Genomic DNA, 72,089 nt, shown 5'->3' with positions numbered 1-72,089 from the left:
CCAGAGTCGACTTGGTACGGACCAAGTTTAAACAAAGCGCCAAGCTAAAGTTAAATTAAATAGACAAACTTTTGTGTTTTTTACCCCGAATGCCGGCCAAAGCGAATGTACAGGAATTATTTTGCAAAAATTTCGTAATAAATTTGGTGAAGTGACGCCAGACGGAAAACCCAAGGACAAAGATTGTGCAGCAAAGACAAGAATACAACATAAATGCAATATTTACTTAACGAATCGAATCAAATTACAATTATAGTAAAGTGCTACAAGTGTAAAGTGAAATATATATTTTTAAATAAAAACACTTTGCATACAAATCGAATATAAATTGTCTATTTGCTCGAGCGGAGTGGCTGAGTGGCCGACACCTGCTTTAAGGGCTTATTAAAATTTACATTAACCGTGAGTCAGTGGGAAGCGGCTTAACACGAGGCTGAGCAACGTTGCAAATTAAGTTGCCACAAGCTGCCAGCCTGACGCCTCATTTGTCACACTTCCGACGACAGTCAGACGCCCGCAAGGAGAATGGCTCTCGTCTGCCTGGTAAGTGCGAGGGGGTCAGCCGGAGATATTGTAATGTACGTGCATGCATGAATGCCAGATGCCAGATGAGCGAGTGGGGGCAGAGTCGGGGGCGTGGCAGTCGAGGCATGAAAAGGACATGGCGTCCGAAAAATCAACTGTCCAATGATTTTTTTTTTTCCATTAAACGCCTCAATGGCCCATTGTCAGGTGTGGGCGGAAAATGCAGAAGATGAAAAACTGCAGATGATGCGCTTTTCCGCCTCAGCGCTACAGTTTTCCACGACTGCTGATTGAAGCAGCGGAAGCTGATGTTCCATACGTCTGGCCACTCTGTATAATTTATATATGCGTATACAAATATACTTGAATGTCTTTTTTCCGATTTTTCGTTGAGCCACTTGAACTGCAATTAGCCGGAAAAACAATTGGCCATATTTCTGCAGGTTTTTGCTCTGCTAGCTTAGCCCCTGCATGGGCCACAGCCATTTAATTACGGGCTGTAAAATCATAAAACAAATAGTCGAAATGCTTTCCATTTCGTTCCATTCATACGAGTCGAGTCGACTCTTTTGCTTTTACGACCTCGGCCGCCGTTCATAAAAATGTTTACAGTTATCTAACCACAGACGGTCCGAATCCGAATAGCACACCCACTTCCCCGGCAAAAACAAGCGCAAAAAAAAAATACATTTTGCCAATTGCAATCGAAACTGGAAATTTGCAATTTAAATGGATGGAAACTTTGCGGCAATTTTCACATTTCTTTTGTGCATTTTCTCGCAGCGCATTTCCTTGTGGCCTGACTTTCAGCACTAGGCAGGACTGAGACAAATACAATTGCCCCCGCAGCCCCAGCCCCAGTCCCAGCTCCACCATCTCCAACGGCCTTTTATGTGCATTGAACTTGACTTTGGTTTTTCGCTACGAGCTCCTATGCAAACATGCTATGGAAGCGGAAAAAGAGCACAGTGAAAAACTGGTTCAGAGTGCCCGGCGAGCTCTGGACTAGCTACTGCAGCAGGGCCCCGCCCCTGCCCTTCTCCCCACTCGGGCAGCCAGCCACAATTAGCCAAGTTTTGCCTTTTGCCTGGCCCAATTTCTTTAACTGTCTTGCAACGTTTTTCCGCCTTGTTGGCCGCAGCAGCAGCAGTAAAAACAGCAAACAATTTGCAAGTGAAATTAAGCCAACAAAAACAATTGCAACAACAAGTTAATGAAAACGCCTGCACGCGTTTCGTGTTGTTTTATTTTTCAGCAAAAAAAAAGTAAAGAAATTGCAATAGGCAAACAACAAAAACTAAAACAAGAGTGAACTGCATTCAAATTCAAGTCAGGCTCAAGATTCCTGAGGAAATCTAAAACTTTGAACAGAACAAAATTTAGTCTCTACTAAATTTAGTAAATTTAAATAGTAAACAATCAGATTGTCTTTGATTTAATTTACAAAAATTCTTAAAAATCAGCTAATAAATCTAAGATTTCTTGTTATTGAAACAAGATGGAAACATTTGAAAAAAATTAAGTTTTTTCATAGCTGAGCAGAGATGTTGACAATCCTTTGTTGTCGCTCCTGGGGGTCATAAAAATGTTTAACTAGTTTTCACAGTCATAAAAGCTGCAGAGTGAAACAACAATTACTTGGCCAAAACAACAACAACAACAACAGAACACACACAAAAAAGAGAGAATGGCAACAGTATTTTTGTTTTTATTGTAGTTTTCCATTGAATTTTCAAGTTATTCGCGCGTGCTCCAAACGCGAAGCGAATATCCATTTCACGCCCACCGCTCCTGCTGGCGCCCCCTAGCCCAGTTATAGCTAGCGCCAAAGTGTTAAATAGAAAGCACATAAAATTTTATGTCCAAAGGGGGGAGTGGCCAAAGGGCTGGCCCGCTGACAGCAGCTGGAAGGATAACGAGTGCACTGCTCGGCAGCAAGTGGAGCCCAGGACAAGTTGGCTGCCCCAGGTAGGCGCATTAGAGGCTTATTCATGAGCCAGAGCTGAGCGGGGCAATGGAAGGGTTCACTGCTGCTGCTGCTCCACCTACTCCTGCTACTCCAGCTACTCCTGCTGTGGAGGCGCTGTGCTTGGCAAGTTCATAAAAATTCACTCAGGCGCAGCTTTAACGGCCGTTAAATGTTTACGCGGTTGCATTTTTAACGACTGTTGACAGTTCATTTGGATTTGGATCGCGGAGCTTAGTTAAATGGCCATTGACTATGCGGCAAGGCTAAGCTGCGCCGCAAAATACTCATAAAGTCGCATTCTGAGTGAGTCAGCGAATAAAATGCTTTACGTTTTAATCAACTGATGTGCAGTGCAATTTTTAATGATATTGCGGGCGTGACAAACTGAATCAGACAGGCGTATTTCATCTAAAAATCCTTCAATTAAATATTGTTGATATAAAACTATCTAAAAATTTAATTAGTTTACAATATTATCTTACTATAAACATATATATAATGTTTATAGTAAGCTAAATTCTTTTCGAACATCAATAGTCTAGCTATATCTGAGACTTTTCTATATATTATGATCTTATCAGAAAATTTTCTGACATTTGAAATGAGTCTTTATATAAAATGCCTTACGTTTCAGTCAAGTAATATATGGAGTACTGATATATTTAATATGAAGCCGAATCGACTGAATTAGACGGAAGAAATAATTACTAAAACTATTAGAATAAAAAAAAAACTTTACTTAATTATGATTGAGCTACAAATAATGCCAGTTGTAGTATATCATTATAGAATATTGTTATAAAAAGCTCCTCCTGAAATCACATATCCATTTCTATATATTACTACATCATCGTCCAAGTGCTCCCACTAAATATCACTTAATAAGTCCCAGTGGCTGCTTGGCCGACATTGCATAAGCGGAGAGACAGAGAGGCGATAGCATAATTGGCCTTGCATAAAGCAAGAGTTAGGCAATGCAATTCAATGCTGACCATGCTCAAAATCCACAATCCACAATCCGCACTCGAATAAGTTTAATGACCATAAAAGCCAAGTCAAGCCAAGCTGAGCCAAGCTGAGCCGCGACACAAGTTCAAAGCTGCTGGATGTGAAAGTGGAACCAGACACATGAATGGGCATGCCAATAGCCAGACAGGTTGGCGCGACAGATCGGTCGACTGGGCGGGCAGAGGGGGCAATCGGACGACTGGGCGCCTGGGCACCCCGCGGAGCAAATGAACCGCTAAACGTTCAACTCGGACAGCGCGTGCGCAACGAGTTTGGTGCAGCCGAGAATCAAGTGTCGAGTGGCTGTTGTTGCAGCAGCTTCCGTCCAAATGTGGCAGGCATTGTGGCATGGTCGAAAGTGAAAGTGCCACACAGACAGACGAACAGCCAGACTGCCGGACAGTGCAGCTGAACAGCTTATTTGATTTAATATTTATGGGCTCAGCTCAAATATAAATATATAACATGCATAAACGGCCAGTGCAAAGGCACAGCTCAGTTATTTGATCTCTCAAGTTGAATGCCAACAACATTTCCCAGCTAATCAATTTGTTAGCCATGTTAACAATAACTCCCCCTCTATCTCCCTCTCTCTCACTCCCTATTTCAGATGCTGCTGCTCGCCCTGAGTTTATCTTCGGCTGCACCCACAGAAAACTGGCAGCGTTTTCCCTCCCTCGACACATTTGCCAGCTATGAGGTAAGACTGAGCTACGATTTAACACAAATTTAATTAAGTATTAGCTAATTATAAAGTAATTTTGCGAATTTATGTAATTTTAAATATATATTGCTTATAAATATATTGAATGTTGCTTAGATATTTATTATATACTGCTGATGAGTTGCTCTTGAATGCTTTTGGAACGTTTGATTAACTTTGTTAATTGATATTTCACAGTGCTCTATGAATTTCATCTGTAAATTGATCTATATTTAATATACCAGCACTTTTATATTATATAAATCAAAGGTCTAGTTGCTAGTGCTTAATTTTTAGGCAAACTATAATTTCATATAAATTCTAATCTTTAATAAGTAAATAAATATTACAGACTAGAATTTAAAGCAATTTAAAAATCATTAAAATATTCAAGATATATTGTTAATTGTTATTGTTAAGATATATTGTTATATTGTTATCATATTACATTATATGTTATTTTATATTATACTGTATTCTACTATATTATATTTTAAGATATATATAATTTTTTTTTAACATAAATTCCAGATATTTAAACTTGCATATTGATTTGTTTGCTCCAAAAAATTAATGTACATAAATTTAATAGGAGTATTTTTCTTTTAATACATTATCAATATCAATATCATTAATATCAACATATTCATTTTATTTAATCTCTAATTAGAATTAATAACATTAAAAATTTCATGTTTTTGTCTCAATATTATTTTTTTAAGATTATCAATTACTAGGCATTTTATTCATTTATTTTCTAATATTTGATTCTTCTTAGTGACTATTTAGTAATCGATTTGCTTTTATCCTTTCGCCAGGACATGCAGCGTTACTTTGATCAGCGCAACTTGCGCAGCATGCGTCACATAGACAACCCAATGGACGACAGCTACCTGGCCGCCTTCAATCAGTACAACGAGCAGCCAGCGAGCCCCGCCCTGTTGGCGCACTCCCGCCCCAAGCGCGAGGAGCGTCAGCTGCCGACGGCGCCGCGCATGCTGCGCTTTGAGCTGAGCGACGCAGTGGAGCCCAGCCAGGAGGTGAAAGAGCTTGTGCGCCAGCATCGGGATCGCTCGCTCAAGGCACCAACCAAGCCACCAACCCCACCCAGCAGCACCACAAAGCCGCCCGCTAGCAACGCAGCTAACCACAAGAAATCACGTAAGCCTCGTCGCTCGAGGCGATCGGCAGGACATCGGCAGCCGGCCAACTTTAAGGTGCAAATGATACCCTTCGAGGCCTCGGATGCACGGGAGCCGGACACAATCACTGCCCAGCTGATTAGCCGCGGTAGAGCTTTGGATGTGCAACGGCAGCCAGCTGCCGCAGCAGCAGAGAAGCCAGCAGAGAAGCCGGCTGCGAAAACCCAGCGCAAGCAGGTGCGCAAGCCAAAGCGCTCCAAGCGCTCAGCACCGCTGCAGGTGCTCAAGTTCGAGCTGTCAGATGCAAAGACATCGCTGCCAGCCGCACTGCAGCGCAGCGGGAAACAGCTGTCCGGCTTGCTGACCATGGAGACCCAAGCGATGCCGGCGAATCAAAGCCAAGTGCAGATGCCCAGCACGCAGCAGACGCGAGTGGACGATAACCTGGTGATGTCGGGGGAGGCGGCAGCCGAGTCGAAGCGCATGTACATCTACAAGGAGGCGCCTGTCAGCCACCTCAAGGCGAAGAAGTCCCTGAGCGCCCTGCCGCACGAGGTGCAGAAGGTCATCTCGCACCTGATTAAGGACGGCAATGGGGGCAAGGCGTACATCAAGTACCTGACGCCCCAGAAGATCGACTACGAGCACTACAAGGCCAAGACCGTCTCCTATGTGCCCAAGCCCGCAGCCTACATAAAGTATGTGGCCGCCAAGCAGGCGGAGCCACAGGTATCTCAGGTGCCTCAGGTGCAGGTGCACATACAGCCCGTGCCCGTTGTGGAGCAGCTGCGATACGTCTATAAGCCCAGCTATGCCGCGCCCTCGATAGCACAGCCCATTGTGGTGCAGGAGCAGGCGCCGGTGGAGCAGGTGCATCACACGTACAGCGCGGAGGTGCCTCAGCCGGCTGCCGAGGCGCAGCTGCAACACGTGACCACCAGTGTGGCGGAGCCACAGTTCCGACCGTCGAAGCCAGACCCGCTGCAGGTGGAGTCCAGCCCCATCTATGGCCGACCCATTGAGCAGTACAACTATGAGGTTCAGGCTGAGCCAAGCCACGCCACGTCGCCGCTCATCAAGATCGAGTACCTGGTGCCCGCAGATAGCGTTAAGGAGCACTACAAGCAATCGGCCGAGTTTCGGGAGCTGTCGACGCTGATTGGCAAGTCGCCCGACGATCAAATCCACGGCCTCACCTACCTGCTGGCCAAGGAGATGCAGGCCAAGCTGCAGCGTCAGCCCAAGCAGCTGCTTGCACCGGATCCCCGCCCCCAGGACAGCACTGCGCCCATACTCTTCCATCCCGGACAGGCTCAACAGCAGCAGCAAGCGGTGCCAGCTCCTGCTCTGCCCGTAGCAGAGCACGGCTCGCTGGGCGTTCAGCCAGGTCGCCTGATTGGCATGGCCAAGACCAAGCAGTATGTGCCCATTGTGGAGCCGGGCAACAATGATGTCAAGCAGCTGCCCCTCGTATCGAGCACCGCTGCCAGCAAAGTGCACACGGCCAGCTCCTTCATTGACTTCCACCCCGGCCACGGCCACGGCCTCTCGCACGGCTACGAAGGCATCCGCGACGAGCAGCCCGTGACCACAATCGCACACATTGTGCACCACCCGCAGGCCGGCCTGGCCACATCTCTGCCAGCTCAGCCAGAGGCCGAGCAGATGGCCAACGGAGTGCACTACGTGCACCACCAAGACGACAAAGAGGTGAGTGCTAGAGTAAGTAATGGGTATACTACGCTTTTAAAGGCAGAGCTGAAGAACTCCTAGCTGATTGACAAGCAAATGCCCTATACTCCGTTCAATGAGGGCTTTAAATATATATATAAATATATATTGTATATAGCATAAACTTTTTGAAAATTAAATGAAATTTAAAAGCAAATTATCGAAAAATATGATAACGTCCAAGGGACTTCCGAGAGATTAACTACTCAAGCACTCAGTAGAAAATCTGTAACTACATACTTCACTGCCAAAGCGCCATCTAGCGAATTATTCCAATACTCACTCTTATTGTCTTTCTATGAATATGGTAGAATGTACATATTTGAATTTATTTATGTCTGTGTGCATACTTATAGGAAAGAACCTAACCTATTGACAAGTGCTCAAAGGCTTTTTTTTTAATAACTTCTGTATTAATTAATAGATTTTAATGAAATTTACAAAATAGCATCTACATAACGTTTTACATATTTACCAATTTAAAAAAAACTTGCAAACTCATTAACATATAGGCTATAATTGTTAATGAACTTCAATTTTTAAAAATATGAAAAATGTTCAACCCGCTTACCGCTAAATTTTTTCTTAGTAAATTATGACATCATTCAAAATGTATAAAATACCACAAATTAATCTGAATGCTAAGCTGCTATCAGATATTTTTATTACTATGATATACGAGACAATTTAGAAAAAAATTTTGAAATCTCTAACATTTAATGGGATTAATGGAAAAAATAAAATTATGAATATTAAGTATAAATAAATATTAGTATATTTATATATTATTAGATTATAATTGTATAGAATATTATAAGAGTAACATTAGTATTAGTATTTATATTATGATATTTTTAAACAAACTTGATCTGCGCCTGGTAAATTATAGGAATCTCTCAACGTCGCCATTTTCTGCCTGTAACACACATTTTATTATATTTATCACTGTACCCTGATTTTCCCCATTTTCAATATGTTAGAAAGACTCCTGGGTAAACGTAAATCTACGTTACATAGCTTCTATTCGTTATGCGTGTTGCTCATATCACTTAAATAAATATATAAGCTCTATGAGGACTCTTGTAATCTCTTAAGCCTGTCACAGGCACTAGCAAAGTATATTTTGAAAGCTCTCTCTCTCTCTCTCTCTCTCATTCGCTCGCTCTCTGTGCATTTTAATGGAATGCAGAAGGCATAAAAATTAACATGAAAATGGAATCGAATGGAAATCGATTTCGAAAATTCCCCCGTTATTGCTTGCTCGCTCAACTTCTCAACTTGGCGGCCTTTCTGCCAATGACAATGCATTAAATTAAAGCATACCTTGGGGCGCGCCACAAAGGCTTAACGCGCCCGAAAGTGTGCTCCATTGATTGGCATAGGCAAAAACACAATCAACATAAATAAGGCGAACTGCCCGAGCAACAACTGGCTGCAGCAACAACAACAACAACAACAACTCCCCAGACACGACAATGTCGCAGTCACAACAATGAAGCGCCTGCAGCATAGCTTCACTCCCTCCTTCTCCTCCTCCCAGAGCACAAAGCTAGGAGCTGGTGCCTGGGGGACGGGGGAGGTGCTGTGCGTATGGGTCTGGGCACTGTGCGCAATTCAGTTTGATTGCCGATCCATGTCTCGCCGGTAATGCACTTAATCGAATAATTTTCAAGTTCGACAAGCATTTTCAATGTCGTTAGCCCAAACACAAACGAAAACTCCAGCCATCCTCGTCGTCTGCCACCTGGCTGCGGCCACAAAAGCAATGCAAACGGCTTCGTCTTTCATTACGATGCGTCTGCAAGCAGACTGCAGTCTGCAGATTGTGCCATTGTCTGTCCCCGCCGACAAACCGAACCCAATTGATACAGAGAGACATACTGGGAGTAGTGAGGGGGCGGTGCGGACTAAGTGCGTACTCCTTTTGGATTTCCTTGCGAACGTTTTTAGCAAATTTTTAAGCCAAAGCCACGCCTCGGCTAGCAGCGGAACTTGCGCTTGGCTTCTACTTTCTTTATAGACATTTCTTATTTTTATCTGCTCATTTTTTTTTTATGCTCATTCGCGAAAGTGAAATGAGTAGATTGGTTTTATGCAATGTAATACAAGGTGTTGCAGTTAGTAACGTGAAATTCGGAATACTTACTGTTATATATCCTAGAATTATAAGTCGTACAAAATATCCCCATAGTCCCCAAATTGAAATATGTATTTTACAAAAATCATTTTAGTTGAATAGCTAGAGTTAAACTTGGAATATCTACTCGCTTTGACCAAGCAAGATCAACAAGATATATCGGATATAAATTGTATCTGCTGAAGTCTTAAAGGCAAAGTACTGAAACGTTATGATTTTGTACAGATCTTTGATTATATGTCCATGCCCACGTATCTGAAGACGGAATATAGTATATAGCTTATATACACCCTCATATTATATGCTATAAATTATATACTCAATCTGAACACTAAAACTAAATAAGATATAGCAAATTCTCTAGCATTTACTCTGAATGAGTATTTTGCCGTCGGTAGCACCCGCCCGCAATGTTCTTGTTTCTTTTTTATTTGTCTCATCTGGACTGAATGAAAATACCTTTATCTTTTTCTCTTCTTTTCGAAGTAGCAAGTTTCGCGCCGTGTTTGCGGCACGACGCTGACTGCATTTAATCTCAAATCAATTTTTTTCCTTTCTTTACAATGTGTGTTTTTTCTATATAACTTGATGTAGTATCTTTGAGATGCATATTCGACAACCACAATCGATTCGTACAAAGTATCTTGAGTAGAAAATAGTCGATGCGAAATATGCCGCGCTGCAGGGAACCGTGACGCCAGAATTACACACAAAATTTCGTCTTTCTTTCAAGGCCATGAGAGCTTTTTTATACAGAATTAACGCTATTAATCTTCACTTCTCAACTTCAAAACAAATGAACATAACCACCACGAACACAATGATCCACATTCTACTTGACTTCGGGACATGCCATCTGGTAAACGAACTGCACTAGGGTTCTCGTGGGGCGTCCGGTCATGTAGCGCGCCGTCAGATATGGTATGATGCCGTACATGGTCAGCAGGCCAGTGCCGCGGGTGTCGATGTGGGCCCAATCGGCACAGGGCACCAGCTCATGAAGAATGGCGGCTGCCAGGCAGGAGCTGGCCAGACCACGGCCATCGTTGCTCAGATCGTAGCCAGTTTCGTCGGTCACCTGCTTCTTGTAGTATTGCCAGAGGGGCATGCGCCACAGGCGATCGCCCGTCAGGGATCCGGCGCGCTGGAACTGCTTCCACACGTAGTGCGAGTTGGAGAAGATGCCGGACGCACCGCCGCCGTAGGCGTTCTTCACGCCCATGCCAAGTGTGGCGACGTCGACGACGAGGCGCGGCTTGTAGGAGACCTGGCCGTAGATGAGGGGATCGGCCATCACAACGACGCCGGCCTTGTCCACATCACGGATGGCCATCGATCGAGCATTCAGCATGGTGACCACATCGCCGGGCTTCACCGACATGCCCGATGGCATGTTCTCGCACAGGGGTATGACGCAGGTGACGTTTATTGGCAGCGAGAGTGCAGCAACGCAACGCATCATGCCAATGATCGCAGCGGCCGCAGACATGCTGCCCCGGTATTCATCCATATACGTACAGGGTCGCAGATTGATGCCACCGGAGTTGAATGTGATGCCTTTGCCGACAAACAGGATCGGCTTATCCTCGGGCGAGGTGCCACAGTAGCTGATCTCCAGTAGCACGGGGGGCTCGCAGCTGCCCTTGGCAATCATGAGGAAGGCATGCATGCGCTGCATTTCGATCCAGTCCATGGTGCGCACCTCGACGGTGATGCCGCACGGACAGAGCGCATCCACGGTGGCCTGGGCGAACATGGTGGGCGTCATGCAATTGGCCGGCGCATCGGAGAGGCGTCGGGCCAGGTTCTGGGACTCGGCCTTGAATACGCCACGCGTCCAGCCGTCCATGTCGCTCGAGTCGTACAGGTCCAGGCGCGGCACGACCATTCGATTCTTCTTGTTCAAGTTGTCGGAAAATCGATAAACGCCGAGAGTGGCGCCCTCTGCCGCCTGCTCTGCATAGTCCATACCATCCACTGAGATAAGGTTGCAGTCCTGATGCTGCAGGGATCGTGCACCGACGCCGGCGGCCACGCGCACATTCTCCATGCCCTCGTCCAGCATCTCCAGCTCATTGAAGCCGACGCCTTCCAGACCCACGCCCACCACGGCCACAGAGGTAAAGTCGTTATCAATATTGTTGAACACACGGCCACGCCCCAGTCGACCATCCACCTTCGTCTCGCAGACGAGCTGCCTCAGCTTGCCGTTGGTGCGGTCATTGAACTTCTCGCCGGACGGCGTAAACTTTGGATCCTTGTCGCCCTCCTTCATGTAGATGCCAACCACCAGGCCCTTACCGCCACCGCCTCCGGCACTGTCACATGCAAAGCGGAGATTCATCAGGCGAGTGGCCCGCTGCAAGGTGAGAACGTTTCGTATGAACTTACGATTCATCTGCTTCATCTTGAGAATAATTTATGAAACGAAAAATTTCGAATGGAATTTTAAAATATTCAACTATTATTGCGGCACAAACAGGTGTAGCAAAAAAAAAATTTTTTTTATTTCACAAAATAAATTTTGGATTTTTTTTGGGTTTTTTCTGTTTTTATTATTAAGTCGAAGTCTGTTCTGTGCAGGCCAGTAACAAAAACACATCTGAAAAGCAAATAACTGTAGCCCCCAAATCAGAGCGACTCTGACGAATTCATGTTGTTCATGGATAACATGATCTCAACATTTCAAATCTGAGTTCCAACTAGGTTTTTCTTCGTAAATAAGATAATTTTTAATTCTTCTTAAATTAAGTGGAGAATTATTTGTTTTTTTTTTTTTAAGTGCTTAAAATTGATGAAGTAAAATATTTGGAAAATAAAATTAGAGATTTTATTGAGTTGAAAAATATTAAGAATATCTTATATATTCATTAGGAAAGAAATTATGTTTCAGCTTTAAATTAGTTGAAAAATGGAAAAAAAAACCATTCTTTTCTTTTAACATTTCAGCTTTATATAAAATGGCAGACAAATTGAAAACGTTCAAAATATTGAATTAAATTTAATAATATACATAGTTCGCTAGAAATTTTTTGGTTTAGAAGAAAATGTATAGAAATTCGTAATATTTAATTCTAGTCAAAAGTTGCTTGAAACTAAAGAAATAATAATTAATATACGTATTAAGAATGAAGTACATTTTAAGCAAATTACTTGAAAAATGGGGAAATAAACATTGCCGGAACAATTCCAAATTCTCTAAAAAAAAAATCAGATTTTTTTAAATTAAAATGATAAAAATAGGAAAATAAATTAATTCGAATGAAAATTAATATACATTTTTAATATTTAACTGTAGTGTTAGATTGTCTGAAACTAAAAATTGAAAATAGGAAAATAAAAATAATAAAATGAATTTATAATTATTAGATATAAGATTTTTAAAATTTTTAATATTAAATTTCAGCCTCAAATTACTTGCAAAAGTAAATGAAATCATTGTCTAAGCATTTAGGAAATCTATAAAATTAAGCACTTTAATGAGGATCAGCCAGACTTCTCTTCGGGAACGATTAATAATATTATACCATGTATTATTATTATATACCATAATTATATCATTTTATTATGCACCTTGAACTGAATCGTTGTACTTAAATTTTCTTGATGAACTTGCTATCTATCTATCAATAAGTATATATATAATATGTATCGCTTTTCCGTCTCTTCGACATATTTATTGCGCTGTCAGGGCAGCTGAAAGGTATGCCATTGACATTCTGAGAAGTGCAGCAGAGCGCAAAGTTGGGGGACAGATGATGGCGAAGAAAGCAGCTAAGAAGTTGCCGGGGCTGTTGCCAACATGCCATAAACAGGCAAAAGTGCTACTGCAACTGCGACAAGCAGCAGCAGCAATAACAACAACAACAGCAACAACAACTGCGAGCAGCAGAAGTTGTAGCTGTCAGTTGCTCGGTTCGCATCGCAAATCGACTTAAAATTGTTTTCGAGACAAGCAACAAAACTTGCTGGCATTTGGCGCGTCATTTTATTTGATTTTCAGTTTTCAGTCTTCAGTCTTCAGTTTGCCGTTTTTCAATTTCTCTATTGGCAACTGCAAAAGCTGATTAAGTTTTATTTATTGGCTCAAAGCGACTTGCATAACTTTGCCGTTAATGCACATTAAACACTGAGGGGCGCCCGTGTGCAGGCAGGCGGCAAACGAGTGCTGAATGTGCCACAAAAACCGCCGTACTCAAGCCCAAGCCGGCCAAAGCCCACACTCTAACTGACCAGACAGTCCACACATTGTTTTACTGCCGTTTAGCATGATTTTTAATAGGCTTTGGGCCTTGTTCCTGGCTGTCGTCAATGCCGGGCTTAGCATCCACCGTTGACTGCTTGTGAAACTGGTCCGCCCCAGCCCCTGCCGCTGCCCCCAGCCCAATGGGCTACGGCTGATGAGCATGAAGGCATGCTGCCAAGTCCTGCCTGCCAGGTCCTGTCTGTTCGCCTGTCTGTCTGTCCGTCTGCTTGTCCATCTGTCCGGCTCTGACAGCCAAACGACACTTGTTAGGCTCAAGTTTGGGCTGAAGCACACGCGCTCTTCCGCCCGCCGTGGACATGCCGTTGCAATGCTCGTCACGGGACTTGTTTGACAGCATCTGCCACACACAAAAGCCGGAGCAGGAGCAAGAGCAGGAGCAGGAGCAGGAGCTGTAGCCGTAACCAGTTGGCAACGTGTGCGAACATGGCCAGATTTTTCGGGCATTTGTCATTTTATTGTGGTCAAAATGGTTGGTAATGGCCGCTCAAATTGTGTGTAGGTGTTGGTATTGGTGTGTATGTGTGTGTGTGTGCCTGCCCGCTGCTTGAGCCTGTCCAGCGTGAGCAGCAGCTGCAGGTGCAATATTTTCCGGCAAGCAACTCACATATTTTAATTCCATTTTTACTTCAACCCTTTTGCTTCTTTTATTCTATTTTATTTTATTTTTATTATTCACCTCTTGTTTTCTTATTGTGAGGCGACATATTTGTGCAAGTGTTGAAAAGATTGTCAGGCAGCGGCCGGAGCCAAGGGGACTCGGCGCTGGGTACATAACTTTTATTTAATGGAGCCAGCCAGGGGAAACATATGTGCATTGCTTAGTTGGTATTTGGCATTGAAAAGCACTCGACAAAAGGTTTCAGCTCGGGGACTTGCCCCATAACAGAGTGAAAAAGGTTGCAGCTACTTTATGAGCTGCTTGCCAGCCGAGGCTCGAGTTGGGGTCCCCGTTTTTGGGTACACATTCGCCAGCATATGTTTCTAATATGCTCTCCAGTGTGGGTGCTCTATAGGCTGTGTTAAAGTGGATTTAGGCGAACAATTGAATGGCTTAATAAAGTGCCAGCCGAAATGTTGGCTAAAAGCTGAACAAAATGTTCAAGCTAACATTTAATGTTTGCAAGGAATATAAATATGAACCGTTTTAGCACATTTTTTAGCTACATTCAAGTGACTTTCCTAAACACTTGGCCATAAAACTCTCGGAGTACACACTTATCCTAAGAAAATATCTACCAAGTTTATATAGTTGGCATTGCTCGACCCGCCCGTTACTCGCAGCGTTTGCTCATCAATTTGTGGATTAGCTCCAAGTGCCATGCAAAATGAAACCCTGACAAATCATTTGCCTGGCTCGCCGCTCAGCTCAGATATTAACTTAGCAAGTAGCCAGAAAAAACGGTTCGACCCAAACCTAACATTGACTTTAAATTAGCTTCACTTCACTCGCTCACAGAATAAACCGCAGCTAAAAACTCAGCTAACTCGACTGACTGCAGGCTAATATTTCGGTTGCAAAAAAAGCAGCAGAAGTAGCTGATAAAAAAGTAGTACCCTAGCCTTGCTCCTCCCTCTCTCTCTCTCTACCTCTCTCTATCTATCACTATGGCTCATTCATTCACTCTGGCTGCGTATCGACAGTCACATTCGCATAAAAATCACGTAGTTTGACATTTTTTCTGCTCCTCTGTCAAATCAGTTGGTTGGACGCTCTTCTTTCTTTCTCTCTCTCTCTCTCTCTCTCTCTCTCTCTCTCTCTCTCTGCACTTCTTGTGCAGCAGGAGCAGCAGCTGTCACGCAATCAGCCCAAGCACATTTGCTGGCAGAGCCAACAAACTGATAACTCAATTTTGGTTAGCGTTGAACCCTCGCCCGCCCCCTGCCACACACTCGCCTGCCGCTGTGTCCCTAACATTAAAGAGCACCGCTCATAGTGCTCATAACTCTGAGGCGAAAATTGCTAACAAGCGAGCCATAAAAATTGTCTCTCTGTGTGTGTGAAGTGCACTGTGTGTGTGTGTGTGTGTGTGTGTTGGTTGGTTGCTTGCATTTAAAATTTTTAGCACTGGCACTGCAACATTTGTGACTCGGCTAGAACTATGCAACACTGGTTCCATAATCAGCGCCTAGCCTCATAATTGTGTGCAAAACTTTTGGACTGTGATGTCGCCGGCAATTGCGTCAATGGCTGCCGTGTGGCAGTGGCTGCCAAAAGACGCCCCAGAGTCGCACCAGCATCGCATCAGAGCGAACGCCAGGACATTCATTGCCTGCTGTTGAACACGTACTGGGCAGGCACACACACACACACGCACACAGATACACTCACTGACTGGCTGATGCGCCAACTCTGAACGCATTACATTGTAAAATTGGTTTTTGTAAATTGTTTGGACACAACATTTATTTCCATTTAAATGCGATTTGGCTGGCTTTTTTGGTCCACTCCACAACGACCGGCTTTCTGTGGCGCCTGTGGCCGCCCCAGTTGCGTGTGTGTGTGTGTGTGTGTAGGTGTTAGTGAGTGTTGCTGAGTGTGACCAAGCCAACACTTGTTCAATTTTAAATGAGCATGCAGCTTGCCGCTGCTGCAATTGCCACTGATGCCTCCTCACACCTGCCCGCCCACCCCCCGCCACACCCACACCCACACCCCCACCCTCCCCCACACCAGCACACCCATAATTCTCATTGAGAGACTCAGTGGCATCCGCTCTGCTGCCCCTTGAGGTTTTGGGCATTGGTTGAGCGAGGGGTTTTAGAGCGCTTAAACGAATTGTGTGAATAATAAAAGAAGCACTGAGGTTGCTATAGATATAACGTTAGTTACCAACACGGATTAGTATTAAGGCTCTATCTGTGTGCCTGCGTGTGTGTGTAGTGAGAGCTCCAGGGAATTCGACATCAAATGTGGGCAATTTCGAAACGAAACTAAGCAAAGACATTGACAACTACAAGACCTATTAGACAGTGAGAGTTTCTTTTAAGCAAAGGAACAATAGACTTAAGTCTTAAAAGTATAAAAAAAATTAATCCAGATACAAAAGCTGTCTTCAAAACAGAAAATTATATATCCTTGGAGACTTGAGGGTTTAAACTAGTTTTTCTTTTTCATTTGTTCTATCTTTTACTGTCAAAATATTGAATTAAATAAAATAAAAGTTTGAAAGAAAGATATTTAATAGGTGACAAAAAATAACAAATAATAATAATAATATAAAAAAATAATTATAATAGCAGTAAAAATAAAAAATTAAGAATAATTAAGTAAATTTATAAATAAATGTAATTTAATAATAAATGACAGTTTATGTAGAATCAAGAGATAAACTATATTGATAAAAGTTTGCTTCATACTTAAAAAACTTTATTATTATCCAGTTGAGAGTCTTATATTTATGAAGAAAACGCATTCACATTCGCTCTCGCTCTGACCAACGGGCTTAGGTTGTCTCCGTTTTATAATGTTGGCTGAGCGCCTTCTAATCGTGTGACGCTCATTTCACGAACATCATTTAGGGAGAGTTACGATCGATGTTCGTATTGAAAACGATCTTCACATTCACATACATATGCACACACTCAATTCACGTACGCTCATTATGTGCTTAGCGATCACAAGCCTCGCTTCACTCCGATCGCAAATAAAATCATTGAAGAACTAACCCCTCTCAGATCGTTTTTTATGCCTAAGAACTTTCTTCGAGTAACAAAAATTCATTGAAAAAAAAAAAATAAAATAAAATAAAATAAAATAAATTAATAATACATTCAGAACAAGCAAATTTTCTACATATACAAAATCAACATTAGAAATTTTTTCCCTTGAATCACAAGCTGCCAAGCAAAGAAAATATTGTCTGAATCACAATAAATTCAATTAGCCGATAATCAAAATAAATCATAAAGCCACATGCTGATTTTGCGGTCTAATGATGAAACCGAGTTGATTTGAGTTGAGTTGAGTTGGGACGAGCTCAGATGAGTTAAGTTCCTGGCCAGGGGCAATGAGCTAACCACAAACAGCACCGCACAAAGCAAACGGCAGTGGGGCAGGCTGCAAAAAGCCGCAGGCAGAACAAAGGCCAAACGATTTTAATGAGCCACGCAGTGGCTAACAAATGCCCATCAACGAAGGCAAAGCAAAGGGCTGGCAGGGGAGGTGGTGGGGCTATCGGCCTGACTGAAACGGAAGCTCGAATCCAGAGTGCATAATGAAAATCAACAACAATGCTGATTATATGCGAATCAAAAGAAATAAAAAGCAAAGCGCGTCCAAGTGCCATATAGCTCGCAGTGCGTCAAAGGCATTGCTCAGCTTGGTTCGCTATGCAATAAAGTGTGGAGTCAAGCAAACACTCCAAACACTCTACTGCAAAAGTGCGAGCGAAAAAATAAAAATAAATAAACGCGTCTAGTTACAAAAGTTGCAATGGAACTTGTTATGAGCTGTGCCTGGCAACTGGGAAGACAGGGCGTGGGCGATAGCGAGGGGGAAGGCGAATGCAGCGGGGCGGGGCGGCCGGTCTTGAGCTACTACTACAAGTTGTGCATATCGCTTTACCAAAAGTTGTGCACGCAGCCAAAAGCTGCTTGCCATCACAATTTCCAATTGCCAAAGCATACTTTTAGGCTGACCCCAAAGAACTGTGGAGCCAAACAATGGGAAACTGAAATAGCAGAGCTTAAATGTCTACCAAATTGAGTGTGGACTTAAGGGTATGCTTATAGATAACAGTATAAATATTAAAAAAGGCATACGAAAATGTCATCAAAATAGCTCTTCATTGAAATAGAATTAGTTGTTTTTTTTTTTTTTTGTATAGCTTTTTGCTTTAAAAGTCTTATTTTATTAATTTTTTGTATTTATATTTTATGTATTTATTTATTTTATTTTATTTATTTATTTATTTTGTTTTTTTTTTTTTCGTTGAGACTTTTTTTAAAATGATTGAAAAAGAGTTTCTCTTAACCGAAAAAAAAAAAAATAATAATAATTAAAAATAAAATTATAAATAAATGAAAATTTTAAAACATCTTAAATAATATTACAATTATTATAATGTTCCTAACAATTTTAATAGAAATTCTCAGATTTAAGTTGTCTAACGTATAGCAAAATATTTGTTTAACTATTCTTTTTGTGATTATAATAATATATGAAATCATATAAACCATTTATTTAAAAAAGCAATTTGATTAGTGACTTTTTATTCGAGTTGATATCGAATGTAGCTGATGTTAAAGTAAATCGCCTGAAAGTTAAAATATTAACAGGAAGTATAAAATGTTATCATCTAGTCGAAAACTTTTCCATTTGCAGCAGATATTAAATTCCTATAAAAATTTATCAGTAATTTAATTTATCTATTTATATATTTTTTTTTTATTTATATATACTTGGAGTGAAGACTGTTAATGAATAAAACTCCCTTTTGATTTTATATAAATAATATATTTTTAACTATAGAAAATATATATTTATCTTACCAATCAAATGCAATGGTTGCAATAGTTTCTATTTATTTAAAATGAATACAGCAAATATTTGTCCGTTATTCACAGTCCATAGAATAGCAAATAGTTATATCCCACTGTGAGCCCTCAGTCTCTCTCAGTGACTATCTCTGGCTATCTGTGTGCGTGCGCTCGCCCGCACTCAACTGAGCAAAACTAAACGAACTCACGTATTTTGGCCTCAAATTGCATTTTGCACTCGACTCGGCTCACAATTCGCTGGCACTTTTGGAGGAACGTGTTAAATGCAAAATGTGTTATAGCAAAGTGCCTGCGAAATGTCCGAGCCGGGGCCAAAGCCAATTTCTAATAAATTCCGTGAGAGACCAACTGTTTGTCATATTTTTCTTAAGCCACACCAAGTGCTTGGCTCTGTCCTGTTGACATTGACATTACTATATATATCTATATGTATATATCTATGTGTATGCTACATATATCTATATGGCTTGCCCGGTTTGTCTGCATCTAATGGCAAGTCAATTTACAGTCACAGAAAAATTGCATCGTCATCGCCACCATTATTGTTGTTGTTGTTGTTGGTGCTGCTGTTGTCTGGGCTTTGGATCTGATCAACATCATCAAACGAATGCTGATTTACAGTTGGCACAAAAAATATGTGTACGTAAGCCCTTTTTTCAATATGGCACGTGATGTGATTTAGTCATTGGCTCCCAAACGCCCCTACCGACGTGCCCAGAACCCAGCCTCGTCTCCTCCCCCTGCCAGTCCCCTACGTCCGCGTTCACGTCATGAAACGCAAACATTGACCAGTACTTATAGGACAGTCAAGTCCTGCCACGGATAGGGCTCATACTCATCGAGGATTGGTTGACGTTTGACCAGCTCTCATCATGTTTCATCTGCATTGTAATTATGTTCATTTAATCAAATCAAATTTGTAATGAAATTCTGCGACTGCAGCACCTCGTAATAAATTGCTTGTCCGCCCGGACCCAGCACCAGACTGCTGTGCCGGCAATGGAACAGTAAAAAATCAAAGAAAATTTACATATTCGCTGACGATGCGGTTTATCGTCTATGACAATATATATACCCTTTAGGATATTGAATATCTACATTAATTGTGAGTAGATATGAAAAATGTAATGAAGTAATCTCTAAACAATTTAATTTCTTTTGGAAAGTAATGAGAATTCTAGAGCTCTTGGTATGAGATTATAAATATTTTTTTTTATATTGATTGAAGTTTTTCAAACGACTATTTTCTTTTCTTTTTTTTTTTTCAAAATTCATCTATAATATTTTTTTAATAATAATTTTTGGAACTATTTTTATTCTGTAACATATCTTGTATCATATCTTATAGCATACCATATATCATACCTTATATAACATTGATCTCACTTGTTGTCAGTTACACTCATTTCAACCTTTTACGCGGTATTCATAAGTCCATCATCTAGTGGAGCTGCTTTGGAAGATCCTTGCAGTGCGGTTCGGAAACTGTTTTGCATGTCAAAAATCTATTAACATTTTGCTGTTAATGAAGGAGTCGTCGCACTCTGCGCCTCGCCGCCTGCAAACTTCTGACTGCAACAACAATGCGCGAGCTACAGAAACATTTTTTTACATTTCATTAAGAGCAAAGCACGATAAAAATTTAAGCTCAAATGTTGGCAAATTGCTAGAGCGTGGAAATTCTTAATTATAATAAATGCGCTTGCGGTTTAAAGATGAGCAAGAATAAGCGCGAAAGAGGAGCGAAGAACTGAAGCAAAATACAAGTGAATATTAATTGTGTAAACGCAGAATAAAGTTTGTAAAAGAAGAAAAGGAAAAATGCAAAAAATGTTGCTAAGCAGTTAACTATTTATTGTTATTCAAGTTATTTAAAAAGCGCTTGAGGAATTTCACTAGGCAGCGTAGGAAGTAAGGCAGCAACGTCAATGTAGAAGGCTGCGTTATAATACTTTAGCTATAGCTCTGTGAAGTATCTAAGATGCTAAACTTCGCTTTCGCTCATTCTCGAACAGTTGCTGGAGCTGCAATCAAGCTTTGTCTAATCCTACCGAAGCATACAAATGACAACAAAATACTCCAGAACAACTTGAGAAACTCTGCCTCCACTCACTCTCCCTCCACTCACTCTCCCTCTCTTTCCTACACAATGCTACAAAACACATAAATTTTGGCAAACTTTGCTTGGGGCATGCAGAGTTTTGCTTGCACTCGCCGCAGTTGACAAGAAAAATGCCTGGCGACAACAATGTAACTTAATTAAACTTAATTTACAACTCATTAACATATCAAAAAGTTTGCTACGCCCACCTCCCAGCCCCAAAAAACGCCCACGCAATAAAAACCACAAAACATGTAGCGAAAGTTGTGACAATTGTCGAGCCGACAACGAGATTTCCAAGTTACAGGAAACGGAAACGCACACACATACAGCATCTCACACACACGCACACTGATGCACACAAACAGGATAACGCATGCCGACATTTGTGCAAAATATTTTATTTCATCTTGAAATGTTTACCAGAGAAGTACTTACAATAAAAAGGCAACACCAAAATTCTGGATGACATCTACAAAACAAATCTATGCGAAATGAAATCACGCTGATGGGCTGATTGCGAAAGATAGGGGAATGGGAATGAGAGTGGGAATGGGAATGGAAATGGGAACGGGATGTGCTGCTGCTGGGAACTTGGGACCGGGTGCCATGGTCTGTTAGAAGATATTGGCGCATTCACTGTTTTCCATATATTGTTGCAAATTTCATTACGCACGCGCCTGCCTCAATACAATTTACAATCACATGCATAGCTGAGCGTCATGTGAATGACAGTCAGCTCCGAGCTCCCCCTCTGGAGCTCACATCTGCTCCGGAAGTACAGAGACGCACAAACAGCAGCTCGCTCCATCCGCCAGCCGCGAATCTTAGAAACTTCAGAGTCTTTTGTTCTTGTATTCCCTATGAATTGCTGCAGGGTTCTTTGACACAAATAAATATAGAGAACAAAGAGGTTTTCCTTAAGAACTAGTAAGACTGTAGTTCTGAAATATAATTAAGTAAGGACTAGTTTTTAAAGTAAGCTGTATACTGCAAAAGTTGTAAAGAGACGAGCAAGAATCTTATTACCTACAGCAATGTTATAAACCTATTTTATTTATTATTTTAATTTTGATATTTTTTTAAATTAGAATATATTTTTTTTAATATTGATTTTTTTTTAATTTTACTTCAATTTAAATATCTTTTCATTTTAAATACTGCATATTGTTATAATCATTTTATTTTACTTTAAAAATGTTTAAATGCCGAATAATTTTAAAAATATTTTATTTTAATTTCAAGACATTTGATTTTTAAATACTGTATATTTATATAAGTAATTTTTTTAAATTTAAATATATACGTATATCTTCAATATATTTTAATTATGTTTTTTAATGTTTATGATATATTGTTATTTATAATATAGTGTTATAAATATTTTGTTTTAATATTAATACATTCTGCTTTTACAATTTGTCAGACTATCCTATATTATCTCTACACTTCATATATACACATATTTAAAGTGTACAAAAACTTCGTGATGGCTTTTATGCACTAAACTATTTTACATATTTGTAGCTGACATCGTTGTTGCTGTTGCATTTGTTTGCCAGTCCTCACTGTAGACGACAGCTGCCCTAATATATTTTTGCATTTTGCATACTCTTTTCGGCATGCGCACGAATTGTCAACTGCGCCAATAGAACCTATCAGCCAGCCATAAGCCAAACATACATGCATACATATACATATATATATATATAGAGTAAGAGCTGAAGCTAACTTAAACTAAAACTCTTCCCTCCCGCCCTGGTGGCCCCCCGTCTGCTCTTCATTACAGCTGAATCAGTACGCCTCAAAGTATGCCTTCGGTTATCGCATACGTGATTTCCATACCGGCAACGATTTTGGCCACAAGCAGAATAGGGATTTGCATGGCGTGACACGCGGTCAATATCACATTTTATTGCCAGATGGACGCGTCCAGAACGTGATTTATCATGCAGACGATACGGGCTTCCATGCGGACGTTAGCTTTGAGAGCGGCACAGCCAAACACTGAGCCCAAGAGCACATCTAGCCGCAGCGGCAGGAAACAAGAAAAAACAAATCCAAACAGCTAAAACATTGGGTAAACGTGCAATTTACTGTTTAAGTTAAAATCATAAGTTCTTTAAAAAAAAATAAAATAAAATTAATAATAAATAAACAAATATATTGTATTAAGAAAACATGTAAAATTCATTTGAATTTAAATTGGAAATATTCTATTAAATTTTGATATATAATATTTTTCTAAATTCATTTAATTAACTTTGTTAAACATATTTTATTAAACTAAAGAAAAAATAGTGTTTAATCTAAATGATGTAAAAATTTTAGTTATTATAAATATTTTTGGCTGTTATTCTGAAAAGTACTGGAACAATTAATATCAAATATAATATAAAAATAAAATTTAAGTAAATTTTTAAATATATAATATGCAAAAATACATTTAAATTTTCATAATTTTATTTTATTTTTGTATAGTCAAAATTTTAAAATTGTGTTTGATTAATCCCAAAATTTTTATATTTTATTTTAAGTTGTGAAATTGTTTTTATTAATTGTTTTTAAATAATGTTCCTTCTATCCCAAACATCATCTATTATGATTTATTTTTTCCCTTTCATTTCATTTCCAACATATCATATTTTTTATATTTAATTTTCTAAAATTTCTGTTAAACTTATAGTTTCTTGAATAATATGTGCAATATGACTGTTATATATTTTTGAGTTGATTTCCTTAGACTCTTAACTAATTTTAATACATGTATTATAAGATTGTCAGAACCCTGGCTGATGCAAACACACATTCCGAACTAAAAACCTTAAAGATAGCGTCGCTTTTTGACCTTTAATAAGCGACAAGTTTGTCTCCACAATGTGCAATATAACAAAAATAAATTCATATAATTTATAGATTGTAAAATATAAATAATAAAAATCAAACAAACAACTTTCCTGCATTTTTCATTAGCAAATGTTGTTATGGGAATTATTGAAATAGTTAATCATTGAGTGAGCCGCAATTAAAATTACAAACGACTACGCACTTTGCAAGCGATAAAGCGTTAACAATATTTAACACAAAAGCAGAAGCGTCAAGGGGGAGGGTTGTGGCTGAGCGGAGAGTGGGGAGTGGGGAGCACACAGGTTCCGGTAGATTGACAAATTGCACAACTTTCAATGAAATTGGAGCCGTGGAAAACCTTCGAATGGCAGATGCGCAACGTTTACGCTTCAATTGCATCCATAATTGACTTTTAACGTTTTGTAATTGTTCAATTGCTATTTGTTTTTAACTTTGCTACTTTGTGCATTAAATGCGTGCGTCGAAATTTTCGATTAAAAAAAAAAAAAAAACAACAATTATGCCAACCTTGCTGTTGACCTTTTGCCTTCCGCCTTGCCATTTTTTTGTATTTCGCATACTCTTTATAGATTTCGAGAAGGTTTATTAACTGAAATAATGCGTGCAACAGATTCAAGCAAACAAAATCTCATTGTAGATGAGCCAAACAACTGAAAGAAGTCTTATGTTTGTAGAGCCAACTTAACTGAAACTTGTCTATACGCTTTGGTAAGAGACTGGTAAGTACTTTGACTTTGCCATAAACTGAATGAATTACAGATGAGATACACAAACTCTTAAGTGTCTTTTAATTATTTGCATATGTAATTTGCCAAGAGATATAAAAAATAAATATTACTATTGCCAATCCCTGGGAACGAGGTATGTAGAGCGAACTTGCGAAATGCTAATGCATCGATGTAGCATTGTTTAGATGATGTGTAGAGATAGACAGGGTTAATTGAAAGAGATTTTTATATGCACTAAATGCATAATATATGACTGTGTATTTGCCAACACCAGAGTCTACGATGGCTCAAAAAATTGATTAATTATTTTAAAGAACTCCTCAGGAAACGCAAAGCTACAACACTTCATGGTATAGCGAAAATTATCATAATCAAACAATTATAGCATAACATGAAATTTACTTAAAGTCATATACATATTCTACTAACACACTGTCGAGCTCCTTGATATACATCTAAGTAAAAAAGAAAATTATAAAAAAGAAAAGAATTTTATTATTATAAATATAGGTAGTTCATATGTAGAACTACTGAAAATGTATAGAAAACTAGAGAAACTATACAAGAATCAACATTTACGACTACGATTCAAAATATTTTATCTAAGTCAATAAAAAATATAGAATTTATATTTATAATTATTTATAAAATAAACAAATAGATATATAAAAAAAATTCGCATATATAGCTAAACAGAGATAAATAAATATTTTATTTTTACTATGTAGATATACTTACTTCATATAGAGCTTCGAAGATTGTATTATTTATGAAAATAATAATACAGCCATGGAAAATATACAACAAATCAAATTTATTACTCCGTTTTAAAACTAAGAAAATAATTTCATTTAAATATATGTATTAAAAAATATATAGCATTAAAAAGAAACCCTTACCCTAAAGCTAAATATAAATATAAAATATCTATTAAAAATATTTAAAAATTTAGCTGTTGAAATAGTCAAACAAACCTTGAGCCAAACGACGACTTCGTTTTAGCCAAGTGCGTTTAAGCTCCAATTTAAAACGTATTCGTGAACATTGAAAATCTTAATGAGTTTTTAAAAAGCATGCAAGTGTATGCGCGTTTCGGCTAAGCGCGTCCATTTGTCCATTATTTGTAGCTCTATTTTCGATTCATTTGGTTTGGTTTTTATTAATAATTGGCATAACACTTAAATGCCAACATAAATGTTGTAGCCCTTGTTGCTTGCTTGTAGACTGAGAGTCTGAAACTGAAATTGAAATTGAATTTGAAAATTGTAGCAAATTTCAATTGTTGCTGCTCTGTGGAGCTGGCATTCGAGACGCCCATCATTTATCAAGAGTGAAGGTCATGAAGAGGCACTTGCCGTGGGGTGTCAAGGTGTCCGTTTGCCGCTTGTAGCAACAGACTTTTAAGTTGTACTTTAATTAAAACAAACGAAATCAATAACCAAATCGAAATCATTTATTTTTTCCTTTTCTTTTCTTTTCTGGTTTTATGCCGCATCATCGACGGGACGTGACGCGACATGAGATGATGTGCGATGATAGTTTAGTTGGCTTTTGGGGCAGCGATGTTGTCACTAGATACGCAAAATGTTGCCTCTAGCATCGCAGACACACGGCAGAGAATCAGCGCAGCTCTAACAACAATTGCTTTTGCCAATCACATGTGACTTTGGCTTGGCTCTTGCTACCATTTAAAGTTCAATGTTGCCAACAATTGTAGAAACAAATTTCTGTGACTGTATCAACATGTTCTTCGCTAGTTGCAACTGCTGTTGTTGTTGTTGTCGTTGTTGTTGTTGTTGCTGTTGCTGTTGTGTGTATGTTGCTTGTGTCGTTGCCAATTTGTTGCCACTTTACGATTGCATTCAAAGTCAACGGCTACAACATCCGCACCTTAAACTAGCTGACATTCTTTTTTCTGTTTTTTTTTTTTTTTTTTTTTTCAATTTCTGTGTATTTGTTGTTGTTGTATTTTTCTTAATGCTTTTGAGTTATTTCTTTTTTAGGTTTTGTGGTTTTTCATGCAACGGCGCTCATTAACTAATTTAACTAGCATACAGTGCCACCGTGCAGTCTGTGCACATGAAAAGTAAGGTCAACCACATAGCTCACACCTCCACAAATCAACTAAATTTATGAATAATGTGAGCAGTTCAGTTTACTTCTGTTCGTTATGTAAAGCAAGCTGTCTTTGGCACATTCTCAAAAACAAATATCAACACAATAAAAAGAGCAGAGATTTCTTGAAGTAATATTAAGTTTAATAATAATAACTTTAGTTTAGTTTAGCAAGATATGTTTACCACATACCAAATATATATTTTTAAGCTAATCATATTTAGGCTTTCTGAAGTTTAGATAAATTTCAAATCATGTGTGAAAATAAAAGTTTATTCAAAAACTAAGAGTTTCTGAAAAAAAAAAAAAAAAATTAAAATAAATTCTTTCCTGAAAGTAAATTTGAATTTAAAGACTGTACGACTATTTTTATTTTATTTGAAATTTCTCTTATTGAAATTTAACATTTTTTTTAATAAAATCTCTCATTAAAATTACATATCTGCAGCTAACTGCTAGCAGACACTGTATTTCGATTAAATTCTGAAGCGGTGCTTCATAATTTTTGGGCAAAATGTTTAATTGATTTGACATTAAAAGGTTTGGATTCTAATTTGTCGTAGTTCGGAGCAGCTCAAGCTGCTGGCCAACCAACCCAAGCCGCTCACCCAGCTGCAGTTGACGCAACCTCATTATGACGAACTGCATCATCATTGTACCGGTAGGGGGAGGGAGAGAAGAGTAAGTATAAAAAAACACATGATTTACCATTCTGGCATTGCTCGCATAGCTCAGAATCGTTGCCTCCGTGGCCTGCTCTGCGGCACTCGTATGGGAGCTAAGTGATTGACATTAATTGCCAAAACAGAAACCACAACGAGATGCCTAGTTAGAGCTCGGCTCACATGTGAGCAGGCTGAGTGAACTCGTTTGTTATGCGTCTTGATGTTGTGATGATGGTGCAATTGTTATTTTATAATTAAGTAATTCGTGGCTTAATTAAAACCGAATACACAATGCAAATTTGACAAGTGCAACTTGCCACAAAAGAGTTATGAAGGCTGCCCTAAAAAGAGATGAAAAACCAACAACAACAACTACAACAGAACAACCAGAACAAACAACAACAACAACTATGAGAACCAAGTGCATTATAATTACACTCGGAATTATGGTTATTATATAAATCAGCACATTAGCCATTGCACAAAAAAATAAAATGAATAAAACGAAAAAAAATGTTGGTGGCTATAAAAAAGCTATATGACACGCCCACGCGACACCAACTTGCAAAAACTCTCAGACCTCGCCCACTTTTATGATATTTTTTTTTCAGCTCTGCCTCTGATGCTGCCACAGCCTCCTCCCCCTATTCCTCCTCCCCCTATTCCTCCTCCTTTTACTCCTCCTGCTGCTGCGTGGCATATGAAAAGAAGTTTTGGCTGCGATAATAAAATCCCATTTAAGTTTGACGATAAGTTTTGACCATTAGCTGCTGGGTTTTTGGGTGCCGCTGTCATTGCAAGTTAAATGCTTTAGATTTTCTATTTCCCTCCATTTTAGCTAGCACTTTTGCCAACTTATGGAGCCAACTGCGGCCCAGGGCTCCAAATGCAATTGATAAGCCGCTGCCATTGCCGATGCCGCGCCCGGCCGAGACATGGCCATGGCAAATGGCTTGGAAACTTGGCTAAAGGTTTGTCGTTGTCTGTTTTTGATAAATGAGCGCAGATGGGCCTTTTCAAATTATCGTTATACATATATAGTATATATAAGCAAGCAGTTCTTTTTTCTATTCACAGCAATCCAAATGAGAAAATTATTCGAGCGGATGTCAATCTGCGCCAAAAATACCCTGTATATAGAAATTGTGTTAGGCATATAAATAGAAAAATAAAAAAAAGAAAGCAAAAAAATAAACATTTTATTGTATATATTTTGTGGATTTTAGCACATTAGCGAATGCTATTGCTTAATTTTTCTAAAAAAATACTAGGGGTATTCCTCGAAGAGTACAGCTTCTAGTCTGACCTACCTATTTAAAAAGCTAAGATGTCACATTGAAAAGCATTTAAGTCAAAGTGAAACAAGGCTCAAAATTGATATCGTTTTTATGACTTTTACGCCATGGTCAAAGAAGGAAACTTTTTGAAAATTGGAGCAGCTGGCCTGTTATCGCCAACGCGCAATCAAATTCCAATCAGACCAAACTTTTTAATAAATTTAATTTAAAATCTAAATCAAATTCGATTGCAATCACACAAGGTGAAATGTAAACTTTTCAATAGTAATAATTTGTTATCGATAATTTTAATACCTTCAATATTTGTATTTAAGAGAATATTATAATACGTATGTCATTAGAATTTAATTGAAATATATCATATAATATGAGCTTTTATATGAATATCATTTTGAACAGGAGAGTCCATTGCCTATCGATAACCTTCCTTGTATGAAATCTGAAATTAATTTAGCTCAAGTCTAGTAGATTTAAGTCAGTATTTCTTAAAAATCATCATGTTAATATTATAAAATATATATTTCAACTCAATTTCGATATTAGCTGTAATCGATAATTATCATTTGCAATCGATAACTTCAACAAAATAAAATTTTATCAAATTATGTCCGAAATATACAAAAGGCTACAAATTAAAATCAAAATTAATATCAAGCACAATCAAATTGAAATTTGCATGACAATTATTTGAGTCTAAATACCCGCAATCTTACTCATTGCCATGTTCAGAAGTTAGTGATGTAAGCCCCGATTTGGCATTATTTAAACTACGTGCTTTTTGCAACGTTTGCATGCAACTGTGCAGTTTGGTCACGTTGATCCCCTGACACAAACGAACTAAAATAATTAAATCTGTCTTCTTAACCGATTCGTGTCTTGTAGTACGAGCAGCGGGCTCTCGACCTGTTTGCCCGGATGCCTTGATGGGCCACTGACAACGGCATCAACGTCAACAATCGCTGCACACGGTACGTATCCATGCAGCTAGCTGCGTGAAATGAACAGCGCAACGTAAACACGTAAACAAGTCAGAGCAGGCTACGGCTCAATCGCTCAGCATCCCGGCGCTGCCTCCCGCCTCCCGGATGAGGACAGCGAGCGTGTCGTGATTTCCTTTAGCTTGCTAAATAAAAATTAACAAGGATAAATGATGTGAAAGGCAGCCGGCGACGGGAGAAGACAACACGGGCAATTGTCTAGATGGCCCGGACAGCAGCCGGATAGCCCGTTGCAAAAGGAGCAGAAGAAGAAGAAGAATAACAGACAGTGGAGTGATGGTGATCCTGGACTCAGCCCAGAATCCGGACTCTACACTCGCGTTATTTGTTGTCTGTGTGCGTTAAATTGATTAAATGTGAAATTGGAATATGCAAATGCAACCGTCATACACCCACACACACACACACACAGAGTCCCACACACACAGAGCGTGTCGCTGGGCGTGGCTGTCTGTGGGGCGTTGCTGAAATGTGATTTATGTTAGGTGCAAAGTTTTTGCACAACTTTCGGGTGCAACGAACGGAAGTGCAGCGACTTAAACCCAAAGACGAGGACGATGACAATGACGGGGGGGTGGGCTGCTGCGGCAGGGAAGGTGTGAAAAAAAATTCGCTTAATTTGTCTAAAGAAAAGCCAAGCGCATGAAAATTTCCATTAAGAAAAATGGCGGCGAGTGTGGCAAGTGACAGGGAAAGCTTCCTTTTAGTTGCGCTTTGCTACCAGCAAAGTATAAAATAAAGCAAAAAAGAATTGAGATAATAAAAAAAAAATGCGGGAGCGAAAAACTTATCTGTGTAGTTAAGAAAATAATGAGTGCAATCCAGAATAAACTCGGTTCCACTGATAGCAAAAGCAACTTAATGAGAAATGAAATACTGAGAAAATTCGAATATTTGGATAATGATGATAGTTAAAAGTTTCAGCACAATACACATTGAAGAAAAACTATTTTAATTAACTAAATTAAACTAAGAATCATAGTTTGTGATATTAATGTATATAGTGTCACAACATGAATACTTTAATTAACTAATATAAATAGAAAATGAATGTTTGTGATATGATTCCTATGGAATGTATATAGTTTAATAAACTTATATTAACTGAACATTTTAGTTTATATATTGTTTAAAAAAACTGAAATATTTAGCAAAACTTTTTTAATATTTAATTTTATTTTTAACGTAAATTTTTGGAAAAAGCAAATATAAATTTGTAAAAGCAGCTTTAATATTGTATTTAATTGCCATCATTTTCTAATTTTACATTTTTTATACACGAAATATTTTGTATTTGTTATTTAATTATTTTTGTTTTCCTATTTTTTTTATTCATTAATTTTTTTTTATTTATTTGTTTATTTATTTTATTTATTTATTTATTTTATTTTATTTTTTATTTTTTGGCTCACACAATTATCATTATAACTCATTATTACTAGCATTACATCTTAACAACAAATTCATTTTAATTTATGGTACACAATATTTTTACTTTACGTTTTCTTCTTCTACTTCTTGAGTTAGTTAAGCAACCATTTTAGTTGTTTGTCTTGCACAGCCGCGTGGCCAAAAGGCATTTAACCCATTTTTAAAAGGTAATCCCCACACCTCACAAATATGCAAATTACCTGGTGCATCTGGATGGGCACCAAACAACAACAACAACAACAGCAACGGCAACTGAAGCTGCAGCAGCAACCACTTCTCACACCAAACACGGCAGCAGCAAAGCAGACATCACAACAGCAGCAACAACAACTGGCAACAGCAACAATCGCTCGCTGGCGGCAATAAACGCGGCAATTACATAGTTGGCTATTCTAATTCACTCATTTTTGGCCAAGAAAAGAAACAACTGCAACAACAACAACAGAAAATAGGTGCGCCCCGCAACGACGTGGAATGTCTTTGGGGTTTCTATTCTATTCCCCCAAACAAACAGCAACAACAACGGGCAACAACAACAACAACGGGCAACAACAACAACAACGGGCAACAGGTGATTCGCCTAAATGTTGCACGAAATGCGCAAAAACAAATTCGCGGAAAATCGAAAATGCTGCAACATTTGCATTGGCATTAACATAATCGACTAACAGATACCAATTAATTGAAAGTATAAGCTACTATTATTGGTATTTTTTTATGGCGAATTTAATTCAAATAAAGTTTTATTAATATTGATAAAATATAATATTTTAATATCTTTAGTAGAGATTGTTTATTTTCCATTAGAAAATACAAGAGATGTTTTGATGGCAGTCAGTCTTTGTTACCTTCACATTTATCTTTATTATTTCATTTAGCTATTACTTCATAATCTCAATTATATTTGCTTGGAAAAGTCTCTGCTTGATCGACTTATTGGCAATACTTATGAGCCGTTGCCTTCACTTGACTTTGATTATGAACTTATAAAATAATAAATTATTAAAACTTCATAACTTCAATCTTTTTTCATAAGCAAGCAAGAATTTTTTGGTTTTTCTGCCCTCATATGGCACATTCATGCAAAGCCCTCACTTGGCAGTGTGCTCAAGCTCATCTTCCACAGTGGAAAAGGTTTGGTAGTATCATATGGCCAGCACATTAACTGGACGCCTCAGCAACCTGGCCAACCTAGTCCCACTGCCATCTGGGGAAATAGTCACGCATAGATTGCGATGTGTGATATGCTAAAGTGGAACATACAACTCAATTTATGAGCTATTTATATTTTATTTACAATTTCTTAGTCACTAATTATACATATTTAAGCTTAAATATAGAACTTTTAATTATTTGAATTTGTATTTTACTTATCATATTTATAAAATTTTATATTCTCATTTAGCTTGGTTAAAAACTTGGGCACTCTACTGACTCTTCTAACTTATTTTGATTGGGAAATGTGTTCCAGGGTGATATAAATAAATAATCATATTAATATTTGTTGCCTATTGTTACCAACTGCTACATAAATTTAAAAAATAATATTAGTCCAATTGTTATTAATCATAGGAATTTATGTCTTAATTAATAATAATATAATCAAACCTCTAAATATAGTAAAACTATCAGGGATTTTCGAACCGAAGCAGTCAGTTCTTTCTATCTTTAAATATTAGCTTAATTGTTATTAATCATGGGAACTCATATTGTCTGTCTATTACCTCCACACTTTACATTTTCTACAGGGTATGCAAAAATTTTTAAATGCTTCAAAGTGGCTGGCGCAGAATTTTGGTCTGTTCTTTTAAATGTTAATTTGTGCAGCATCGCAACAATTCAATAATCAATAGCAACAACAACAACAACATCAGCAGCCACAGTACCGTCTTCAAAATGTCATCAGCAACATATTTTAGCCGAAAATTTGTTAACGATAGTTTTTTTTCTATTTTGTATTTTGGAAGCTGTCTGGCTCACAGCTGCTCTGCTTTTGGCTTTTTGTTGTTAGCTTCCGTTTTAGCCTGAAGTACATCACGTTATTAATTACGGGACGTTCGCATTGTACACTTGAAGTTGTTGGCAAGTTTTCGAGCTGGCAGCGTCGCCGTCATCGTCTTTGGACTTGACAAACGATCGACTTTTTGAGAAACTGCAACTTTTCGAGCATCGCTGACAAAGTTTCTGTATTTTGGGGGGCAACAAATGTTGCCCAAGCGTAAATTCATGTCAAGTTTGTAGCTTTGTATCGAAAATGCTCATCATATTGCCTTCATTTATATATACTTATATATAAATTGTATTTATTTTTATTTTGTGAAATGCCATTTGCTCTAATTACATTTTAAATAATCTTTTCGTAATCGCAACTACCACAAAATGCACTCCAGCAAACATTTTGGAGTGATGCTCGAAGAAATTTCATAGCCCTTGAAAACATAGGTCAAGTTTGGGATTGCGACTGGACCAGATCTATAAGTGCATGTGTGAGTGTGTGTATGTTACTTTGTTATTGTTAACGGGTATTATGTTGTTATGACAGTTTGACAGTCATGCACAATACAAAAAAAAAAAAAAAAAAAAATAAACAGCTCAAGTGCCACGGAAATCGAGGCAGCAGCCAAAACTATAAATACCTTATGCCATTTATATTGTGTATGTGAGACATTGCTCAAACAGCAATAGAAGTGGGTCTATTGAGTATGTGAAAGAGCTTGTCATCTGGTAGTTAGGTCAGTTATGTCTTTGATCTTGAATTGCCACGTTAATGGGCCGTTTGATTTTGATTGTAAACAAAGGGCTTTATTGCGGCATTCAACTGATCATCTATCGATATCATTTTGAAAGCGTAATATTATTTAATTGTGCTCAAATATTTATTTTAAGCAATTGAAGTAATATTTGTTTAATGTGTGGGCATGTAAAATAATATTAAGTAAATAATAAGAAATAAAAAAATTAATAAATAGATAGGTGAACTATTACTCTAATAACGATTCTTAAAGCTAAAAAAAAAAAAAAAAAAAAAAAAATAATCAAAATAAATAAATACAATATATTCAACTTAATTCATATTTCAGCCGTATACAAAATATATTTTTTTTAAATGTTAGCTGAAAACAATTGTATAAAAAAAAAAAAAACAATTATATAAGAAATCGAATTTGTTATATAAATAATAAATTAAATTATTCTAATAAATAAAAAATATATATAAATAATAATTTATATTATACTAATAAATTAAATATATATTAATAAATTGTTATTTATTTATTGGTTTTTGTTTTTATTTATATATATATATATATTTTTTTTTTATTATTATTTTTTTCTTTAAAATTTTTACTGCTTATTATTTAAAATTAATAGACAACCAGTCCCGATCTTTGTTTTGTGTACTTAATTAAATACTCTCAATTGAAATAACCATAACAAGTTTTACAGAAAATTAATTATTCAAAAATCTTATCATTATCATTAGTCACAACAAACCAGGATATTCAAATTAAAATGAAATAAATGTCTCTGTCAGAAGAAATTAGCCCATATGGATAGTTAAAAGATGTTTGTTCATTTATTTATCATTTATAAAGTAAGCAATAATTCAAATCTCCTCATATTTTTAGCTCTTACTGCTCAAGTTTTCTGCGTCATCATCATATATCATACTCGATAAGCAACAGTTTCCTTAACATGTATCACACATCATTAGCCTGCAAGCATATTAAACATCATTATTGAATATAATCCGCATTAATTTAGTCGGCTCAACAAATCGCACCTCAAGTCATAAAAATGTGTTAAAGTTAAATCTCCCCTACAGTAATTATGTTTTATATTAAGTGCATGCAGTCTTCGACTACTCAAACCAACTGTTCCCTAATAACTATTTCTATATTTAAAACACTAACGCACACACACACATTCATACACTCCATAAGTGGGCAATAAAATTATAACAGCCGCAGAAATCAGCAATCAAAAGTGAATTGCTTATAATTGCTATTTAATCTCTGGCACATCAAAATGATTTCAGTTCATTTTTTTTTTTATCGGTTTTGCCTGAACGATCAAGGTTAATTGGTATTTGAAGAAGTTCATATTTTTCTTTTTCTTTTTTTTTTTTTTTTTTGGTAAGGAAGAGGAAGTATCTGGCGCTGGCTGCAGATTGAAACCCTTTTTGCAACACGTGTCGCCAGATGGCAGCATCGTGTGGCTCTGGCAAATAGATAAGTTATGATTTTTAGCATGAGCCTCACGTCAAAGATTGAATTTTGACATCAAACATGAGGCGCAGCATGCCTGCTGCGGTTACTAGTTGCAAATATCTATCTATCTCTGTCTCTCGCTATATATATATATATATATATAGATATATATATATAATATATATCTATGCCTTTGTATATGTAACTTATGTGAACACGTTCGCAGCTTGTGCAATTTTCACTCGCTGCTTTTGTCACGTTTCGGTGTTGGCAACTAGTTGTTGTTCTTGGTGTTCTCGGCATTCTCTCAGGCTTTCTCAAAGGGCAGACCGCCCAGCAGCGTCGGCATGGCAAAACTATCTATCGCCCAAGCGTTCATCTGACATTCGCAGTGACATTTTCGTGGAGGCGGCGCATCCCAGCCGCAATTCCCGCTTCAGCTGCAATCTCAGCCGAAGTCTGCTGGGCCAGAACTTGAAAGTCAGTCATAAAAAACTTAAATATCAAATTTTGTGCATTTAATGAAGTCATTGCGGGCGTTTCTACAAAACGCTGCCTCAGGCAGTCTCTAATTCCTCCGACTGGCAGCAGCATTTAATAAAATACAAAATTCAAGCAACTTGTTATACATCCGCCAAGCTACAACTTGTTCGAATGATCATCGCCAATTCATTTATCATCAGCAATCATCATCATCATCATCATCGGCAACAGCAGCAGCAGCAGAAGCAACGACAACAGCAACAACAACAATTGTTGCTGCCGTCGATGATCTGCAACATTTTTCACTTCAACACTCAGCAAACGCTCTCCGCTCTGAGCAGCAAAGAGCAACCTGCTCCCCACGCTCATTCTCAAACAGAGAGAGAGAGAGAGAGAGAGAGAGAGAGGGGAGAGAGAGAGAGCGATAGGCAGAGAGCGCAAGATGAGATTGTTGGCGCTACGAAGATGATCTAGAAGTTCAGCGCTTTGAACCTGCCTCAATTGTTGTATATCTGTGTACAACAACATTTGTTTCGTTACTTTTTCTTGTTGTTGCTATTGTTGCTTTATTTTGGGTGCAGTTGGCAACGCGGTGTCGATGCCGACGCCGCTGCCACAGCCTCAGTCGCCGTCACAGCCGCTGCTGGCAGCTGCGACTGCGCGTTGATTATAAAAAGCAAGCGCATCTCCATTGTCTACCCTAATTCAAAACGTTCGTGTACTTTGTGCGGTACTTGTGCTGCCTGGCATAGAAAAAAGCAACAATAACAACAACAACAATTGCATAACAATAGCCGAGCTGAAGCTAGTGGCCCAGTTGAAAGTGAGAGTCGTTCAATTTCAATTTCAATTTCAATTACAAGTGTTGCAAAAGGACATTTCAAGTGTGTGAAAACGTGTGTTGAAAACGAAGCAAAGAATCAAGAACGATCGACTACATAATTAAATGAATATATTTGTAATTGAAAGTGAATCTTAAAAAAGAATTCAAATTTAAGCATTTTGTTATATGTATTAGCTTTGGTTTTTGTTTAATTTCTTCAATTTATTTGCCATTCATTTAGCGCGGATTAAACTAAAAATTAATTCCAAGTGAAGCCTCGCCATTTAAATAAACAATTTTCGTCAATATGATGTCCTTTAAATCGTTTTTGTTGCTTGTAAGTATATTTATTTAATATTTAATAAAAAAAAAAATAAATAAATAAAATAAAACATAAATAATTCTTGAAATAAATATATTAAAAATATAAAAAATATATTTTTTATAATATTAAAAAATAACAAAATAATATAAATAGACAAACAAATAAATTGTTTTAATATATAAAAATGTTTAACAAGTTTTTTAAATGAAAAATCTTATTCATTTAAAAATATAAAATTTTCTTAATTAAAAAAAAAAAAAACAAAACAAATACATCTTGCAATAAATATTTTAAAATAATAATACTAATTTAATTATGAAATAAATTAAAATATAAATAATTTACAAAATATTTGAGCAAAACAAAAATAGTTAGACTAAATATATATAAAATAAAAAAGTAATATTATTAGTATAATATCAAATTACATGCTTAAAGATTTTTCCCTATAACATGTCAAAATTTGTATTCCCATATACATATTCCACATGCATATTGACATTAAATATTTATGGTTGCAGTATAATTTCATACATATGATTTTATGATTTGATGTAAGCGTAGTCTGGCTGTAGTTTCTTTGCTTGGCTGCCCAGTCTAAACTGTGATTTTTCGGTATACAAATCCTAAGCCTACATAAATCAGCAGCAAACAAATCATTTGAGCTTTTTGAAGCTTCCAGCGCATGAACAAATGCTGGAACACTGGAAGAGTAGCCCGCACAGAGGACAACAAGTTAAGCTTGTTATATGTCAAATTTGTTTATAAGGATGTAAGGATGTGTTGCCCGGACAGGACATACACATTTGCGTGTGTGTGTGTGTGTGGGGGGGGGGGGGACTGATGGACGCATGCTCTGAACTCTGTTGTTCGTTGTCATTTTTCTTTTTGTGGTCGTTGGGGGACTAGGTGGGGGGGACAGTCGTTGAGCTTAGCTCAGTTTTTATCATGCGGTCTGCCACTGTTACATACATATGTGAGGTGGATTTGCTTCTGATTGCATGCTCAAACTTTGTTAGCTGCTCATAATTTAAATCTGTAGCAGGAAAAACAAATAAAATCGAGAAGCGACGAGCGAAGAGCAAATCCAAGCTGTTTGCCCAACTACTGAAACTAGTCGAGTGCCTGGCAAACACATACACTCGCACACCCACACACACGCACACAATTTGGCAACACTTGGCGTCAATGGTAACAAAAACGATTACATAACTTCGATATCGAGTGAACTGGCTGTCAGGCAGCCTGAAGTGGCAAAGCGAAAGTCCCAAATCGAACAAATTGCAAATAATCAAAGACACTTAAGTGCTGTGCGTAATATATGTCAGAAAGGCTCTGAAGTACACTCACCCAGGCACGCCCACACACACACACACTCGCATACAGATGCTATACTCGAGCATACTTTAGGGGGATTTGGTTATGGGAACAGTTTTTGTCTCATCTGGCAGCAGCTGTTGGTTTTAGCTAAAGTACGAGTACGCCCAAATCAGCAGCAATAATATTTGATTATTTTCAACAACTGCCAGCTAAACACTTGGCTGTGCCATGCACGCGAGGGTTTCCGCAAATAAATGGAATACACAGGAAATTCCCATTCACGTGCTAAGTGTCCTTGTAGCTGATGGGCAAAAAAGAATTGATATGTGCTCAGCCTGAATGGTAGTTGTTGTTGTACGAAAACATGGGAGCAAAAATATTTCAGGCTGAAAAAAGTGAAAAATAATTAAATACAATAATAATAATATTAAATACGAAAAAAAAAACACACAAATAAAATTGTTTCGAATTGAAAATAATAGAAAAAAAAAACACAACTAAAGTAATAATAATAAAATAAAAGCGTAATACTAAATTTAAAAAAACTAAAATAAATAACTAGCATTTTCGTATTCTTCTTTTTGTTCTATTTCATTTATATATATTTTTTTAATATTTAATTAAAAGTTGTAAAAAGCTTCAATGATAGCAAAAATTAAAAATATGCAAATAAAATGATTGATTTTTTTTTTGTAAAAACAAAAAAAAAAAATAAAAAAAAAAAATTTAAATAAATAAATAATTTAATGTCATATCCTCTTTTTCCACTTAAAGCTTTGAGAAAAAAATTAAATATAATAAGTTTAAAAACGAAAATATGCTTTAAGTTATTAACTTATTTATCCTTTAGCCTTGTAGACAGCTAAGCCTAGTTACTGTTCAGGTTGAAGTTGATATTGATGTTGTTTAGGAATTATACAATAAATATTGGAAATTGCTTTTAGAATTCAAAGCCAAGATGAAATTCCTATCAAAAGGTATAATTTAGACCGTATACCTTCTGTAAGCCATGCTACTAATATTACTTTTCATGTGAATTTTTTAATATCATACCAACATCACTTCTATAACTAGTTAAATTAAATTTAGCAAAATTAAAACCCCTAATTAAAATTTCTATATGACAAAGAAATAGTTTTCAAATGAATTGAAATTAGGAGGAGAAAAAATGCATCTATAAATATAATATATGATTTTCATTTAAAATGTTGCATAATTATAATTATACAAGAATTTGGCCATTAAATCTAACTGAAAACAAGTTGACTTTTCAAATAATGACTCCACAATTTAGTTACTTTTTCTAGCCCTTTGTGGTGGAGTCCACCCAAACTTTCACTTGTTGGCATTAAAGAGCAAGCCCCTTGCATATATGTATGTGTGTGATGCCGTAAAGCAGGCAACAAATAAAGCAGACTTAACTGCAACACGAGGCAAAGGCTAACGCAAAGGTGCCACATGGAGGGAAAAGGGGCGTGCTAAATTGTTGGTACGACACTTGGATGGCATGCAGACGACTCCGTCTGCCTCCGCCACTGCCTCAGCCATGTCTGGCTGTGTTTTTTAATGCCTGGCCTGCCAAGCAGATAACTGCCAAAGGTGCCACAGACAGCCAAAGGAACAGGAGCACGGGCTGGGCCAGTCGCTTGCCAGACGCGTGTAATTTGCCGCTTGTAACTTTTTGACTTTTCGCTGGCGTTTTCTCTTCTTATTTTTGCATTTTTTGGTTATTCTGAAAATTCGTTTTTTTTTTTTTTTTTTTTTGTTGGTTTTTGGTTGGCGTGGCAGACACGCCCAAATGTAGACTATGCCTGCCCATGGGACACTGCGGGTCAGAGCTGAACCTTTGGGGAGCACTCGAACAGGCATGCAAAAACAGATCATGAAACAGAAAGGCAAAAACTCGCAGCTAGACAATCGCTAGACAGAACCAGACCCAGAGTCAGACCCAGAGCCAGAGCCAGAGCCAGAGCTGCCTGCCAAACGTGTTCAACATGTTCATTTCGTTTGTCCGCCTGGCAAAAACAATGTTGAAGCGAGCCCAGGGCCCAGCTCGACTGCGCTACTGGGCGCATATATTAATATTTCCCGTTTCAGCTGCTCATTTTCGCACGCCAAAAACAAAAAAAAAAAAGGAGAAGAAGTAGAGAACGAAAGAGCATAGTACAGAACGTTCGTCATAAACCCCGAAAATGATGGCAGTCAAACGCATCCGCCGCTCGGCACGCTTTTGAATTTCAAATGACAGACATAAAATATGCATCGCTTGATATTTGGCTGATGATTTCGTTGATGAAGCCTGGGCAGGCTGCATAGCAGATTCCCAATAAGCAGCAGCTGCTGCCATTGCTGCCATTGCATGTGCCCGGAATCTGTGTAATTTTCCAATGCAAGCCAGCCAGGCGCAACGTCAAAGCCTCATAGGTCAATGCTGGCTTTGATTAGACGACTGATTATTGCCATAGAGCCACGCAGACACAGTCAGAGCCAGAGCATTCGCAGTCAGAGGCTGATGCCGATTTAAGTGTGAACAATTGCCCAATTGTGCGCCAAATGCATCTCAGGCATTGCGATACCCTAACCACAACAAATGGCTAGACAAAACCTTTTGTCATGCGCCAGCAAAAAAATTATTCATATATTAAACAAACAACAAAAAAGTCACATATAAATATAAATTGCTTTAGATAGAAAAAGATTTGGGCATATCAGATCTATATTTAATGGGAATTTAAATATTAAATATGTTCAACTTGTTAAGCTGCCAATTAGGTAGTAAAACGCCTGTTTAAATAAAATTAAAAAAAAATAAAATAAAAAATATATTAAAAAAAAAAAAAAATTAGCATTAAAAATTGTTGTGCTTCATTTTACTTCACTTCTAACTATTCACATTTTTATTATCAATATATAATATCCATGGAATAGATTTATTTATATGCCTGACTCTGATTCTTTATTCAAAATTTGTTAGTGCATTCACAATTCGGTGCTGAAGGGTGTGTTAGCATTTCATTCGATTCTTGTTGCATTACAAATTTGATTTTAATTGAAATGATTTGCGAGATTTCATTAGCTGTTTGCCGTGGCTGAGATTGACGTAATTGAGCTGCGGGTCAGACGTATCCTCACTGCATGCCAGAGCCAACAATAAAAGTCATAATAATAATAATGATAATAATAATAACAATTGCTGCGGTTAGCTAGAAACAAGAAGAAGAAGAAGAAGAAGAAGCAGATATATGCACACAAATATTTTGCCTTTAGTCAAGGCAATTTTCAAGAGTTGGGGATAATGCGACGGCTGCAATTGTTAGCTGCGGTTTTGATTGTCTCTGGCAAATGTTGCACACAAAAAAAAAAAAAAAAACTAAAATGAATAAAAAAAAACCTAAAAAAGAATTGTAATGTTGCTTGAATGCAGCTTCTGCTTTGTGGAAACCATCTCGCTTATCTGTGTGTGTGTGTGTGTGTGGTAATCTAATTAAATCGAAATTTCAGCTGATTACAAAAGCAACTAAGCAGCATGCAGAACGGCCGCAGCATCAACAGCAGCAACAGCAGCAGCAGCCGCCTTCGCGGTGGCTAATTGCCAAACGTTCAACGTGGCGTATGCGCAATGTGGCTATAAGGCTGCTGAGAGCGCTGAGAGCTGAAAGGCATTTTTAATTGCATAGCTCGGCTTTTGTGCTTCAATTGCTGGCATTTCTAAGCATGGCCAGCAGCAGCTGTTGCTGCTGCCTAAAAATTAGTTCAATGGGCTTGTGGACCACAATGAAATTGTTCCAATGCTAAGCCAAATACTTAGCAATAAGCGTTCATAGTTTGGCTTCACTTCAATTAGTTCTGCTCAATTTTTATTACAACTCTTGCCCAAGAGTTTTTCGATTCACAATTTCGCCCGCTTTCACCCAATTTCTGGCCATCCGTGCAGCCATTGCGATCGGCAATTGCTTTGGCTTCCAAGCCGCCCACAACGATTTTATTGATTCTTAAACACGTTTTCGACTTGCCTTCAGCAACTACTTGAGATACTTGCAACACCCGATGACTGTAATATATAATTTGACGGATATAAATTTTTTTTTTTTTTTTTTTTTTTTTTTCATAGTTTTTCTGCTGGTAATTTGACTGCTGCATCTAAATTCTTTTTCTTTTTTTTTTATCTTCTCTTTTTCTGTGCATATTTTTTGCTTATTTGTAAAAAGGTTAATATCTTTATGCAGTTGCCAGCGGCGATAATTTTATGAGAGGTTTTATGTCGCGTTTACGATCTGTGGCTTATGGCCACTAAAGTCGGGTTAAATAGGGTTAATGCGGTGAACGGGCAACCAAAAACATATTTCAGCAGTGAGCAGCAGCAAATACGTTGAAAGCTGTAAGAATACTTATAAATACTTAAATATAAATTATTGAAAATATTTTTTATAATTATTATAATTTTTAGTAGGCATTTCATAGCCTTATTAATTACCTTTCACTTTTAACATTTTAACACAACACATAATTACGATTGCCCAGAAGTAACTCTAAAGTTGACTTTTAGAATTCAAGAAGCGATTGTCAAATGATATTTAGAAATCTTTTTTCCAACTTCAGCTTCAAAGCAGGCCGCCTCTGCTGCTGACTCGTCGTTTTTCACATATCTTGTGCCCGCTCCCAGAAATAGCCAAAATGAAGTCTCGCTGAACTCGCTGACTATCCCAGCTTAGCTTGGGCTAATTCGTGCGCCAGACGCGCGCCAAAGCCACAGCCTTTGATCTTTGGCATTGTCCTTGGCATGGAATTTTATCTCGTGCCTCCTGCCGACTGCCACTGCAACATTTTTCTTCCATTTTTTTTTTTTCATTTCGACAATTGACTGCAAGTGAAGTCAGCACGCGAGCGAATTGCGCAAAGTGCAGCAACAAAAAATTGGTTGATTGAAATCGCAGCAGAGGCCAAAACAAAAGACTCAAACAACAAACTTAAAGAAGAAAAAAAAATGCAGTTATACATATAGAAAAACAGCTGAAGAAAAACCTGGCAATAAAAGTCATTTCCCATTGCACATACTCACGAGCGGCAGCAGCAGCAGCAGCAGCAGGAGTAGGAGGAGAAGGGGCAGGGGCTGGGCATGGGGCCGAAGGTGGAGCAGGAGGCAGTTGTGGTTTTTGCTTTTGGTTTTGTTTTTGGTTTTGTTGCCATTCACATGGCCCATTAACTTTTATTTGGCCAAATTTGCATTTCAATGCCCCAAAGTGGGGGTAGACAAACAAAACAAAAAAAAAAAAAAAAAAAAAAACGCTGCAACATGCAACAAACGATGAAAAGGTCAGCCAAATGTTTGTTGTTCTACTGAGCGAGCGAGCGAGCGTGGCGTTGTCGTGCATGTTGCAAGTTGCTGGTTGCAAGTGTACGTGGCAGCTGTTGCACTAATGCTAATGCGCTATCTCACATCAATGTAGAGGAGTTTTGCGTTTTTCTTCTTTTTTTTGTCTGCTCGCTCCAAAAACAAACTTTGCTAACTCGGCTTAATTGCTGGGAACGTTGCAAATTCCATAAATTTACAACCAAAAAGCAGCATCTACATATTTATAAAAGAATAAAAAAAAACAGAGGCAGCCTAGTGAAGAGCTTGGCTCGTTAGGCACGTCATCGTCATCGTCATCGCCTTGGCTAGATCTGAGTAGGCGTTGCAGAATGTTGTCTAGGGTGCCGCTCAAAACGAAGGCAACTGCTTGCAGCTCCGCGTAGCTGATGACTTAATAACAGTTCATAATAGTTCACAATAGGCAGTCCGAGTAAAAGCTTCCAGATGTTATGCCAAATGCCATGCAAAGGCAATCGAATGGGAATGTAGAAGGTGTTTGGCCAATTAAATGAATTATTTAAAATGCTCTCTGCGACCTGGCTAAGCGCTTTATGAAGACATTTAAGTGCAAGCAATTTTATTGCCACCATAAATCCGTAAACTATATATATATTTCTATACGAGTACATGTATTAAATGCTAACCGCTCATAAATCAATTTGCCAGCCGCGCTTGCCATTTAGCCGCAATATGCAATTGTCATATATGTGTTTGTGTATCTATTATTTATCTTTCATACCTCTTTAGTTCAGTTGGGTAATTTGACGTCGCGCTTTAAACTGGGTCGTGATCAAGTGTGCAAGCGGAGCGAGACAAATGTGCAGATTCTCAAGCCATGTTCGCCGAATACTCGTGATCAGCTCAGCGTGAATCCAAGCGCTTTTTATGATATTCTAAATTGCTTCTTTACTATTTACTATTTTTATTATATTGTAGCCGAAGGCTTTTAAATGTCTGTGAAAATGGTCTCAGTTAACAAGCAGAGAGTCTGAAATAGCTGAGCTGACTTTGCATAGTTATTATTATTTATCATGTGAGTTAATTACTCGATATGCAATGTTAGGTTAACATAGTAAAAAAACTAACATTGCTATTAAAAATGTCTTAATGAAGATTAATTAAAACTTTTAATTAAATATACACATTTTTATGTATCTATTTTTTATAGTAAATATTTATTGCCTTTCAATGTTAGGTCTAATAACAAGTAAAATGTCTGATTAGTTTCAAATAAAATAAAACACAGTTAACATGTTTTCTAATGATTTATTAAAATGTTTAATAAATAAATTACTTAAAAATTTTTTTTAATAATTATAAAATTAAAAGATTTAAATTTATGTATTTAATTTAAATAGAATTTATTTAAACTGAGACAAAAATGATTAATGATTCAAGCTTCTCAAGGCAGAAATCCATATGGAAGCTTACTAATTAATTTAATAAACTTTACATTGTATTCAAAAGTTAAATAAATAATCAATAAAATTAAACACATTTTTCCGCCTAAAGTTTAGCCAGATCACAAATTATTCCATTAATAAAATACATTTATGCAGCCTAAAATTAAGCTAGAAATAAATGATTCCATTATTTTATCGCCATCAGAGCTTATAAATAATAAACACTTTCAGTTTCTTCCGCTGATTAATATGCCCATAAATAAGCACTTGAATTACGTTTAACAAATTTGGCCAAACAGTCAATTGTAAATTGGCAAAAAAAAAAGCATTTGGGTTTTCCATATTACTGCCTAAACTATCAGGTGCCCGCGCTATAATTATCCAGACCATATAATTTGGAGCGCCAGCCACAACTCACGTCAAGTTCGAGCTCGTGTCTTTTCGCTGTGCTGTCTGTGCCTGTGTTAATTGCCCCGAAATGGCAATAGAATCGGAATCATCAAGTGGCAAAGCCATCGAACGTGTCTCACCCACTGCCCACCTGTAATTAATTTCAGCTAGTTTTTTTTCTTTTTGTTTTATAATTTATTTTATTTTATTTTTTTTTTGCCGCTCAACCTTCAACTTGACGCGCTGCTGACAAAGTGGGCGTGTACGACATGCAACGCGAGAGTTGCGGGAATTGAAGATGAATTCAGGCTTTATGTTTACAAACACTTTTTTTTTTTTTGTAGCCAGCAATGAGTTGACCAAGTTTACTTCCGCTGATTGGGCTGATTAATAATGGAATTGTTTAACAAAACACTTGTTGAGTTCATTCAATATATAATATTTATAATCAAAAGGCTTATAAATGTAATTAACAACTCAGCATGCGGTGCAAAAAAAAAAAAAAAGCAAAAAAAAAAATAAATTTCATTTTTTAAAGTTACAAAACATAAAAACAATAAAGCACGTTTAATGCCGCACAAAGCGAACAATTGCTATTTATTAGATTATGCGCGATTATCGATATTTCAATGCGAGCCGGCTCGTGCTTTAATGATTTATACATAAAATTTATTTAGCATCTACTTATGTGCATATGGCATACACATACAGTAATTATATGCGATCGCAAGATCAATGTCTGTAGCTGAAGTAAATAAACTCCAGCGTCAAGGTGTGCGATCAGCAGAAACCATGCCACAGCCAGACCACAGACCTTTAAGAACCTTCAACCAAGCATAATTGGAGCTGTGAGCAGAATTTAGCTAAGACCAAAACCTTAACAGCCGAAGAGGAGCTCAAGGGCACAGTGGTGTGAAAGTGTTGTGATAGAAGTGATTATTAAGGAAATGTATTAGGTAGAAAAATCAAATTTTAAATATAAAAAAATTAAATTTAAAATATATATAAAGAAATGAAAGCATAATTGCTTTGAGATTTTTAATGAAGATTAATATTATTCAGAAAACAAGAAAATATTAAACTTTAAAAAATATATATAACAAAAGCAAGTCTTAGGGAAAACTAATCTTTTATTATTTTTATTAATTTTGTTATTTTTATATAATTTTATTTTTTTATATTATCTATTAATTTGTATTTTTATTTAATTATTTATTTATTATTATGTTTTTTTTTTTTTTTTTTTTTTTTTTTTTTAAATACATATATTTTTTGAGAAAAAATAATATTTTATGAAGGTATATTATATATATATATATATATATATATATATATATATATATATATATATATATATATATATATATGTATTATTATTATTATTATTAATATATTACGGTATTATCTTTGGATGAACAATCAAAGATAACAGCTTGTTTAGATTTCCCACAGCATCATAAATCATGGGAAGACAATTTTTTATAGAGAAAATCGCACAACTTGTCTTCAGATATCCAGGAAAATAATGAAATAATGAAAAATTTATTTGTAACGCTGCAGAAGTGAACATACTCAATCATAAAATACATCATCTCCATTTTACATATTGGTTACCTATTCATTATTATATATACCGCTCTTGCACCACTGTGCACGTCTTGACACCGACGCTAATTCAATTCTCCAACAGCTGCTCTGCAGAAAGCCAAGCCACAGAGCAAGACGAAGGCTTAACTCGATTTACAGCTGTTGCGGTTGTTGTTGTTGTTTTTCTTCTTCTTCTTCTGCTTGTTGTTGGTGCTATTTGGTATGCAGTTAAATGCAAGGCTTTATCTATCTCAATCTCTTTGGTATATCTTTATCGTTTGTCGTTCTCTGCTGCCTTCGACATTCGAACTGTCGTCGGCTGTTGCGGCAATTTGTTTGGCGCTTTTTGACTTTGCCGTTTTATTTAATTTAGATTTTAGTGTTTAGTGTTTTTCCTCTCGTGTTTTTCCTTTTGTTTAACGGTAATTGCATTTGTTTAACATGCTAAAATTGCCGTTGACATGCTTATTGCCTTTAACTTGGGCTCCTTGAAGGTTGGGACCACCCACCGAGCGCCAGTTTCGTGTAATTGAGCGAATTTAGTCAGTTTATTAAATTAAACAGGCATGAATTAAACAAACAATTCAAAGCAACTAACAGAAGAGCAGCAATTGAAAATTAATTGTTAACTGAAGACTATAGAAAGACGATCGATGCAGCTAAGTGTTACTGATCGTAAGGAAGTGATTTTTATTTTAATTATTTTATTTTGAAATTAAATTATTATTATTCTATTAATTCTATGAAGTTTTAAAAGGTAACACTAAAAGATTTTTTTTTAATTTCATATGGATTTTGTGAATTTCTGAGCTCTGTTTATTAAATAATATATAATATATAAAATATATTTACTTTTCAATTTTCGACTATTTTCCGATTACTTACATTAAACAAATAAACAAATATAATTTTTTTAAATTTGCATATACAATAATAAAAAAAACAAGAATAAAGAAATCTTTATTTTATAATAGCAAAAATTAAAAAATTAAATTAAATTAATATTTACAAATTTAATGTAAATTTAATATTTAATTTAAAGTAAAGATGAATTTTAGTTTTGATACCATTGAAATTTATATATACATATATGCAAGTATATATATAAATAAATAGAATATGTATTTCATAGACCCTTCCGTTAAGTATTTCTTGTAGTTCGAAAAGATATGCAAAACATGTTCAGCAATTAAATTGATGTTTATAAACTCATGTTAAATCAATTAACTATGCAAATAAATAATAAATAAAAGCCGATCAATACTACACATAAATATATTAATTGCATCTCAAACTGTTTGAAGCTTTTCGCACCTGTGTGCACGCGTAACTATGCGCAATTTACAGATGAGCGAACAATTTGAAGCAGTTTGCCGTTGACATTGGCATTGACCACGACAATGATCAATAGCTAAGCACATTCGTATTATTTAACATAGAATACAGTTTATATACTGTATACTGCGTGCATATTCTAGTATAAAGACGTTGCAGTTGCAAATATTTCCGCAATCCGCAGCCTAAGCTGCAGTTAGCAAATGCTAATTGAAACACCGACAGGCAGCTGACAAGAAGCCAGCAGCAGCAGCAGCAGCAGCAGAAGCAGAAGCAGCCACAGCTGGAGCTCTCTCAGCTGGCCAGTTTGATGGATGGCTGTGGCAGGCTGCGTTGCATGTGTCAATTAGCCATGTTTGGGCTCGGAAAGCAAAAAAATTGTGGAAAAAAAAACAGATGAGCCGGTTGACGTTTTCAGTTAGCTGCAGCCATAAATCTGTGGAACCGCCTTAATTGTCAGCTTCTAACCTCCGCCATTTGTTGCCCTTTCGAGTGGACCGCATTCTAAAGACGAGTCAATTGCAATAGCATTTGCTTCGGTTTGGCAACGGTTGCACCTGCCCCAGAGCAAGAGCAAGAGCTAGAGCTAGAGCTAGAGCCAGAGCAGCAGCTGAATGTCAGGCGCGATCTTATCGCAGCTTCTATTTTTGTTTGCCGCTCACTCTGTTGTTTTATTTAGCTTTATTTTTTATTATTTTTGAGTTTTTTCTCTCTTTTGTGTTTCTAATTTAACCTTTTTTAGCGCTTCTACTTGAATGCCTATAAATGCCAAGATTTTTGTTTTGCTGCTGCTGTTTGTTTTACTACATTTCATTTGATGTTAATTCACTCTTCCTCTTCTTATTTTGCAGAGCTTATCACTTGCTGCCATCGCCGCCTACGCTTACGCCCAGATAGCCCCCGGCTCGAACGCGTATTTGCCGCCCACTAAGAACGGCTACGACTACCCGGAGCCCAATAAGCCATTCGTGAGTATGCCAGCGGCGGGGAGCCATCAATGGCCGCTGAAATCCAGCTGGAGTGCCGCAAAACTGAATTAAAGCCATTGGTTAATTATGGCCATAATTTTCACTCGAGCCCTTCACTCGACTTTTAACCTGGTGGCTGGCTTTTAAGCCGTTTTACCAACAACCTGTCTGTCTGTCCATTTGTCTGTCTGCCTGTCTGTCTGTATGTCCATCAGTCAAGCCTCGATGCAGTCGCTGCACTCATAGGCCATCAACACTTTACTCTATAAATGTTCAGCGTCATGCAGCCGGCTTCACCTTTGGCTGCGACAGAGTTGGGAATAGACTTTTCAATTTGAATGTCGACTTCAATGATGTTGCATTTGTCAACGGACAGAGGGTGCGGGGGCGTGGCCACATCAAATCACATCTTGGCCAGCGAGAGAAAGAGAGAGGGAGAGAGAGAGAGGCATGAGTTAACCCTTTCCCACTGTCATATTGACTAAGCTTTTGGCCAAGTTGCAATTGCAAGTCAACCTAAGCAAATGCACGTTCATTTATTAAAATGCCACTGCGAAGCACTGCAGCCGTAGACAGCTTAAGATGTGAATTAGTCTTTTACACTAAACTAAAATGGCAAACAGCCTGAGGGAAATCAAGAATTAGTCAAAATTACGGAAGAAAATAAACACAAAATGAAAACAAAAAATTATGAAAATTCAAAATAAAGTCGATAAATAAAATAAATATAATTTAAATCTGGGTATAAGGCAAGAACTATTAATTAAACCAATTTAAGAAATGGAACTGTTTGAATAAATGAATATAAAATACGATATAAAGCTAAAAAAAATTAGAAATTTAAAAATGTAGAAAAAACTTTTAACCCTTGATTCATAAATTTAATCAAAGTTCTAGAAGAAAAATATAAATATAAAAATAAGCAAATTCAACTTTAAGTATAATATACATAAATATAAATAAAATAAAATAGAAACTTCATTTAGTACTGACAATGCAAGATAACGAATAGCGCCATCTACTGGAAAATTTAAGATTTATTTTTGAGCAACTTTTATCCCTCGATGCAACAGCAGCTTTACCTAATTGACATCGTTTATCTCAGCTAATATTATCCACACTTTCAGCAACCTGCTCCGCCCGGTAGAAATGGTGGTTCACGCCCAGCACCACCGGCTGGTCCACGCAACATTCCCGGTCAGCCAGGCGATGTAAGTATAATACATACATATGTGGCTCTACCTGTCCACTAATCGCTAATTTTACATACATACAGGATCATGTGCATATGCCCGGCATGCCATTCGAATTCGAGTATGCTGTCCAGGACCCAGACACGGCCAACGACTACGCGCACAAGGCTTCCAGCGATGGCGATGTGGTGACTGGCGAGTACCGCGTCCAGCTGCCCGACGGACGCACTCAGGTGGTGCGCTACACGGCCGACTGGAAGACTGGCTACCATGCGGACGTCAGCTATGAGGGCGAGGCTCAGTATCCACAGGGACCAGCAGCTGGCGGACGCGGTGGCGGCGGCGGCGGTGGTGCCGGTGGCTACAAGTACTAGAAAGAGAGTGAGAAGGAGAGAGAGAAAAGGAAAGAGAGAGAGCAGGGAGCAGGAAGCAACGCTCGGTCCGTATCGCGTATTGAGTTATGTCTGTCGTCATTATCTTGTTGTGAATTCCATAACAAATGTCTAAACTTTATGCTATACCAATAAAAATTATTGATAAATTTTGTATAATTCTTATGTGTTTATTTATTTATTTATTTATTTATTTATTTTCTTAAAGCTATTGACAAAAATGAGAGTCAATTTTAATTTAAAAAAGCCTATACAAAGTACACGATATAATTTCAATAGTAACACCAACCCGATGGGGGTATTTTATTTGCCAGTCCGGCCGGCTATGCCCACGTCTCACAGCCAAATATGGTCAGTGATACTATTGAAGCTATGAAAAGAAAGTGTTAGTAAGAAAACTTAAAAAAATAAAATATTAAAATGTAGGTTATTAAACAATATTTAGCATACTTAAAATAATTCTTAAAATAATAATAAAAAAAAAAAAAAATAATAATAATAAAAAAAAATAAAATAAAATAAATAAATAAATAAAAGGAGTTAAAAAAAAACAATAATAAAAAAAAAAAAAGAATAAAATAAGAAGAGGTAAAGTATAGAAAAAGAAAAAAGGCCGGTAATAAGAGAAGTTGCAAGAAAAGTTAATAAAAAGAATAAGAAATAATAAAAAGAAAAGAGTAATGGAAGAGCCAAAAATAGAGTATAAGAATAGAATTGAGAAATCACTAACACAACATTAGCAGCAAAAGCGTATGCCAATGCTTATGCCTGGGCATTGTGAGTGATTTTGGTTAGCGATGGAAGATCAATTAGCTGGAGCCTACTATGATAAGACGGTAATCGTAAATTACTGTCCCATCTAAGGTCTCTTAAGGCAAAGAGAAGAAACTGTTTTTGGACCGATTCGATACGATCCTGATACAGTTTATGTTGCGGAGACCATACGACAGAACAATACTCTAGGATAGGACGCACAAGCGAAGTAAATAAGCGCTTGGTAATAAAAGGATCTTTAAATTCCTTAGACCAACGTTTAATAAAGCCAAGCGCACTTTTGGCTTCATTAATTATGGTAGAAATATGAAGATTAAAGTTAAGTTTACAGTCAAAGAATACACCAAGATCTTTGACTGTAAAGATGCGTCGTAAGGAATTATTGCTAATTTTATAATCAACAATTAGAGGAACGGTACGACTGAAGGTCATTGTCATACACTTTGAGCAATTTAGGTCAAGCTGGTTTGCCACACACCAAAGTTGAAATGCATTTAGGTCATCTTGAAGGTGAAGATGTCCATTTGCCCTGGAGTATGGAAGGCAAAGTTTTACATCATCAGCATACATAAATATAGTGGAATACGAGATACAACTAGGAAGGTCATTTATAAAAAGGGAAAAGAGCAATGGGCCCAAATGGCTACCCTGAGGTACACCAGACGAAACAAAGATAAGTTTAGACATAGCTGTACTCAGCAAGACTCTTTGGGTTCTACCCGTTAAATAGGATGAAATCCAAGAGACAAGACTGGGTGAAAATCCTAAGCGTTCAAGCTTAAGAATTAGTATGTAATGATGTACTGAGTCAAATGCTTTACTGAAGTCCGTATAAATAACATCGGTTTGCATTTTTTTGGAAAAGCTGTCATTAACAAGCGACGTGAACTCAAGTAAATTAGAGGACGTAGATCGATTTTGAACAAAACCATGTTGAGATGGTTGAATAATCGATTTGCAAAAATGCTGCAAGGCCGATGTTATGATTTTCTCAAATAACTTCGGAATAGCAGATAATTTCGCGATGCCTCTATAATTGGAAATATCAGATCTTCCACCTTTTTTATATAAGGGAATGATGAAAGATTCTTTCCAAATTGAAGGGAACACAGAAGTATCCAAGGACAAGTTAAACAATTTTAGTAATTGTGACTGAAGAGAAACACTGCACTCTTTAATCACACAACTAGGAATATTATCAGCACCAGGAGAGAAAGATGATTTCAATGTCTTAATGGCTGCAGCCAGAGAGGATGCAGTAACTTTGGGAGTATTTATAGATCCATATTCAGGAAGAGAATAAGGATATGAGTTGCTGTAGAGATCAGCAGAAGAATAAGTGGATTGAAAAAATCAGCAAATAGATCAGAGGAATCCTGATCATTGCATGTTTTTTTCACCTCCAAGGACAAATGAGGACGGCAAACCAGCGGATTTACGCTTCGAGTTTACAAATGAGAAAAATTGTTTGGGATCACGAGTAAACTGACGTTTGCAACGTGTAAGATAATTCTCATAACAGCTAGAATTTAAAAGATTGAAGTTTGACTTGGCAATGGAATATTTGGACCAGTCAATACTTGAACCAGACTTTTTGTAATTTTTAAAACATTTAGTTTTAATGTTTCTCAAGTTCGAAAGAGTTTTGGTGAACCAAGGTGGCTTATTTGAAACTGGCGAAATACGGCGGAGAGGGACACAAACATCCAGAATAGAGTTTAAGGTAGAATAAAAAAACGATGATGCTAAATTAATATCAACCGACTCATATAAAATAGACCAGTCTGTTGAATTAATTAGTTCGTTAAGCAAAACGAAATTGCATTTACGATAACAGCGACTAAGTTTAGAAGGCATTGGAGTATTAGAGGGAGGATTGTCGATATTTAATAAAACCTCTAAAGTGGGATGATATATATCCTCAGGTAAGGAGAAAGGAGTTGATCTCGCGACATTAATTAGCGAATCATGATTAACAAACACAAGATCAAGAGTGCGATTAAGATGGTTTGAAATAGAGTTCATCTGAAACATAGACAGGTTAAACAATTCATCAAAAAGATAGTGATCAATTGTCGGAATAAAGTAATTTGCATTACAAGTTGAAGACCAAGAAGTGTTCGGAATATTAAAATCACCCAACACAAGAAGACAATCTCTATCATTTACATGTTCATTAACTTGTTTAATACAATTTATGTGGTGAGCATAAACTTGTACATCAGAAGAGGGAGGGATATAAGAACATGTGATGTATAATGAGCACGATGGCAGAGTTAATTTAACCGCTATAATCTCCACATCATAAAGGGACGAAAAGGTAAACAATTCAGAGTGGATAATGGACTTAACCGCAATTAACACCCCACCACCTCTGCGCGACGAACGGTCGAGTCTATAAATAGTGAAATTACTTGAAAGAATTTCACTATTATGAATATTACTACTTAGCCATGTTTCAGTGAAAGCGATAATATCATATTGTACACTGAAACTATGCAAGAAAAGACTTTTAAGTTTTGAGTTTAAGCCACGTACATTTTGATAAATCAGGGACAGCTGAGAAGAGGTTTGTAAGTAATTTAGTTTTTTGGTACAACGTTTGATGAAGATTGCACCGAAGGTAAATTTACTGAAATAGGCATCGATCTGTTACGATTTTTGGGTTTAAATTCATGAACAACTACATGAGGTGGCCAGAAATTAGGGTCACAAAGGGTTTTAAAGTGTTCTACAGGCACATTGATTTTGAACGAAGCAATTTCACGCGGTGTCGCGAAACTAAACTTCGATATAAAAACATTAACCGGAATCTTATTTGAGATAAAAGCCGATACTGCCTCAATGGTAGTGTCAGATGAAAGCCTAGATAAGAAAACTTGCTTTCTAGGAGAGACAACAGATAAGGTAATGCTATGAGAGGCTGACTTATTGACACTCATTGTTTGAGCAACAATAGAAGTAGCATCCAAATTTGGGACAGGGGCTTGAGTTTCAATAGAAGCCTCAATAGGAGAAACAGATATGGGACAAGGTGAAGGAGGATCTAGAGAATTGGGAGCCGACGACAAAACAGAAGCGCAAGGTGAGGGAGGAGCAAGCGAATTAGGTGACGGTACTATTACAGAAGGAGTTACCGACAACAAAGGAGTATCCAATTGAGAGAGAGGACTTTCAAAGCCGTACTGATATAAGATTTCCTCAGCAGCAGCCATGTCACTGGTCAACTGCATAGAAATCTTCTTCAGTTTTAAAAACTGAGACCTCACAGCACTATACATTTTAGAAAAGTTTATTTGTTTTTCCAAACAAATCGGACAAGACCAGCGTATGCCTCCACTACCAGCTTTAGTAGTAGACATAATCTTGTCATATTCACGCCCAGTAAGACCTGCACACTTAGTATGCATCATGTTGTAGTATTTATTTATTTTTATCCATCGATATAAATGGAAGATCAATCTAGAAAGGGAATGCCAATCAATATGATAAATAATAAATATGGAAAACCAAATTTTGAGGATGAAAATTAAAATCCACATTGGCTGACTCTACACTCAATACCAGAAGAGAAGTGATCGTTATGTAAAAGGTCATTAAAACTGAACCTTCTCACATCGCACCCTCTATCGGGTATTGGCGCTAATGGAGCTGAAATTAGAGAACTCAGTTTATTTCAAGTGCTCTAATCTATAAGATTATTAGAATTCCATCTAATTTATGCAATGGTATTGCAGATTCACTATAAAGCCTATTTGATTTTAGTACTTCAAGTTTTGTGATAAATAAATGGCTATAAATATAGTATTTACTCGTATTTATAAATGAGTTTTTTTTTTCCTAAATATTATTTTCAATAACTCACATTCAACAAGATAAACTGCAGAATACTAAATAATTAATAATAATTACCAAATATATAAAATTAACGTCAACGGCTTAAACAGCTGAAGAATATATAAATTAAGTTCTCTTCTTCTTTAACTTGCGTTACAACAATAGTTAAGAAAGAGACACACTACATAACACCCTAGCATTTGCCTTTGCCAACTGACTACGTAATTCCAGTCTCTAAAGCGCCATCTACCGTCTAAGCATACGAAACTAAACATTCACTTAAGCTCGCTAAGCAAAGCTCAGGTAACTAGGCTAAAAGCTCTGCGTTGCATGTAAAAGCTTTTCCTAGGCAAACTTGCAGCCCTCGCATTGAGCTCAACTGTCAAACGGTGTCAGCAGACGCAACAGTTGGCGCTCAGCTGTCAGCGCTGCAACAGCTGAGAAACGTCAACAAGGCCAGTGCGCAGCTGCACGAACAGGTAAACAGACACCTGTGGCGCTCCGACGGATGTAAACAAAGCGAACGCGCAGGCGTGTCAAATGTCAACGCAGGCGCAGGATACGGTGTGAGCGGTGCAGCGTACGTCAAAAGAGCCGCTCATACGGCTGTCTCGCTCGCGCACACGCTGGCCAAGCGATGAACTCATCGCTGACACAGAAATGTCAGCGAAACGTCAACCAGCTAACAGCAGTATACAGAGAAAAGTTTTTTCTACAGTCCATCAGAATTTTCACACGCGGACAACAGAGGCGAAAAACGTGCACAACTTGTGAAAAATTTGAGAAAAATTTAGTGAAAATTGTATAAAATGTGCAAAGCGTGAGCGAAAACTTTGTGGATTATTCTGGTAGGGAAAATGTCGTCGCATTCCCGTTAAGGCTGCGGCTCGAGGCAGGCCACACAGGCAGAGCAAACCCGATGGCATGTGCAAGTGTGTGTTTGTGTTTGTGATAGAGTGCAGCAAATTGGGCTACAATTAAATTAAGCCCGTTCGTATATATGTCGCGGCCCAGATCGGAGCAGCCAGTACAGCAATATGGCGAGACCATTTTGGGCCTGGCGGCGCCTCTGCCTGAGCCTTCTCTTTGTGTTCATCCACAGTGCGCCCACTGCGAATGGCGATAAAATCAACTACAATCTGTGAGTGAGAGCCAAAGCCAGTGCACTCAGGATCTGAGAGCAAATATCATTAATTACGATCTATGCATATATTTGTCTACCGCAGTGTGCACTCCTGGGCGGACAAGCTGGGCTTGGAGCTGTTTTCTCTGGGCGATTTTATCACCAGGCGCAAGGAGGTGCAAGAGGTAAGTCGCCCTATTGATTTTTCCCACTGATGCTCCTCCCTCCCATTGTTTGTTGTTGACGTTTAGCGACTGCGACGGTGACAGCGACGGCGACTGCGACTGCAGCAGCGACGTCATATTTGGGTTAAAGGCTGCCTGAGTAGGCAATTATATATACAAAATGTTTGAAGCACGCGGCATGTTTCACAACAACAACAACAAGCTGCCCTTTAAAACAACTTCCCCCCAACCCCCTGCTGGTCAGCTAGTCGTTGTCTCTTTTATGAGGTCAGTAGCTGCTGCTTCTGCCATTGCCTCTGCCGCTGCCGCTGCGTAGGACAGCTGTGTAATTTATTTTTAGTCAGCGCAATTGGATTTTCGAAATGGAATTGCTTTGCAGGCGTCAAGCCTACTGTGACATGTGGCGTGTGGCATGTGGCAAGCGGCATGTGGCGGAAGTACTTGCATGAAGGAATTCCAGCATTTTCTAGTTCGCTGACCAATGGGCTTTAGCAATGGCTTAGAATATTCTATGGATTCAATTAGTAGAAGCAATTCCACAATAATGTACTAAATTGTTTTCGTTAATAGGTCTTGAAACAAAAGCCTACATTCAGTTAAATATAAAAAAGAAATAAAGATTTAATAAATTACCTTGGACACTAAATATATAAATTATATAGCCAAAAAAATCTTAAATCTTAAACTTGATAAATAAAATAAATATAAATAAAATCTGGGCTTTAGTTCAAGACATGGATTATAAATTGAAACTTCATTATAATCTTAAATCTTAAATATTATATATTGATTAATTTTTTAAAATAATCTTAATATAAGAATGTAGTATGTAGCCTGATAGTTTTTTAATTTTTTTTTTTTTTTTTTTAAATTATTTTTTTTACCTGGGCTAAGTTTTTATCAATTCTTTATTAATGTTATAAAGGAATATCTGAGATGTTGGATTATTATCAAATGAGTTCAATTCCTTTTTTTTTAACCGTTTAAACCAAAATTATCGATATTTATCGATCTTGAGATTTCATATATAATATATGTTTTCTTCTGTTGTTCGCAAAGTACTAAAAATGAACAGAGTATATACTTTATATATAGATTATATAAAAACTACACACTAACACAATACAACGATCAATTCCTTATTCTAATAATTAAGTACAATAATATAGTAAAATCTTCCATGGGAAATCTGAAAATTATTGCTCATAATTCAAGACATTTTTACTACATTAAATAACCTTTTTTCAACCATTATTCAAATATCTCCATTCAATAACTTACAGAGCTTTAAGGAGGCCAAAGTGGTGACTCGTCAAGGTGGCGTCATTGTGGAGTCTATGGCGAAAGAAATCGAAATGATGATGGATCTGAAAGTCAGCGCCGTGCGTGTAAGTAATGCTCTCTATCAATAATTTAACTATCCCATACACTTTAATAATACATTTATATCAACTTCTTCAATTTCAGCGCATTATGGATACCGCTGAGAATACGGCGCTGTCGCATCAAAATGATATGGCGGACAAGATGTTCTCGTACTACAATGCCAAATCGATGGCGGAGCCAGGTGAACCAACACCGCCGGCACCAACGACACCGCCGGATATGGACGATCAGATCGGCGAGCCGCTGATCTATGTGCCGCCCAAAGTTCTAGTGCTGGAGCCGAGGCCGGAGTTTCACAATACGCCGGTCAACTTCAGCGTCAGTTCGGTGCATGTGCCGGTGAATGTGTTCGATCGAGGTTTGGATTGTGCTTAAAATCTTAACAGCTATCTCTCTCTCTCTCTCTCTTTCTGTTTATTTCTCCAACTATCTCTGTGTCTCTCTATATATATATATATCTTTTCACCTGTAATTGTAACTGTAACTGTTGCTGTCTTTGTTAAGCACACTGCGTGTCGTATGTAAAAGCTTCAACACACGAGCACACACAATGCCAACAACAAACACTGCGTCTCTCTAACTGTCTCTGTTTTAACATAGCTGTCTCAAACGTAGCACTAAGTCTGTTTGTCTCGCTCGTATGCTGTATGCTAATTAGTTATCGTTCATAGTTAACCGATTAACCGTTTAACCGTTCAACCGTTTAAGCGTTTAACATTTCTCGTATATTGCGCATTCTTTTTCTTTTTCAATTTCCAACCGCTTAAGTCAATGCGCGCCACAAAAGCGCACGCGCGCCCACGCAAGCAACGCATCGCCGCATTCTGCGCACACAACTGTACCTAATGGCCTGATAGCTTAGATATGAGCGCGTCAAAAAGGCATTTTGAAAGGACTCTAACAGTTAGAAGTTGAACTAAGGACATTGTTTATTAAAGACTTAAAATTAGATTAAAAAGTTTTTAGTTAGGACGAGTTAAACAAATTTGAGGAGAAATATTATATTTAATTTATTTATATACTCAATTTCAAGAATATTCATAAATTAAAAAAATAATAATACATAAATATTTTAATAATTAAATATGTATAAAAATATATATAGACATACATATACTTATACATAGTTTTACATAAATAATTATTTTTTATAAAGGATATATTTACTCAGTTAAGAAATAGGATTTGTATGATTTATAAAGAAGGTCAAGATAATTATTATCTTCAAAATTTTTTAATCAATCTTTAGAAGTCTTTGCTCGCCTAATTTGATTTCTTTATATTCAGTTATTAGACTTTCTTAGAGTTATAGACGCGTTCATCTCTAAGAAAGCAAATGTTTTCCACTGCCTGCATCGCGGATGCTGCGTTGCGAATTGTTGCTGGGGGCGCGTGCGTGGCGCTGTGAATGTTTATTGCCGACACGCGGAATGCTTTGCCAAAAACCGTACAACACCCAACTAAGCCACTGTAATACCTACGTGCAATACGCCCATGGTCATGCCAACAAAGCACGCCAGAAAAAAAAACCAACTCACACCCACACACACACCCACACTCACAAGAACTCAAGCACTTACACCTGCGCCTGCACTGCCTTGTGCTAATGCTATGAAACGCCTCACAAATTCTAAAAATTAAAAAAAAAAAAAACTTTCAGAGAGATATAATTTTAGGTCTTAGTTCGAATCCCAAACAAAAAACAAAAACTAATCAATTTCTGTATTAAAAATTCTTCCCGTTTCTTTGTCAAAAACAAACAAATTCAAAAATCTGCAACAACAATCATCGGCAAAACATACAATCGAATACATTGACACGCACATGAATAATCCACTTCGAATACAAAACACTGAACACACATATACCACAGCATCGGATGTTATAAAAGCGATTCAATGGTCGGAGAATTTGGATCAGATATTTCGTGATAATTATAAAAACGATCCAAGTTTGTCGTGGCAATTTTTTGGCAGTTCGACAGGCTTTATGCGTCAATTCCCTGCATCGAAATGGAAGAAGGACGTACCGGTTGATCTATACGATTGCCGTTTACGCTCTTGGTACATGGAGGCGGCGACAAGTCCAAAGGATATTATTATCCTAATGGATGGATCTGGTTCAATGTTGGGACAGAGGCTAGATATCGCAAAGCATGTTGTCAATACTATACTTGATACATTAGGTACAAATGACTTTGTGAACATCTTCACCTTTGATAAGGAAGTGAGCCCAGTTGTCGGATGTTTCGAGGATACACTGATTCAAGTATATATCTCTTTTATTTACATATCTTATTTTGTATATATTGATTTGATCGAATTTTCTATTTTCGATATCATTTTTCAATTTACAATCGATTTTTCTTTATCCCACAAAATTATTCAAACTCTACACAATCAATGCGGCTTCAAACACAACAATCCCATAAAAAAAAAAAACATAATCAAATACAAAACAAAACCGAATTCGTTTTATCCAAAAACTTCGAAATTCATCCAGGCAAATCTGGGCAACATACGTGAACTAAAAGAAGGGATTGAATCGTTTAAACCCAAATCGATTGCCAATTATACCGCTGCATTGACAAGGGCCTTCGAGATATTGGAAGAGACGAAGATAAATTCGCGCGGCGCGCAATGCAATCAGGCGATTATGATCATTGGTGATGGGGCACCCGAAAATAATCAAGAGGTCTTCCAATTACACAATTGGCGCGACCCGCCGTATAGGCCGGTGCGCGTGTTCACCTATCTGATTGGCAAAGAGGTGGCGAATTGGGATGATATACGGTGGATGGCATGCGAGAATCAGGGCTATTATGTGCATCTCAGCGATACGGCTGAGGTGCGCGAAATGGTATTAAATTATATACCAGTTATGGCTAGACCTCTGGTATTGGGTAGGCATGATCATCCGGTCATATGGACGCAGGTCTATGCGGACCTCGAGGTGGGTAATGCCCTTGGGCCACTTACCAAACAGAATCAAAAAAATCGAAACGCCTTCAATCGTTTAATGCTATCTAGGATACCAAACTTTCCGACTATCTGTGGGATATCAAGCAGTGCGAAGAGCAGAAGGCCGATGTTCTGGAATATTGGAAGGTACACGATCGCATGCTGGAGCCAGCCGAAATGCACAGGCGCGAGTATCGACGCATGAAGGAGGTGAAACGTCATTTTGTATTAAATAATATTAAATTAGACTAATATAATGAATTTCTACCTTTTGCAGACCTGGAACCAACCAGTAGACTCCAATGTCTATCAATTTATGACCACCGTCTCCATGCCCATTTACGATCGTCGCGAAAACGCGGTAAGTCAAGCCTATATAGATATTAGTGCCCGAGCGCGAGCGAAATCAAAATCAAAATCAAATATCAACTGTTAGCACTGCCAAAACCAAAATTTTTTTAGCCAAATCTGAACAAAAGACATACCGACGTCGCACCGCAGATAATGTCGTGATCATTATGCTCTCTCTCTCCCTCTGTCTATCTCTCTCTATTTGTCATCATCGAATCTATCGATAAGCATTATATAATTATCGATAAATATATATAAGATAAGAAAAGAGAAACAAAGCCAAACCAGTCACCCAAACCCATAATCTATCTATATAAAACTCACTATATACTACTACTACTATATTAATATTTTATGCGTTATATATAATTATAACACACAACTACCTACTACTACTACTACTACTACTACTACTACTACCAAAACAATACACAACTATACCACAGAATATCACCGAAGAAGTTTTAATAAATGAAGCACTCTGGGAATTGCAAACACGTGAGGTACAAACTATAATGCCAAATTCTAACAAAAACCAACTACAAAATTTCAAATTCAAATTTGATATTTGAGTAAAGAAATTAAAGTATTTGCTGCTCTTTAAGCGAAAAGTTTTATATACGCCAATTAATCGCATATATATATCGTATTGAATTCAATATATATAATTATATTATTCAAGTATATCAAATATATATTATCCAAATATGTATATCAATATACTTATTATATGACTAAAGTAAACAATTTGTTATACTTTGCGCTACATAACATGCATACCTATTCCATATTTAATCGATATAACTTATATAACTAACTATACTCGTATATAACTCTAGCTAATATGGTCTAGGACCATACTATTTTATTAGCAAATTTTTTTGCCATTATAGTTGACCACCTACTCGTACTAGGTACTATCAAAAATACATACATATATACATATAAATATATTTGCATATATTCATATATGTATATATGCACAAAAATCCAAAATGAAAATACTATATAAATATTTACAAAGTAAACAATTGCGATTCGATTGGTAAAGTATTGAGATGATATACCACGTAATTATATAAAATTATAGCATTTCGAACTTTCGTTATATATATATTCGTAATTACCATATAGCTATGCCTAGTTACTTACTTAACGTAATCGTAAATTAAATATATATATAGAACATTTTATCTAGCATTTTGAGTAGTACAATTTAACATTTGTTGTTTTACGTAAGACCAAAAACTATTGAAAAAAAAAAAAAAAAAAAATATATACAAAGCAACTAAAAACTACATATCGGTTGAAAGCCGCTGAAGGCCTAGAGCCCAAATACATAATAAAAAGTACTCGTATATAGTTGAATTGGTACAATGCTCCCGAATAGATATCCCAATCAATGTTTAGATGCCGTACTCATTGATGTTTAGTAAGTACAATCAATTGAAAAGAAATCTTAGGCTAGTGCTGAGGCCCTATAGAGCACATGAATCAACAACAAACAAGAAACAAGAAACAAACAAACAACATCAGAACATAAACAATTACCGAAACATACTTAAACTAGCAACACAAATCACAATAAGGCATCGATTGATTAAGTTTTTATACCCTTCATATGAACCAGCCCAAAGGACGGCAATTGTTAGGCAGGCACAACAACAAATTTAGATCCAGCTTAGTTTGAATACACCCCACAACACCCAGTAATTCAATTGATCCCAGCTGCGCTCCCCTAGGCGTCTACACCCGACATACTTAAGTTTTTGCTTTCATTTCTAGACATTTATTTCGTTATTTATTATAATCTACCAATACAAATTCACAGCTCATTAATCTAACGACCGATATAAATCCGGCTGCGAAAATAAACCTTCAAGTTGTGAGTAAATTGTTTCTAAATTTAAGCAACAATTGCAAAAATAAAAAGATGACAACAAATTTTATTAAATATTTACAAAAAAAAAAAAAAAATGCAAACATTTTTAAAACATTTTGATTAACGTCTGTGCCGCATGTCTTTTGTTGTTTTGAATTCCTGATGAAAAGAAAAAATAAAACTCATTTTGCTTTTGAATTGAGCACCAACTAAGATTTTCTTTTGTACACCACGCCCATTTCTCCAGCCTCCTTGAAATGATTTTACTTTCAGCCTTTTAGCTACCAATGCTTGATTTGAATTTTGTTTTTTATTAATTTTTTCTAGTCGTATTCCTAGGCTAAGTTCTCTATATGTAAAGCTTTTCCTAATTGCTGTTAACGGGCACTCAATCAATTTCCTAGGCAACTGCAACTGCAACTGCAACTGCAACTAAACTCTACTAACTGTCTAGCTGAACTGCAATCTAGCTGCAACTGGTAAACACACTCACTCCACCAACAACAACTTCTTTGCAACCGCGTACCCCACAGAACAATAAATAAATGTCTCAATAACAATTCTCAACCTGTTTCCATTGTGTTTCCACTGGTGCGTTGCCCCGAACACAGTGTTTCCATCTGCTCTACCGATTAACGCTGTGTTTCCACTGATTTACACGGTATTTTCACACGCAAACATTCACTTGTATTGCAATTGTGTGAAGGGTATAAAAACTGTATGAAAAAAGGAACACACACACACACAATTACAACAACTATTACATGAAACACACATACAAATCTCAATACAAACAAATTTGTACTCCTCCAAGTGCGTCGACTTCACTTACATCTTGTGATTAACTCAACCCGTACCCGCCCTCGACCCTCCGCCCCCAGCCTATTCTCAATACACACTTTGTAAACAGCTTTTTCATTGTCTTCAGTTCGATTTTCAATCAAAATACAAATCTGTATATTACTCTTTCATTCTACTTCTTCTTCTACTTTGCTAAAGCGTCTTAACTAAAATTTTGCTAAAAATCAATTTTCTCATTTATTTTTGATTTTTTATTTTTGTTTATTTTTTAACACTGCGTTATTTCGGTTAACACAACCACTGTACGCTCTCATACGCTCTTAGTACTACTCTGCTAGCCATGTAATTAGCCTAACGCTCTCGAAAATTAAATTCTCTAAATCTATTTGTAATTGTAAACATCAATCCAAATTTATTTAATAATAATGCCATTTGAAAAATCTAAAACTAAAAATTCTCTGTCTTAACTATATTCGTAAGTTTCTTGCGTAGTAAAAACAAATGCTTTTCATATGTATTTGCATAAACATTTCTTGACTTGATTTTCGATTTTTTCTGTTTGTTTTTTTTTTTTTTTTTTTTTTTTTTTTTAATCTTCATAACGTGTAAGCCGAATCAAAATTTCGTTTTGTACTAGCAATGCCATTTATCAACTTCAAATTCAATTCATTTTCCGTATTTGATTAACATTCAAACAATTAATAAAAATTCTCTGTACTTGTACTTGTATTTGCGCTAAAAAAAAAAAAAAAAAATTTTAAAAAGCCAAAAAAAAAACTACATTTAAAATTCCAACTTGTGTAAATGTTTCGATTCTCAACACTTTCAAAAACATTTTGTTAAATTTACTCAACAATTTCTGCTCATGCACAGACAAGAATCGCAAATATATTGGGCGTGGCTGGCACTGATGTGCCCATCAGTGAAATAAAGAAGCTGCTATCGCCGTTTATGGTAAGTTTCTAGTGTTGGTAAACGTGCCACAAATTCGATTTAAAATTAACATATGTTAAATCTCTGCAGCTTGGCGTGAATGGTTATGCGTTTATAGTAACCAACAATGGTTATGTACTATTCCATCCAGATTTTCGTCCAATTGTAAGTCAAAAATTGAATAGAATTTTGCAAACAGTTTCAAGACATTCTAACACTGATTTTTACTGAGCAGTTCCAAGGTTATATACTAAAGCCAGCTTACAATAGCGTTGACATGATTGAAGTCGAGCTATTGGACGACGATCGAGCCCCCAGAGACTTTAATCCAGTGCTGATGACGGTAGGCTACGAATGAGTCTTGAAAATAATGATATCCATTAATTATTGATAACCCTACCTTCTCTCAGATACGCGATTCTATAATCAATCAATCGACCGGCAGCAAATGGATGTTGGTTAAAAATCATTTCGATGAAATGGTTAGTCCAGTAAAATTCTATTCCTTTTACATTATTTGATGACGATCTCTATGCCGATTTGCAGAAACGTGTGGCTCGCGTCAAGCGCCAGTATTACTGGACTGCTATCAAGAATACGCCCTTTACGCTCGTTATCACCTATCCGGAGCGTTATGGCGTGAGTCGCGTGGAACCACGCACCGAACAAGACATACATCGCACCTATATAACGGGCAAAAATATACGCAGCTTCTTTGATGGCAAACGCTGGAAAATTCATCCCGATTGGTAAGCGAGAGCACTTGATGGGATATCATATTAGAGAATATTTACCTACATTCTTTTCATTTACTCAGGCTTTTCTGCAAGCAAACCAACAAGACATTCAGAACGCCCGAAACCGAGCTTTTGTACTTTGTTGATCGCATGTCTGAGCCCGGTTGGCATTGGCCATCAAGTCGAAGCGCGTTGCCCCCGGAGCATGCGGCAGCTATTTATTGTAAGTGCTACTAAAAAGAAAGAGATATGTTTTTCTCCTTTTTTTTTTGTTTCCTGAGTCGCTTAAATAAAAAAAAAGGCCATGGTTGACGCTTTTAAACTAAGTTTTTGCTTACTGTGTTCGATGTTTCGTTTAAACTAACTTATGCTCGAAAAGAGAAATGAGAATAATCAAATCAAAGAAACTTGCAAATTTCGATTACGATTTCAATAATCATGCAAATTCACAGCTAACAACTCATCAACTGGCCGCTATCCATCAATCAATGAAAAAGAAAGCTACTATTGTGAGTAACGAATGCCAAAAAGCCAACTCAAGTTGTAACATCCCAAAAAAAAAAAAAATAAAGTCTATCAACCTCTGTTCACCCGTACCGCCCCTACACCAATCACCGAGTGCACCGTTATTAACTTTTGAGCTCAAGCACTTTGCACCTGCACCTCCATTTCTTTAACATTTTGTTGGCGCAGTCTCTCGCCCCAAACAGAGTATTGGATAAATGTAGACTTTACTTATGATTTCAGTTTCTCGTAATCTAAGCTGTATGTACGATATTTACTTGTATGTGTTGCCACCAGTTAGCTGCGGAATTTGCACAGAATAAATCACGAACACCAAGTGGAAATGCATGAGACAAAATTCTGTTGATTTTCAATTTTCAATTTACGATTTTCGTTTTTCGTTGTTAAAAGAAGTCTTCTAAATGTAGCCAAGTTGATGCAATATGAAGTCAAGGCAAACGATCGAGATGCTGCTTCGCTTGTGCTGCCGATGGGCTAATGCTAGAATTTTTCTGCTTACAGGCGATCGCCAGCTAATGCAATCCCTAGTCTTTGATGCGCGCGTCACCAAATGGTTCTCGAACAGCACCAGCTTCAATGCTCGCGACAAGGAGGAGAAGAGGTAAGTGACAGTGGGTTGCTGTTCGATGACAGACTTGACTTGTTTCTCACACATCGAGTACAGTCAAAACAGCGCCATGCTCCCCCCTCCCCCGTGGTGGGGGGTGGAGAAGGTCGCTCACTCTATATTATCCTCCAACCAGCTAAAGGCAGCACATATTAACCATTATAATTTCTGTGTACGCCTTTCTTTTTTCTCACTTTGATTTGCATTTTATGGCGCGTGTGTGTGTGCGTGTATCGTTGTTGTTGTTATTGTCTCGTTTGTCTATTTCATAATGAATTTTTTGCACCCACAACTGAATACTGCAATCTATGAAAACTCTTGAACTCTTGTACCACAACATAACATAATGCCTTTCATAATGTCTAAATCGAAAATACAATACAAAATACCCAATCTAGCGTTAGCGCATCAAGCCCAATAGCCGTTCTAATGGGTTTGCTGCCAAGGTAAACACTCGTCTATACTATAAATATGTATATATGCATATATATAGACACTTCTATATATATATATATGTATATCGTACAATCATGTTGTTATTGTCTTCGACCTGCTATTGGAACCATTTCTAATATCTCGATTTCTGTTCCAACAGACACGAATTCAAGCAGCGCTTTGGCATCACCGTCGCCTTTCTGGCCACGCACAGTGGTCTGACCCGCTGGCACGAGTTCCACTCGAACATGGCCGAGCAGCCGAGCGCAGGGTGAGTGCTGTGCTTATAATACTACAGTAGGATTCCACAGTAGTACCTCGATACATATGCCACGCCTTGGCTTTGCTTTGCTTTTTTTTTTTTTTGCAGTGAGAGCTTCAGTCAGAACAATAAACGCGCTATCGATGAGATCTGGTATAAGCGCGCCGTGGACCAATATTTTGTGCACAAGGAGAGTTTTGTCTACTCGGTGCCCTTCGATGCTGGTGGTAAGTCTGTCCACAACTTAACATCTCTAGGGTCTGTTAACTGAATCTCTGCAACTCTTAGAAAGTGGCTCGGAAATCATTGTAACTGCCAGCAATGCCATTTTTCACAATGAGAGCTCCAAGTCGGCGCCCGCTGCAGTCGTTGGATTTCAATTTCAACACTCTGCATTCTACAAGCTATTCCACAATATCACCGGCAATGTAAGTGCTCCGCAATGTAGAAATATTTATAGAACTATACCCAAAATCCATTCTCCCTAGGCATGCGCTGTCGATGATAAGGACTGCTACATACTCGATAACAATGGCTTTGTGATCATCTCGTCGCGCGTTCACGAAACGGGCAGATTTTTTGGTGAAGTCAACGGCGCCATCATGATGCGCCTTGTCGAGGAGAGAGTATACAAGCGTGTCATTGTCTACGATTATCAAGCCGTGTGCTTTGAGTCTAAAACTGAGATCAATGCATCCAATACACTGCTGTCTGTAAGTAAACGCACTCGTACGAAATTTATTGAATTAGGCTCCTTTGCATTGTACCTAACAACACGTAAATTTATTCTCCTGTTAAAGTTCACTCTCAGCTAAGTGTATACATTGACTAACACTGCAAAGTAGTGTGAAGAAACATTTTAAAAATATTGAAAATTAATTGAGTCAATTTCAATTTCAATTTCAATTCATGCTTGCATTTTCAATCTACTCTTGATGTTTATTTATTGAAGCATTTTCTTTCAAAATCAAAATCTTCGTTAGCCAGTCTTTTAATTATTTCTTTAACTTGAGCTTTAGGGCATTGTGGAAAAAATATATTAGCTACCTCAAACAAACGCTTATTACCCTCCCAAGGAAGCCATACCTTAGAAAAGCCAGTTTTCAATTTATTTGAGTTAATTTCTAGAAAATTTGAAGTTTTTCCAAAAATTATTTAAATTTTCGCTTGAAATTATATTCAGGAAAAAATTAGAAATAAACAAAAATATCAGTTTATGTTTAGCCCGGGTCTGAAATCTTCAGGTTTTAAGTTTGCCAACTTAAGCTATAAGTAAAACAAAATCATGTTTATAAAAGAACAATATAAACCACATAAAATTGCTATATTAAAAATAAATGTTTTAAAATATATTTTTAAAAATTTATATAATTAGTCCAGTGGTCCTCGACTTGAGCCTTATAGCTGCTTGAAAAAAATCTGAAACTCAAACTGATCCAATGTGCTTTTGCGTTTGTAAATCTTTGCTATACAAAAATTTATTATTACAAATTAAACTTATAACAATTTGCCAAGCATCAGCTCCTGCTTATTGCTTAAAAATAAATCAAATTGAAAGATAAAAAAACCCGCATCACACTTTGCTAAGCTTTTAAAATTCTTATGCGCACAACATTAAATACTTTATTAATATATTTCATATTATATAACATGTATAAAATATAGTTGAATATTTCAAATAACAAATAATATTATTCCTATAATAATAATCGCAATTTCGTTCACTTCAGCCGCTGTTTCATCTGCTGCGCGTAGGCAAATGGCTGCTGCATACGGCGCTGTGGTATATTGTGCAACTGATGCGATTGGCGCCGGGCATATCGGCCCATTACAATGACGTCTATATGGATGCGAATGGCACCGAGCAGGAGCCCGAAGATCACGGCCAGACCAAGAATGCCGCCTGGCTGCGGCATTTGACGCTGCGACGCACGCGCCTCAAGTCGTGCGACATGCAGCGCGAGCTCTACACGCTCTACAATGAGAAGGACAACGTTGTCTACAATATGACAGCGCATGCATGCGAGCGGCCATTTGTGGTGCTGCCCATACCCAATAGCAATCTCATATTGCTCGTGATCGATCAGCTCTGTCCGCGCGACGTCGCCCTCGTGCTGACCGTCAATCCGGCGCCCATCAACTATCCGCTGGCGCCCAATGAGACCTTCTCCTGCTACAAGCATGCCAGGGAATTCAATCGAGTGCGTCCGCAGAGCTGCATCAGTCGTCATGCGAATGTAAGACAATCTCCCACACTCTCCCTCTCTCTTTCTCATCCTTTCTGATAACTGTCTCCCTTTCTTTGTGACAGGAGAGCGCGATCAAGCTGTGCGGCAAGGGTTGCGCCTTCTATGCGAATCTCACGCTCCTGCTGCTCAGCCATGCGCTGAGTCGTTTGCTTTAACATTGATCGCAATGGATTTAGCTAAATATAGGCAATATATATTGATAATGTTTTTGTATTATATATATATACACACACATATATATGATAATTATAAGGAATATTGGGAGGGAGGACGTTCGATTTTTTACTATATACTCATAAACGCTTAAGACGCTGTTCATTTTTTCCACCATTTAGTTTTGTTGTATGTCGAGCTAGTTTTAAGGCAAAGTTAGCTACCAAATTTGTTTTTAAGCCGTGTCTTGAGTTTTATGTTAACTATGAAAGTGTGACAGTGTGTGCTGCCTATAGTGGACGGGTCGCTGCGCTTTATTGTAGACCTTCCAATAGACAAGAAAATTTAGTTAAATAGCAAATACACTACAAATTCCAACAACGGCCTTAAACTCGCAAAAAAATTAAAAAAAAAAAAAAAAAAAAAAAAAAAAAAACAAACAAAATATATATACATATATATTAAATTAAATTTTGTAAATGACGCTCGCTGGTATAAAAAATAAAAAAAATAAATAAATAAATAAATTTAAAAAAAAAATTAAATAAAAATAAATATAGGCAATAAAAATGCGCACACTGTTCCATATAAAACTACTGCCCATGTTAAGTGTGTGAGAGAGTGTGTTCATGTGTGTTAATGTGTGTGTGTTGATACCTAATTTAAGATGGCCACATTTGTAAGTAACACTTAGCTAATTATTATGTTGAAGAATGGAACAAGAATACCTATGGATAAACCTACAAAATAATAAAACCAAAATTATGAATTAACCATATAAATATATATACATAGATACATACGCCAGGTACATGCTATACGTTTAAGTAGCTTTTGTATATTTGCTTAGCTTAGCCCAGAACAACTAAAACTAAAAAGAGGAAACCAAAACCAAATACCAAAAGCCATTGACGAGTTCGGCTTTACGAAGCATTAAATAATTTTATAAATATTCGTTATGAATATAGCGTAAAAACCACAAAGATTGTGGGCAAAGAAAAAAAAAATGAAGAGAAAGAAAGAAAATCGATAACTTTGTGTGTTTTTTTTTTTTATATACAAGAGTAAAATAAATTTTATTAACTACGATAATACTGATTGATACCTAGCCTAACCCACAAGTACCTATTATAACAACTTTTTATTACATACTACTACCAACTACTTGATACGAGCTACGAGCCACAGAACTGAGCAGAAGCAGCAGCGCTTAGTAAATTTAGACTTAAAAAAAAAAAAAAAAAAAAACAACAACAAAAAGAAGAACAGAAAATTTAAACAGCAAACAATTAATCTAATACTAAACTTAAATTTATTATTGACTAGTTGAAATTTACAAAAACTCATAACCGAAACTTCTCAGCATTTAGGCAAAAAAATAAATAAATAAATAAATACATCAATAACTTCAGAAGATAAATCTAATAAAATTTCACGCCCATAGCTTGACATGCTCCAAAATTTTGTAGTACCCGTGTACCTACTCTTGTGCCATTCGACTGCCTAGAATTTGTTATTTACTCTTTAATCTTAACACTTTTCACTCTGTTAATTTGTTTAGAGCCCTAAACTAAACATAATTTTCCCATTTCTCCTGGTAAATTAAGTCTTATTGAAATTCGCTTAAACTATACAACTCTAGAGAAATTATTAAATGTAGTCAAGCCAAGCAAGATCTCTTGATATGACTTCTTTTCATAAAGAGAGAACAAATAAATAATACAATTTTGTATCCAGTTTAGCTTTTCCAAAGCGCCGCCGAAACTGGGCACAAAACAAATTTTGACCGCGACGAGAGATAAAAACTTCCTTTCAGACACTCACTAATCACTGCAATTTGTATTAAACTTAATTTAAAACCACACTAAATACATAGAACTTTATGTATTAATTAAGCATATATTAACATTAAATAAATGGA

General features: G+C 37.2%; 4 protein-coding genes across 11 annotated transcripts; 3 read left to right on the top strand and 1 right to left on the bottom strand.

Moving 5' to 3' along the window:
• Nucleotides 1–525: 525 nt before the first annotated feature.
• On the top strand, nucleotides 526–23,257 carry LOC6580479. The gene is made up of 4 exons (XM_002006281.3): nucleotides 526–543; nucleotides 4,113–4,202; nucleotides 5,024–7,057; nucleotides 22,872–23,257. Exons 1-4 carry the CDS (start codon nucleotides 526–528, stop codon nucleotides 23,091–23,093), a joined length of 2,364 nt encoding a protein of 787 aa, XP_002006317.2. The 3' UTR covers nucleotides 23,094–23,257.
• LOC6580480 (cytosol aminopeptidase) lies at nucleotides 9,682–11,832 on the bottom strand. The gene has a single exon (XM_002006282.4). The coding sequence runs from the start codon at nucleotides 11,620–11,622 to the stop codon at nucleotides 10,048–10,050; it is 1,575 nt and encodes a 524-aa protein (XP_002006318.1). The 5' UTR covers nucleotides 11,623–11,832; the 3' UTR covers nucleotides 9,682–10,047.
• A 13,334-nt stretch (nucleotides 23,258–36,591) lies between the features above and the next one.
• Nucleotides 36,592–51,127, top strand: LOC6580478 (pro-resilin). Its single transcript, XM_002006280.4, has 5 exons — nucleotides 36,592–36,702; nucleotides 36,944–37,039; nucleotides 49,267–49,383; nucleotides 50,511–50,594; nucleotides 50,660–51,127. The coding sequence occupies exons 2-5, from the start codon at nucleotides 37,010–37,012 to the stop codon at nucleotides 50,948–50,950; spliced, it is 522 nt and encodes a 173-aa protein (XP_002006316.1). The 5' UTR covers nucleotides 36,592–36,702; nucleotides 36,944–37,009; the 3' UTR covers nucleotides 50,951–51,127.
• Nucleotides 51,128–56,274: 5,147 nt separating this feature from the next.
• LOC6580477 (voltage-dependent calcium channel subunit alpha-2/delta-3) lies at nucleotides 56,275–70,604 on the top strand. 8 transcript variants are annotated; one of them, XM_044011192.1, is made up of 24 exons: nucleotides 56,275–56,720; nucleotides 56,806–56,887; nucleotides 58,171–58,275; nucleotides 58,355–58,631; nucleotides 60,147–60,541; nucleotides 60,776–61,225; nucleotides 61,303–61,443; nucleotides 61,511–61,594; nucleotides 63,416–63,469; nucleotides 65,141–65,221; nucleotides 65,291–65,365; nucleotides 65,436–65,543; nucleotides 65,611–65,682; nucleotides 65,747–65,949; nucleotides 66,018–66,160; nucleotides 66,390–66,446; nucleotides 66,964–67,063; nucleotides 67,468–67,515; nucleotides 67,665–67,775; nucleotides 67,875–67,993; nucleotides 68,055–68,194; nucleotides 68,255–68,479; nucleotides 69,497–70,003; nucleotides 70,078–70,604. In XM_044011192.1, exons 1-24 carry the CDS (start codon nucleotides 56,617–56,619, stop codon nucleotides 70,168–70,170), a joined length of 3,774 nt encoding a protein of 1,257 aa, XP_043867127.1. In that variant the 5' UTR covers nucleotides 56,275–56,616; the 3' UTR covers nucleotides 70,171–70,604. The 8 variants fall into 8 exon arrangements, with proteins under 8 accessions (XP_043867127.1, XP_043867126.1, XP_043867129.1 ...); XM_044011191.1 differs by lacking the exon at nucleotides 63,416–63,469 and adding an exon at nucleotides 62,031–62,087; XM_044011194.1 differs by lacking the exon at nucleotides 63,416–63,469.
• The last annotated feature ends 1,485 nt before the right edge of the window (nucleotides 70,605–72,089 follow it).

Source organism: Drosophila mojavensis, unplaced genomic scaffold (assembly GCF_018153725.1).
Source record: "Drosophila mojavensis isolate 15081-1352.22 unplaced genomic scaffold, ASM1815372v1 contig_81, whole genome shotgun sequence".
NCBI lineage: Eukaryota > Metazoa > Arthropoda > Insecta > Diptera > Drosophilidae > Drosophila > Drosophila mojavensis.
Note: the sequence above shows the minus strand (reverse complement) of the source record. Positions and strands in the feature narration are given on the sequence as shown.

Bases quoted from the DNA above. Each gene is read 5' to 3' on its own strand.
- LOC6580477 (XM_044011191.1), top strand. From the start codon at position 56,617: ATGGCGAGACCATTTTGGGCCTGGCGGCGCCTCTGCCTGAGCCTTCTC. The intron at 58,632-60,146 runs GTTTGGATTGTG...CATATACCACAG, and splicing joins GGTGAATGTGTTCGATCGAG to CATCGGATGTTATAAAAGCG. The intron at 65,544-65,610 runs GTAGGCTACGAA...ACCTTCTCTCAG, and splicing joins TTAATCCAGTGCTGATGACG to ATACGCGATTCTATAATCAA.
- LOC6580480 (XM_002006282.4), bottom strand. From the start codon at position 11,622: ATGAAGCAGATGAATCGTAAGTTCATACGAAACGTTCTCACCTTGCAG.
- LOC6580478 (XM_002006280.4), top strand. From the start codon at position 37,010: ATGATGTCCTTTAAATCGTTTTTGTTGCTT. The intron at 49,384-50,510 runs GTGAGTATGCCA...CCACACTTTCAG, and splicing joins CGGAGCCCAATAAGCCATTC to CAACCTGCTCCGCCCGGTAG. The intron at 50,595-50,659 runs GTAAGTATAATA...ACATACATACAG, and splicing joins TTCCCGGTCAGCCAGGCGAT to GATCATGTGCATATGCCCGG.
- LOC6580479 (XM_002006281.3), top strand. The intron at 4,203-5,023 runs GTAAGACTGAGC...TCCTTTCGCCAG, and splicing joins ACACATTTGCCAGCTATGAG to GACATGCAGCGTTACTTTGA. The intron at 7,058-22,871 runs GTGAGTGCTAGA...TCTTCATTACAG, and splicing joins ACCACCAAGACGACAAAGAG to CTGAATCAGTACGCCTCAAA.